We start from the raw sequence: 70,695 nt of genomic DNA on the forward strand, positions 1-70,695 counted from the left end.
CCCCCTCATCCCTTGACCCTCCCTCCCTCCCTCACCCCCCCCCCCCCCCCCCGCAGTGGTCGGTGTACATCCGCGCGGCGGTGCGTAAGGAGAAGGGCCTGCCCATCCTGGTGGAGCTGCTGAGGATAGACAACGACCGGGTGGTGTGTGCCGTGGCCACCGCCCTGCGCAACATGGCCCTGGACGTCCGGAACAAGGAGCTCATCGGTGAGGGGGGAGGCCCCCTGCGCGGGGGCACACGCATGACAACGTACACACGCGCAGAGACACGCAAACGCGAGCACGCACACGCACACGCACACGCACGCACGCACGCGCGCACACGTGCACGCACGCACAGACATGCATGTAGTGCACACGTTCAAGCGCACAAGCGCATGCACATACGCACGGACATGCACACACACACACACACACACAAACGCACACGCAAATGCACGTAGAAATGCAGGCATGCACACACACACACACACACACACTCCATAGATTCTCCATAGATATACATGACCTTTTACTGCAAGGCTGTAATGCTGTGATGCTAATGCTACATGAGATGATTGAGTGTGCTAGATGGTGGTGTGCTGGCGTGCTCTGAGACTGTGCGTGTATGTGCGCGTGTGTGCGTGTGTGTGTGTGTCACTGTATCATTATCATTGTCGTATCACTGTCTCATCCCATTGGGCATCACTGTCCCCATGGCAACTGCTCCACTAGTGTTCCCCCGAAGCAGGTAGCAGAAGTGGGTGTGGTGTGTGTCTGTGTGTGTGTGTGTGTGTGTGAGTGAGTGAGTGTGCGTGTGTCTGCCTGCGTGTGAAAGTTTTCGTTCCGCTGCCTCAGGATTTACAAAACGCTAATAAATATTGTGCGTTTATTGGTGGTCCGTCAGACCGTTGCATCTGTTGTGTAGAGAGGACCGTGGGAAGCGGAGCATGGGCAGAAGGGTGTGTTGTACCCTGAGTACAGATCACTCCACACACTGACACGGTACACACTGTATCGACCGTGGATGTTTTGCCACACTGCACTGACGTCGTTATTCATATTCAGTTCATACGATGTAGGGAGGGGATGCCTTCACTACAAGAAACAAATAAGCTCAATAGTTAGTTCTCCCTCTGCTTTAAAAGCTGTTTTATCGTCCATGATAGCATACATAATGTCCCTCTGTTTCTACAGTATGCTGCCCCACCCTTAATCTGTGTCTCCAACGCCTGTCTTAACACCTGTCTCACACCTATTTAACGCCTCTCTCTCTGTCTGCCTCTCCACCTGTCTATCACATGTCTCTCTACCTGTCTCTCCACCTGTCCGACACCCACCTGTATAACACTTGTCTAACACATGCCTCTCTACTTGTCTCTCCACCTGTCTATCACATGTCTCTCTACCTGTCTCTCAACCTGTCTATCACCTGTGTCTCCCCCTGTATAACACCTGTCTCTCCACCTGTATAACGCCTGTCCCTCCATCTGTCTAACGCCTGTCTCTCCACCTGTATAACGCCTGTCTCTCCACCTGTGTCACGCCTGCCCCTCCACCTGTCTAACGCCTCTCCCTCCACCTGTCTAACACCCTGTTTCTCCATCTGTATAACACCTGTCTCTCCACCTGTATAACGCCTGTCCCTCCACCTGTCTAACGCCTGTCCCTCCACCTGTCTAACGCCTGTCCCTCCACCTGTCTAACGCCCTGTCTCTCCACCTCCACCCCCACCAGGTAAGTACGCCATGAGGGACTTGGTCCACCGCCTGCCCGGCGTCGGCGGCAGCAACAACAACAACACCAGCACCGGGGGCGGGGCCAACGGCAGCGGGGGCGGGGCCAACGGCACGGGCCTGCCGGGCAAGACCATGTCGGACGACACGGTGACGGCCATCTGCTGCGCGCTGCACGAGGTCATCACCAAGAACATGGAGAACACCAAGGCCCTGAGGGACGCCGGCGGCATCGAGAAGCTCATCGGCATCGCCCGCAGCAAAGGAGACAAGTGGGTGGAGCCTAATGAGTACTGGGGGGGGGTGGAGTCTAATGAAAGTGGGGGGGGGGGGCCTAAAGAGAGGTGGGGTGAGGGAGAGGGGTGGAGCTGAATAGGAGTGGGGGGTGGAGGCTAATGAGAGTGGGTGGAGCCTAATGACAGTGAGGGAGAGGGGAAAGGGGGGGGGATAAATTGTCGCTTTGTTGAGTAATATTTCGAAAAACAAGTCAAGGGGGCAAGCGTTTATTATCCTTACTTTCGTCCCGTTTTCTGCTCTACGAATCCATAGCACGGTTAGACCGTCCACACGGCTCCCATTTCAGTTTCAGTCTGGCCTCGCCCCCCCGTCGAAACCCAACTTTCCAAACCCTGGAAACAAACCTGGAAACAGGAACAAGGTGTCCCGCCTCAGCCCGCAGTGCCTTCATGTTCCAACATTAGCATTCTCCCCCCGTCCTCCCTCCCCTAGCCTCCCTCTCCCGCGCGCAGGCGGATGAAAAGCGTTCGTGCCGTTTCCCTCCGTCTGTTTGTCTCGTTGTTATTCTGCGTTTGTTGCGTTTGTCAGAGGCAACAAACGTTCTTCGCGTCTCCTCTGCGGTTAAAAATAAGCGAAGGAAAACACACGAAAAAAGAAAAACAACCCAGCAGACGGGAGGTGGCTGTGCGCTCGGAGGTGGGGGGACTCTGGGTAGCGAGGCGTGCCGCTCTAATGTCTGTCCCCCCGTCTCCAGACACACTCCCAAGGTGGTGAAGGCCGCCTCGCAGGTTCTCAACAGTATGTGGCAGTACAGGGACCTACGCAGCCTCTACAAGAAGGTATAGTCTCTCTCTCTCTCTGTACTCTCTCGCTCTCCATCTCTATCTCTCGCTCTCTTTCATGCTCGCTCACTCTGTCTCTGTCTATTTCAATCTCTCTCTCCCACCTCTCTCTTCTTTGCTTCTCGCTCTGTACTCTCTCCATCCGTACATCTCTCTCTCTCTCTCTCTCTCTCTCTCTCTCTCTCTCTCTCTCTCTTTGTCTATCTCTGTCCCCCTATGTCTCTCTCTCTTGTCTGCAAGCATCAGTAACATTGTTCTTGTAATATTTGGAAGTATCATAGTATATAGTTGAGAAGTTATTGATATTATCTTTTCAAACGTTTCTCTGTTCTGCCATCTGCGCTCTTCATCTCCTCCCCCTCTTTTCCCCTTTATCTCTCTTTTCTCTTCCACTGTACCCATCGTTCATCCTACCCATCCTCCAATGTCCCTCTAAATGTCCTTTCATTCTCATTCATCCTCCTCCTCCTCCTCCTCTCCTTCCTTCTCCTCTCCAGGACGGCTACTCCCAGTACCACTTTGTGGGCTCCTCCTCTACGATAGAGCGGGACAGACAGAGGCCTTACTCCTCCTCCCGCACCCCCTCTATCTCCCCCGTCCGGACATCCCCCAACAACCGCTCCGGTGGGTCCTGTCGCCGCGGTGACCACCTCCACCGGTGGCACAGCCACGCCATTGGATCACACTCGGTTCAAATACATATATAGACACGCACGCGCACACACACACACACACACACACACACACACACACACACAGAGACACTCATTCAGAAAACATGACTGGTTTGAACATGATTTTGCAGGGCTTTTTCATGACGTTTGATCCATCAGTTGTTTTGCAGCCCATGTTCAGACTGGTCTTCTCCTGTGCGAGAGAACTCCACATCAGTGTCCTCAGCCTGCACCTAACCGCACCTTCAAAGGCTTAACACTCCTAACCAACGGGGAGGACCCCTCTGTGGGTGGCTTGCTTCTGTCTCGACTCACAGGCTTGTGGAGAGTTAATGAACCTTACATCCATATTTTCAGCATAATAAACCATAGTGTGCTATGGGGCGAGGCCCTAAGGGGACAGTGGTGAGTTAGGAAGTCTAACAGCCCTATCTCTCCGTGTGAGTGTTGGCCAGCCCAATGGTGCGCTGTGTGAGTGACGGCTTACGGGTTAGCATGCTAACAGGCTATCCCCATGGTGCTCTGTGTGAGTGTGGCTGTTCACACTGAGTTGCCCATTAGAGGGATGCTGCTCAAACACATGGCGACTGAATCAACAGCCAGGACATTGGATAACAGGAACGACCACATCCTTACCACGCTACGCACCGCCTCTGTCTCTCTTTGTTTATCAGTTTATTTGATTTGCTCGGACAAGCCGGACACAAAGGATCCAGCAGTTGGAATATTGTCCTCTGAATTTTTTTTTTGCGATTTGAAGCGTTCCTTTGACAAACAAGAAAAGGGAACCCAGGTTGCGCCAGGCTGAGGTGCTTTGGGTAGGCGGCTGTTTGAAGAATGAGTGTTTACCTGCCGTTTGAACGAGCTGTACCCAGCGATGACAGAGGCAGAGATAGAGATCATAAGAGCTCATGTTAGATAGAGAGAAAGAGACGACAGCTCATATTAGATAGAGAGAGAGGACCGTGAGAGTCACAGATACATTGACTGAGAGATAGAGAGATCATCATAGATCTTAATATATATTCAGAGAGAGAGAGAGAGAGAGAGAGAGGGCCAGCTGTCTCTGTGCGGGTGCTGTAGGGTGTTGTCATATTAGAGGCTGAACAGCACTATCTGGTCCTGAGGATATTAAACATCTGGCGCCGTGGCAACAGAGGACTCCATTAATTATTTGTTTTTTTGTGAAGAATGGAGGGAGAGATAGAGAGAGCGAGAGAGATAGAGAAAGAAAGGGAGAGAAAAGAGAGACAGTGACGGAAGGAGTGAGCGAGAGGTCCCACTGATCGAGAGAGAGAAATGGCGGAAGGCATGGATAGAGTGAGGGGTAAAGTTATAGGGAGAGAGAAAAGAGGCAGAGAGATGAATACAGAAGCTTCCAAGAAGTAATCAGGCCTCCGGAGAAAGGATGACTAAGTATTTACCACTCAATTAAATACTGATGAGATCACATACACATACACACACACACACACACACACACACACACACACACACACACACACGCACACGCACACTGTGGCCTGCCTTTCTTGTGTCTTAGTGTTAAGTGACAGAGCGTAACGATTACATCTCAATGTGTATTCAATCAATGAAAACATCCAGTGTGACCCAATATAATATTGTTATGCTAAGCTTGTGTGTTTAAATATTGTGCTAATGCATGGTTACAGTACTGTGAGAGATTTGCATACATTTACATGGACGAGGATATTTTGGCTGTCAGGGCGAACAAAGCCGTATTCTCTCGCTATTTAGAGAGGAAAATGTCAATCACATTTTTCATTAATCATCATTAAGTAATCGACATTAATAAAAGGATAATTGATCAGACGAACATGCCCGTTTTATCCTCTCTTCAATACACAGTGGCCTAAATAGTAATGTGTGTGTGTGTGTGTGTGTGTGTGTGTGTGTGTGTGTGTGTGTGTGTGTGTGTGTGTGTGTGTGTGTGTGTGTGTGTGTGTGTGTGTGTGTGTGCGTGCGTGTGTGTGTGTGTGTGCGCGCAGCGAGCGCTCCGGCCTCACCAAGGGAAATGATGGCGGCGAAGGAAAGGAAGGCGGATTACGAGTCGACGAGCAATCCTGGTTACCATGGCAACAAGGGCGAGCACACCTCCAGGAAGGACGCCATGGCGGGTAGGACCCACACACACACATGCGCACGCACACACACACACACACACACACACACACACGCACACACACATTTCTATTTAAACAGTCCTTGTTTTAATGTTTTAATAATAACTCCACGGTAGTATTAAGTCATTTATTTCACCGCGTCTCCATCTCAGGTCAAATCCCGGGCGGATCGTCAACGCTACACAGAGGCGCGTACGTCTCCCCCACAGACGACCTGAAATACAACCAGGTGAGACCCCCACCGGTACCGTACCTGGTACAGCACTGTGGGGCTCTGTCCCTAGTACACATCCGCGCCATACCGTAGTTCTGTCGTGTCCTTGTTTGGATCGGTCTGTCCTGTTGCGATGGGTTGGGCGTCGCCCAGCAGGTAGAGCGGGTCGTCTGTCCATCGGAAGGTTGCTGGTTCGATCCCCGGTGTGGAGGTGTCCCTGAGCAAGAAGACACCTAACCCTGACTGCTCCCGATGAGCTGGCTGTTTCCCTGCATGCATTCACACACGACCATGTGTGTGTGAATATGGTGGCCACTAATTGTCCGCTGGCCAGAAAGCAGTGTCAACGCATCCAGAACACAGTCCCTTTGTATTGACTTGTTTCTTTGTTGCCCTGTTCTGTTCCCCAACGTCCGCCGCCACCGCCCCAGGTGTCCTCCCAGGGCCTGCCCTCCGAGCCCTACCCGCCCTTCCAGAACCCCCCGCCGCCTCCTGGTGCCGGTAACTACGACGACCAGGCCTTCTACGAGGAGCAGGTGCACGCGGCGGGGGGGCGCCCCCCGCAGGGAGACCTCAACATGCACCTCGGGGGCCTCAAGTCCACCGGCAACTACGTGGACTTCTACTCCGCGTCCCGGCCCTACAGCGAGCTCAACTACGAGACCAGCCACTACCCGGCCTCGCCGGACTCCTGGGTCTAGTAGGGGGACCCCCCATCTGGATCTAGTGGGGGGGACCCCGCTTGGATCTAGTAGGGGGGATCCCCCCTGGGTCTAGTTGGGGGGGACCCCCCCCTGGGTCTAGTACTCGAGAGATCCAGAGCCTGAGATGAAGGGGAAGGGGGGAGGAAGGGGAGAGGATGAACTCTATCTTTATTTTTGTTCCATTCATTCTTCTTTATTTTGGACTCCCCCCCCCCCCCCCCCCATCCCTCTGCCCCCTTGTACAATTCCATGCCCCCACCAACGACCATCTCTGCCCCCCCTCACCTTCACCCCCCCCCCCCCCCCCCCGCCACCTTGTCCTCAGTGTTTTTTGTTTTGTTTTACTCAGTCACACCAGTAGTTAGTGAACAGGGGTGTGCGTGCCTCGATGCGTGAGAGGGCGTGTTTGTGTGTGTGATGTGTGCATATGGGTGTGTGAGTATGTGTGCATACATGCATGCGTGAGTGCGCGCGCATGTGTTTGCGTGTGTGTGTGTATAGGGCAAAGGAAGGGCAGACGAAAAGAAAGGAAAAGAGAAAGGGATGGAATCAAAAGGAAAAGACATCCTCCCTCCCTCTCTCTGTCGCTCTCTCTCTCTCTCGCTCTCTCTCTCTCTCTCTCTCTCTCTCTCTCTCTCCTTCTCCCTCCCTCACATCAATTTAGACTGCTGATGGAGCGAGAGAGAGAGAGGGAGAGAGAGGGGGGGAGATCGAGAGAGACAAGGTGGCCCCAGGCATCGATGGACCAGAGCCATGCATGTTGCATGCACACTATGACCGCCAACAGATCACCAACACACAACTTAACACAATCTACATCACAACAACAGCTGGCACAATGTCCTTCCACTGCGTTTGGTGTGGGACGGTCTCCGATTGGTCGAAATGCGACATAACTCCCGCCTCCAAATTTGTTCCATGAAGAGAGTGAGAGAATGTAATATAAAAATGATGGACAGCCTTGCGAGGTAAAAGTAAGTTAGAATGTAGAATAACGAAAGTTGGAGATAGAGGGAAGAGAGAGAGAGAGAGAGAGAGAGAGAGAGAGAGAGAGAGAGAGAGAGAGAGAGAGAGAGAGAGAGAGAGAGAGAGAGAGAGATACCAGTATTGCTATGTACTGAGTCACGGAAGGCTGGATGAAGGGGAAAATTTGGATCAAAGGACTCAGAAAAGGTTGAGCGCGAAAGGCCGTGGATGGAGAAGGAGAGAGAGAGCTCAGAGCGCCGGGCGTACGAGGTTTGCATGTGTTGAAAAAGGAACCATGGGGAGGGGGGAGGAGGGGCCACGTCTAGCGAAGACAGCGGATGTACATATTCGGTCACAGAATACGGACCTATTTGGTAACGTGAAGCACAAGAGACGAGATGAGTCACAGGCCCCGCCCCCCTAGCTGTCCGTCACAAAGAGCCCCCCCCCCCTCGCTCTCTCTATACACTTATGCTGTGTGAGGTCATGACTCAACCCCCACCCTCCCCCACCTCTACACCACCCCGTCCCCACCCGCTGCCGAGTAGAGTGATGCTTCTGGACACTTTTTATTTTCCTTCCTTCCTTTTTTGTATCATGTTTTTATTTCTTCTGTTTCCGGGTTTCTTTTGTATTATTCTGGTTGTATAGTATTTGATGTACATTGAAGACATGACTTTGTTGTATTTTACATTGCACTGATTTCTGTGTAAGGCCTTCTCCGCGATGCAGTGCGTTGGGACTTATCGTCAGAACACAACTGTACATCTACACACACACACACACACACGCACAGGCACACAAACCTTTCTACCAATTAAAAGAGAAAGAGCGGGAAATCTCATATCACTGCTACGACAAAGCTACAGGGAACGATTCCGACATCTCGCTAAAAGGTGAGAATGCGAATTTCGATGAGGGGGAGGTTTAAAAAAATGTATTGACCAATCATGGTGCTCCTTCACTGCCCTAGAAATAGGCTCCTGTGGTCTTGGGCCCTCAGAAGACATTCTGGCCCTAAGACGCAGCGGTTACAAACCCGATTCAACAAAGTGTTTCCCTGTCAAGACCCTTTTTTTACTACGATTTCTCAGTAGCTCCTGTGATGTCGAGGTTGGTTTTGATAGTAGCTGGAGTTTCAGTCGATGTCCGTTTATTTACACCTCCAAGAAGACAAAACACCCATTCTCGTCCACAAAACTTTGCTTAGAATCACGGTTTATCACTGTTAAAGGAAAAAAAACGTGCCAAACGTGGGTATACAGATGGTGACATGGGAGGGAGGAGGAGTGGGAAGGTCAAAGTTCAGTTGAGGATTCCCACTTCCACAGAGCGTCATTGGTTTGTAAATGGTTTTTTTTTAACTGTGTTTTACTGGGATCAAACTGTCTTACTGCACTGAGACTTGAAGAGGAATACAAAAAAGTAGTAATAAAAAAAATCGATAATATTAAAAAAAATGTTGGGACTGTATAAAGGCGGTTGTACAATATTAGATGATTTCTGTGTTGTAAAATATTCAATGTTTGAAGTTCTTCATTTAGTTTTCTTTCTCAAAGATGGGTGGCGATTATAAGTTTCCTGGTAGACAAAGCTGTTAATAGAGTATGGATATATATTATATAAATATAAATATATACTTTTTACGTGCAGACGTGGACGTCACTTATAGCATCAACATAATGATGAAAAAAACGAGAACTCCCATGTAGGACGACTTTTTTTCACGTTTTACCTTCTGCTCTACACACTAAAGATGTTGACTTCGTGTGGTAATGTTGTGGCTGAGCGCTGGACCAGACCAGGGTCCGAGGGTTATCGGGTTGTCCCTGCTGAAACAAACGGAAAGTGGCGATGTTTATGTCTTTTTTTTTTTTTTACGGTGTTCATTTTTCTAACTGTACACAGAATGTTTAGTTTCTTTGTTTGTTTGCATAGATTAGGTATAGCTGCCAAACATTATCAACGTGACTAATAAACTTTTCAAAGAAAGAACGTTTTTTTTTCGTACAATTTTTCGCTACTTACATCCTATCACGTTGGCCCCGATGTGGCAGAAGCGTGTGGATGTAAATCGCGAACAAATATGTCCAAGTCCAACAAAGGTTTGTGACGACAACGTCGGTCCCTGGTCTGCCCAACCTGCAGCTGTTTAGAAGTCTTAGTAGCGGTCCATTTTCCGATGCTTGAAATTAAATAACGATGACGCAGTCGTCGACAGAAAAACCTTAACAACACACAAACACTGATTGAGAAACAGACATATCTTACATGTTAGCGAGCATCCGGATACTGGCGGCGTACCGTTTGTCTTTGTGATCCGCCAGTACGGAAATCCTGACTACAGGACCTGTATGAAAGGGGAAGGGGGGCGTTTTTCTTTTTGTTGTTGCTAGATGACAAAAAAAAATGTGTTTTAAAGAGATAAAATTACTTGTTTAATCTTTTTATTGCCTCAAACTGATTGCAACGGATCCACACACAAAAAAAATGTAACGGACCATGGAAGAGGGTCTTGGCTTTTGGGAGTTGTTATGTTGCGTTGCCAAAGATGATTTTCAGCTGTTTCCTGGTATACGACCAACCCGTAACACTCTGACCTGGATTGAAATAAAGCAGTCGTGACAGTTGCTCTCGCTCATGTTCTGTGTGACCTTGACCTCCCTTCTTCTATACGAAGATGAAAGGAATTCACTTACATTCACAAGTCATCCCTTCTATGGTCCTCAAATTGAGGTTACGCCACAATTTCTCAGGCAAGATGAGGAGAGGTTGTAATGTGTAGAAAGACATTTCATTTTATATTTAACCTAGTCGTTGGATAATCCTTTAATTTTCTCAATGCTTCAGCGTTTGTTCAGTTGTGAAAGAGTAGGAACAGCAGTTCAACGGTCAGTTGAAGCACCCTACATGTACATCTGTGCCCTCTAGTGGATAGTGGAAAAAATACATTGGTAAACTAGATCGCCCTTAACAAAGTCCTAAACAAAGAATGAGCTGGATTGCATACATCCCAGCATGCAAAAAGCTATGAAGAGTTTAGAGTCTTAAATCTTACATCTAAAAAAAAAAAATCAAAGGTCAAATTTGGACTAAAACAAGTTAAATATTGGTAAATCCTAGGGGTTAACGATTCACCGATACGAATCGGCAACCTGTTGGATATACATGTCATTGGTTGAACAATATGTAAATATTTTCGAGTGATCTCATTGGTCGAAAAAATTAATTATCAAGCCCAATTCTACCTTGTATATTCGGTATAGATGTATAACGTGTATTAATCTACAGATCCTTTTGATGCTTAAGAATAACTGACCAAAGAATCTGCACATCGAACTTGGTGCCTTTCTTCTGGGAGTGCAATATACTAGCCACTATCGTGTAAGTTCTAGGGCTGTGTGGTGTTGACTGACAAGGTAAGTTGACCGGCCATGGATGGCAGGTTCACCAAGGCGATATTTATAACACCACAGAGAAACCAGAATAATGACAAACAGAAGTGAGAGACAACAGCCAGGAGCAAATGACTGATGCTTCTATTCATTCACGTTCCCGATTCTCTTGGGACCAAACAGCGTGAGAGAGACGCCGGAGCAGAGAGGAAATGCTTTTTATTCTCGTTGACATTTAGAGTTGGAACTCTCAAGTCCCTGCACACAGCAGAGGGACGCGTAAAAAAAAAAATGGAAGAAAATCTGAATCCGAGCATGAATGGATTACAAACGAGAGTGAAGAAACGTTATTTTGCGAAGATATACCTGTAAGCTATACATGTAGGCCTATACATTATCTAGTCAAAAAGTCGAAATAATCCGTATCTTTAGAAAAAATCAAGTACAATCATATTTAATAGCCCTGTGAATGACTGCATGATGGTCTTGTGAATGACTTGCATGTAGAAGTATGTATTTCAGTAGGTCTATACACATTCTGTCTATTTAAATGCTATATATATATATTGAAATCTGCAATGAGACCTGACTAACTATTCAAAGAATGGTAAAGTGTCGACCCTGTTGGTACGAGTAGCAACTACAGCTTTATATAGCTACCTTCCATAGAACAAATATTGAGCCATCTTCTAGAATATTCCAATGGGCGGTGTTCAGGTGGGGATTAGTCTTTACTCAACATAATCTGCCTTTAATGGCGTTAAGTTGGAATGCACTGCAGTAAACAGGCACTAAGAGACACTTTTTAATTTAGTTTTGTCCTGTGTGGCAAACGATTTGCATAGCCATTTTCCCCAGCGGAAATGTCAGAAATCGCTCTTGATTAAAAAGCCCTTTTGCAGTATTTCTTAGCCAAAGGAACCCAGGTCTTTTTCTATCCCAATATGAATCCCAGGCTTTTCCAGTGGCCATCTGTTCAGCGTATAGTCGATCATGTCTGATCAAAACAATGTCTTCTTCAGGAAATCTCCATTTCTGCTTCATTTTGTCTTTTATCTCTATACTTCTATTGAATTGGAGAGAGTTGCTCATCCAAACTGTGTTGCTGCTGCAATGTGAGCGTTACAGTGCACAATCAATTAAAAAAAATGAAATATTATTTATAATACAAATATAAACAAAGGTGTTGCATTGAAAGCTGCTTAGTGCAAGAGTTTTTCCAATTGATAAATCTCTTTACCTCTACCTTGCCTTAATTTTAGCTGGGCTGTTTCTGTTCCTTACCTTCCTCACTCCTGGTTCAGGAGGCAGAGCAGCTTGTCCGGGCGCTAGAGGGTTTATACTTCCTGGCTGGAGCGTTGAGCGTTACCAAGACAATGAAACTCCTAACCCTTCCCGGAACAAGCCGGCTGGCGCTTTGCCTGGTGGGCATACATTTATTGTGCACCCACCCCTTACCCCTCTCTGTCTTCTCTCTCTCTAGCGCCTCTTCATTTCCTTTAGAGACAGAAGACGTCTTTCCCTGCCCATGTAGAGCTCCATTGGTCACATGTCCAGCTCGCTCTTCAGCATCAGGCTCATTCCACTTAGCTGTTTAGCTGATTCCTAACTTCCAAGTTAATTCCAGCATGCTTTAACTTCCTCTAGTATCCTCGCATACATTTTTCCAACATTTTCCCACCTCCAACTAGAACCGTTACGTCCCCACGGCCCACTGCCCACTGTGTCCCATCAGGCAGCATCCCCCTTCTTCATCTCCCACATCTTCTCCCCTTCCTTATCCCCGTTCCACTCACTTCCTATTCACCAATGGAAACGACTGCTGCCTCGCCGCCTCCTCCTTGCTCCCCTCCGCCTTCTTCTTGTACTTCCACTTGGGGATCTGCAGGTGGGCGGTGTCGTCGTGGCGCCGCCGGGTCACCTCCGGCACGTAGGAGGGCGGCGGGGCCTTGCACAGCCTCACCTTGGGCACCACGGGGCCCGGCCGCACGCTGCTCCGCCTCATCATGTGCAGCGGCAGCAGGCTGGCCCTCCTCATGGCGACCGAGGAGACGGCCGCCACCTCCCGCAGGAGCTGGGGCTGCAGGCTGGCCCGCCGGTCGCGGGGCGCGGGCACCAGGAGCACCCGGGAGTTCTTGAAGAGCCGCTGGTAGTTGTCGTGCCTCTCGGGCCCCAGCCGCCGCAGTTGGTCCACGCGCTGCCGGCGGAGGATCTCCGGCACGGCGAAGCGGCGCTTGCCCACGCAGGGCGGGCTGCCGGGGCAGACAGTGTGGCAGGCGGTGGCGATGAGGGGGCTGAGCAGGCTGGTGGTGACGCGCACCATGTGGTCCAGCACGCCGTTGTCCAACGGCGTCACCTTGTTGCTGAGGTGCAGGGTGACGGGGCAGCAGTTCAGGAGGTCGCCGAAGCGGCCCCAGCAGGACTTGGGCTCCTGGGACCGGGCCACGTGCTCCTGGGGGTGGATCCGGGGGGGGCAGGGAGATTGTTTAGGGGACTGGTACACTCAGTCGTATTGGTGTGTTTGGTTCATATTGTCCACCCATGATCATCCACAACCCAAACAATCACAGATTCATTATCCATTTCTATGTGGATCTTATTCTGAATTATTTTACGATGAACAATTAGGATACAATAGCAGTTAATTGAGATACTCACCAATCTATTATGAATGAAAAAAATTGTGAACAGTTGCATCACATTTAGTATCACAGTGGCGCAGAGCACCACAGGGGATGAGACGGTGTCTTTGTGGAGGTTATCACATATTGCCCACCGACCTCAAGCATGGGCCATTCCAAGGAGAAGTTCTTGCAGAACTGCTCTGCACAGGGCTGTGCCATCAGCCTCTCCATGAGGAACGACGTCTCGTAGCGGCCCGTGAAGAGAGCCCACTCCCTGGGTGTAAGCTGGCGGCTGTAGTCCCTGGCCTCCATGTCGCCGCCTGGAGGGCAACAGTGGTGGGGACAGGTCAGACCCTGGAAGGCTCTGGACCGATAAGGCATAGCAGTGGCGATTCTAGACCGGTTTTAATGGGGGGGCTGAGATGGGGCCGGCTTTTCTGTTAGAGGGGCACAACCCAAATTGTTGACGGGGGGGGGGGGGGGGTGGATTGCGGACGAGCGCTATTGCGGACGAGCGCTATTGCGGGCACGATTGTTGACGGGGGGGGGGGAGGTGGATCGCGGACGAGCACTATTGCGGGCACGATTGTTGACGGGGGGTGGGGTTGGCTCGTTCGGGGGGGCCACAGGGGGTGCCGGACTCAGAGTTACGGGGGCACTGGCCCCCCCCCCTAGAACCGCCACTGAGGCATAGTTTGGACAAATGCACAGGGTGACTGGTGAGCTCCAAAAGAACAATGGCTACTGGTGCTTCTTGTCTGCTGAACTACTGTTTACTATTTCATGTAAAGCGACCTACAGTGAATTCAGATACGTGTCGTTGAGGTAGTGGTTGGGCATCTTGCTGGAGGATGCCTAGAGGTGGTGGCCATGTATGGGAGACAAAACCAATACGCTTCGGCGGGTACTGAATGTTAATTTCGTCTGGGATGTTCTGAAATGTTTGTATTGATCGTGCATGCCAATCTATAATGTGTGCATGGAGCTGGGCTCCCTGCACGGTCATCACAAGAGAAAGTTTAGTCTCGGGGTATCATTACCGGCCATCATCAGCGCCCGGACACACTCCGCCCGGCCTTGCATGGCGGCCTTCATCAGGGCCGTGAAGCCGTGACAGTTCCTCCTCTCGATGTCCAGCCTGGGGAAGTAGTTGAGCAGGTGGTTGGAGATCATGAGGTACCCTGCGGACCCAGAGAAGAAAGCAAAAGGTTCTCATCATAGCTCCCAACCGGGCCAGAGTACCCAGGCTCACCTGGAAACACTGGGAATAGATCCTACCTGGTCGTGAGAGGGAGTGGTGGCTAGGGGGAGGTTGACCCCCAGCCGTTCTGGGTCTGATTGTCAACGTCTGCAGCCTGCCTGTAGTGTATATAACCCTATTTTTCCTCTGTCTTTGTCACCACAAGTCACTTTGGATAAAACCATCTCCTTCCTAAATGACTATTAAGTGCCTAAAAGTCCCCTGTCCTAAATATTGCTTCTGAACAAGGAAGTTCAAATGAAAGTCCACTAGTGCTACATACATGCTGCCCTCTACACAGTAGAGCACAACCAGAGGAAGAAAGGGCAGCAGCACAATACACATTTAGCCTGTTTGGCATATTGCTTTGGCCAGACACACAAAGCGGGCCTTAATCTGTTAAATGAGATTGGATGGTTCTGCCGTGGAAATTTAAAGGAAAACCGCTTCCAGCTGGATGTGATCCATCACGTTTGCCACGCTTATTTTGCCAAGCAAAGGAAGAAAGAAATGCACATAATCCAGTACATTATCAAAGAAACAACACTGTGTTTGTGTTCACTTTCTGATTCACCTCCTCAGCCAAACCCCACAGACCCCCACCCCAAAGACCACCACCTCCTCACCCCAACCCCTCAGCCCACAGACCCCCACCTCCTCACCCTACACACTACCACCACCTCACCCCCACCGCTCCCCGAATGACCACCACCTCCTTACACCACAGACCCCCACCCCTCACCCCAGACCACCACCTTCTCACCCCACTCACCGCCAACTCCTCGCCGCAACTCCCACCCCTCACCCCAAAGACCACCATTTTCTGACCGCACCCACCTCTACCTCAGCTTAACCCCCACCCCTCACCCCACCCCATCGACTACCACTTCCTAACCCCACCCACCACCTCCCCCCCCCCCCCCCCCCCCCCCCCCTCACAGACCACCACCTCCTGCACCCCACCCCGACCACCACCACCTCCTTCCCCCCCTCGGCCATCTGATGAGGCGGTGTAGTGAGCTATGTCACCAGAAGAGGGGGATGGATGGTCGCCTTAATGGTGCAGAGAATGAACCATGATTTGAAGACATTCATCATCCCCTTCAATCGGGATTCATTTGTCATACTTAGCACACGGCTACGGAGGAAGGGGTTATTGGGCATTGACTGTTCTTTTCTGTGTGTGTGTGTGTGTGTGTGTGTGTGTTTGTGTGTGTTTGTGCGTGTGTGATTGCAGTGTTTCTGCCCTGATATTTATAATGATCAGATCTATAATCTTACTGCTGGTTCTCATAATTTAATCTCTGCTCTCACCTGCAGCCAATTCCTGACACTGCCTTGTTCAACTGTTAGGTGTTTAAATATGATAACAAGAGGTTTTCTCCCTAGGGCCGAAAGGGTCGCTACAGTTCATGGTCTATGGGAACATGTTCCAGGAGCTTTGTTTGTTAACGACTCAGCCCATGAGGTTTCAGTCTGGGGTCACATATCTTTTAATAATCTGTCCATCCATTTATGCTCTGAAATGTTTTGGCCATGTCCGTTTTGTCTGATGGGGGTATAGATGGTATAAACACACACACACACACACACACACACACACACACACACACACACACACACACACACACACAGGGAGTAGACCCCATTGCAGGGGCATTGAATTCGATAATTCCAGAGGTCAGCATTATATCTCTGATGAACTCTAAACAAATCTCCTGGATCAATATCAGAGTACGAAAGCAAAAGGTGCCATCCCTTGAACGGTTAATTGCCGAAAAACTGTCGCTGTCTATACTATACTTTCCCCTGAGACACGCTTCTCGCAGATACAAGTCAGCCAACAGAACATGCTATTTTACGTAGAAACACAACTTAATCCAGGGTTCCCAGAAGGGGTCAGTGTCTACAAGTACTTCCGTGTCCTGGGTTGCCTCCCATGGGGTCATGACCCCTGAGGTAAGGGTTGAGGATGTAAGGAGTGACAATACAGGGGTTCAATCAGGGGGGGGTTGAGGAATCAGGGGGTTGATGAGTCAGGGGCTAGATGATACCAGTAACGAAACACCAGTTTGTTATGTTCTCCATCTCCGTACCTGCTTGCACCGCTGTGATGAGCGCCGTGTTGCCCTCGTTGTCCTGCCAGTTGACGTCGAGGTACGGGCACTGGGCGAGAGCGATGACCACGTCCACGTAACCATGGTAACACGCTATAATCAGCCCAGTCTGGAACCAAGAGCAGAAAACAGCGGTTACATTACAGGCTGTAGTGTTTAGGCTTGATACGAGCCAATGGTTTTATAACCGGTGGTGGAGTGCGTGAGGTGATGGCTGGTTCAACCTGTGCATGTTGATTGTCTAATGTGCAGCCTCACCCGTCCCCAGAGTCCAATCAGTCAGACTTAAACCAGCCATCACCCACACTTCCAAGAGGAATGCTAAGGGATTCTGTACAATCTTCCTGTGCCATCCTTTATGGAGATAAGAGGGCATGGAGAGCAGTTTAGGGGCAGCTAAATTCCAGGACTGCGGACATTGAGAGTCCTGATGTGGATCCAGCCCTTTTCCACCAACAAAGTGGTTTTCACCAACCGACTTTCTCAGGAGCAAGGTATTCCCTGCCCAGTGAAAGTTGGCCTGTCACATGAGCTAATAAGCATTGTCTCGATATGTACGAATAAATCACATTATCTGATGTCGACTTTCGGTTTTGGTTACTGATATATAATAATATAATTCATCTGTCGTTTTGGTAGAGGCCTTCATCCCAAACCTCTCACAATACCGTCTTATTACTGAACCCGGGCTTTTAATCAATATCTCATGAGAAGTTTGGAGGAGAAACTGACATTTTCCCTGGAAGGTCACTCCACGCTTGACCTTCTTCCGGCCCGTATCTCGAGCACTGCCTCTGGTTCAAACGACTCGTCTCCATGACAACATAATCCGTATTCCCAGGTTGAAAAGGGCATCTTGACCGCTTGACGCCCTAATGACCCCACGTTGTGCCCAGTCCAGCAAGATAACAGTACTGGTATTTGCAAATGTTGGCAGGTTCTCTGTGAGAGTGTTTGGAAATGTTCCTTCCTACTTTGCCTCTCACTCTCTCCATCTGCTCTATGAATGTCTTTTTCTCACTCTCTGGTGTCTCTGCCTCTCACTCTCTCCATCTTCTCCATTAATGTCTCTTTCTCACTCTCTAGTGTCTCTGCCTCTCCATCTATCCCTCGCTCTCTTTCACGTACTCTTGTTCACCTTTCTCCCTCTCACTCACTCTCTCTCTCCTATCTCTAGTGGGGCTTAAGGAGTGACTCTAAAAGCAACACTGGGATCTTTCCGCTTCAGAACTGGGTCACATGACACACACACACACACACACACACACACACACACACACACACACACACACACATACACACACAAACACACAGACATATTGTAAAGAACAGCCCATCAGATACAAACCCAACGCCTTCCAATAAGATATATTTAACCCTCTAAACAAACAGGGTCAGTATTAACCATCAGGGTCCCTAGAAACCGATCATGTCCCCCTAAACCAACAGCGTCCCCATAAACCCACACCCTTCCTGTACCTCCACAGCCTCCCTCCAGACCCGGACACTCACCCTGCGGTTCCTGTCCGTCTCCCTGACCTCCTCCTCGGACACGCCCTGTCGGATCAGGATCTTGACGATGATGGGGTTGTTGTTGCCGCACGCCTTGAACAGCGAGACGGGCTCGGGGCTGCCGGGCCTCGCCATGCGCTGCAGGCCCGACGCCAGCGTGTCGTCCGGCGGGTAGAAGGAGTCATCGGAGAGGGTGCTCCACGTGTCCGATCGGTCAGGCAGGGAATCAAAGTCCAGCTCCTCGAACTCCTGGTAGACGTCGTCGTCGTCGTCCTCCCAGTAGTTGCGCGAGTCCTCGGAGTCGCCGTCGCTACCGCCGCCGCCGCTGCACTCGCTGTCTTCCAACTTGTCCTCTTCCATGGCGATTGACGTGATGGGGGTGCCGACGGCCATTTTGGATCCTCCGGCCGTTCCATTCTGTGTGACCTTTAACCCTCCGTTCAGGTCCTCTGTTATCAACACCATTTAACCCCCACAACACAATCAACACACACCTCCGCCACCGCCACCACCACCACCACCTCCACCCCCCGTCTCTTGTCCGCTTGGAGTCCTGGCCGAGGGCAGGGTCACAGGGGGTAGGGAGGCAGGGAGCAGGTGTTTAGGCCCACCTGGTAGAAGGACACATGTTAGAACATTCTGGGGGGAATGGAAAGCGTTGAGGTGGACCTCAGACGTGGTCTCCCTGTCACCTGTTTCTTGTAGTGTTCCAGTGGAAGTGTGAAAAAATTAAATCCAATAAGGGTCAAGGGGTCACCTGAGATCCCGGGAGGCGCTCGCTGATGTCACGGCCGTTCCTTCATACCTCATCAATAAAGAGCTATCAGGTTGCCATAGAGGTCAAAAACATCCCTCTCCCGGTGGACTGAGGTGAGTTATTCCAGGTGAGGTCATCTGCTATAATTGGGTTAAAAAATGGATCCACAAAGTGCAGAAGTATTGTGCATGGCCAGTGTGGTTAGCGTGTACATCGTCCTTACACGCTAATGGAGATTTACCTCCAGTGACGGATAGGCTTCTCTTGCCACAGGAATGCCAGCCATGAGCCGTTGTAAGGCACAAGTAATCCATGAGGACGCGTCGCTCTTCTGTAATCCCAAACCTGCCGCAATTATAAGAGAAATTCCCACTACACTGTTTCCTCGTAAACCAAGTCCTTCCCCACAGTGTTTAGTCATATAGCACACACACAGGTGTTCCTGTAGTCCAGCAGGGAAGTCCAGGTCCTGTGTCTACACACCCCAGCTTTGTTCTTGAATAAAGCCAGGCTCAAAGGAATGCGCTTGGCTCCATGCTGGATTAAGTGATACTGTCACCAGTGTGAGGCTACTTAACTAAGCCTGTATTCCCCAGTAGGCAAATATTGAATATCCGCCGTTGACGAGACGGAGGCGCATTCTAGTGAACTGAGTGATAATCCACTTAGTGTGAGTGTGCGTCTCTCTCTCTCCGCTCACTCTCTCTCTCTCCATCTGGGTCTGGGTCTCTTTCTTCTATCTGACAACACATTGGATCCTCACACAGCCACCTTTCACCCATTAGTAAACTAGTGTTGCTAGTAAGGCAGGCGGGGTTCGGTCCAGGGTTTTACATCTTCCCTAGTTTTCCTAGTTTCATATAAGGTTAATGTTCTTCGTACATTGTCCCCAAAATAATTCACATAAAAAATGAGTTCTCCATCTTTGCATCTTTTGCTCAACCTCTCTAATTTTCACACCTAATTTTGCTACCCTTGTTTCGCACATTAATAATGAATTTACGGTAGTCAATTCTACTAGCTGCCCTCTGTCTTTTGAGTGGACCAAGCAGAACATGGACTAGTCCAGGACTAGTGACCCGACCCTGCATGACGCCTTCCCTCCGATTCTCCTTTTACATCTCGGTAAAAGTCGGTAAAAAATACCCAAATTAAAAAAAATAAAACTTCCAGTGGAACTTTGAAATTTTGAGTTCAGCCACTTAAGTGTCGCATTGACATATATTTATGACAATTTTGAGTATTATACAACGGTTTTCTTATTTTTATTTTGTGACACAGGCTACAGGGTTTTCTGGCCCCATTGCATACGCGTATTCATCAAAGAATCGGATTCCAGAGATAGTTGGTGGAAGTGATTCAGAATGTGGTTGGGAGTGTTTCATCAGCGTATGACCTTAATCTGAGGACTTGTTGTACAGGTGAGGCTAGTTAAGGGTAGTCCCTAATTGGATTGGTCAGAAATATCCCTTGACCTTATTACCCTCTGTTCCCCCGCACTTGTCCTCTTCTCAGAACAATTCACTCCCGAGCAAACATGTACATCAAACATCTAAAACCAAATGATATTTCTATTTAGCTGTTACCATTTACTTATGATTTTTTTTAGGGATATATAGGGAATCCAAATATTGCCAACTGTGGGTTGTTATGCAGGCTATAGGATTGTCTTATTTTTTTTCCAGAATCATTAACCTGTGTAAATATGTCTACAGTAGTTCATGACAAGTTGTTGTAAATAGTCCTGTTATAAATAAAATATATATCCCTTTATATTTGTAAATAAAGTTTGTTTTGTTGGCTTGTACATACAATAAAGCGTGATATAAAACATTTAAATAAAATTATAGCATTATATATTTTAAAACAATGTTTAAGAAGTAGGCCCTATAACCTATAATAAAAATATAAATATAGCTGGGAATGTTACCACTTTTCTATGCATAAAAATATGGACTGCAGTCTTTTCTACTGCCACCGTGTGGTATATTGGTTGAAATACACTCAACAATCACCAGAAATGTCAACATTTTTATCAACTGAACACTATTCATGTAAATAATTGTAATGAACTAAAACTTCCCGTAGATATTTATGCAACCTATGAATCAGATTAAATAAAATCGGTCCATTTAACAAAGATTCACCTTCACGTCACTTTTAAATTCAAAAGATTCAAGAGAATTGCGTTAATGTTGAAAAAATGACTATTAACTAATGAAAAACCGATGAAAGCGATGGAGGCAGTGAAGAGAATTGAAATACAAAAATATGTAAACCAGATTAAGTAGATCAGGTTAAAGTTTTTGACATGTTCACCAATCCCATAGATTTTTCTTAGTCAACAATTTAGTGTAAGACTACTTTGTCAAAAACTAGACCTTATATCAACAGTTTCTTTGAATCTTTTCCTTCAATTGTAACATTGGACCACACACTTTTATGTTTAGACAGATCAGTGCTATAAACTATAGATATACGGTCTAAATGTGTATTTTCCATCACTTAATCACCACACACACACACACACACACACACACACACACACACACACACACACACACACACACACACACACACACACACACACACACACACACACACACACACAAAGATGCAACAAAGAAATGCTTTAGCATTTTTTTTATATCAACCATGCTTCTTATTAATGATTTTAAGCATAAAACCTAACAACTGACTCACCACAGTAGAATACTGACAATACAATATTTCGTTATGATGGGTGGGGGGGGGGGGGGGGGGGTTTGACCTTATATTCAGAAGAAAAAAAAAAAAAGCATAAAGTGCAAAATACACACACGTTGAAAAGGGTCCTACGTTGTCCACACATGAACATGGTTCTATTAATACTCGAAATATAGGCACAAAGGGTGCAACATTCAGCCCCTACTGCTGCACCGGTTCTTCCCTGAGATGCAAACAAATAACCTACAAACTATTAAGAAACTTTTTCAGTGTTGCAGAGCATTCACACATTAGCCACCGGGCAGTGGTTCCAACCAGAGCCTTGATCAGACGATAAAAGCTAACACTAGGGTTGTTACCACGGAGAGCCGGAAGGCGCGGGGTTCGAAACTCGTCCAGTGGTGGTCGAGTCCCGGCTGGAACAAGGGACTGTGGCCGTTGAGTGTGATGCTGCTGCTGTCGTCGTCCCTGGTTTCCATTTTCTCCAAATGTCTTTTAATTCCACTCGTTACTGGTCTTGTTAATTGGTTTTGAAAGAACTAAATGTTTTTTTATACGTATATAACAAAATTGATGTAGAAAGTAAAAATCATGACCGCACCCTTTTTTGCCCTTCTTTCTAAATGCTAAATATGCACATTCTGAAAACGTTCAGAGTGATACACCGTCTGCAGTACTTGAGTGAATGTCACTTCTGAGTGTTAACTTAAAAGCTTTAAAAGTTAGTCCTCTGCCTGTTCAGAAATGTATACATCAGCATGAATCCACCTGCAGTTATAACATCTACTTTTCGATTACACAGAAAAGTTTTTAAACATAAAGTATACAAAAATTGGCTAAAAATAACAAACTTTCTGGTAGTAGTTGTTAAAATGATCGTTTTTGGAGCCCTCTATCATCTTGGTCCAAACACGCACTACTGAATCTATTTAAAAAAAACAATCAAATCAAATCAAAACAAAGTCATCGAATAAATATGTAAAAAATAAAACTGCCTCATGCTAAATGTCTCACCATCTGCATATTACAGCTTTTGTTTTGCCATTTTTCACTATACTGATGAGACATTGCTAAAGATGGCGTACAAACACACTTGCCGTTTTCTTGCCGCAGTAGCAGAAATGTTCACGTATCCTTCCTTCAAACCGTGTGAAATGTCAGAGACCACCCTCCCCTGCAGTGTGTGTGGGGGGGAGGGGCTTAGTGTCAGCTGGAGAGCCTTTCAAAATAAAAGTCCTACGCGGCTAGGGGGAGGGGGAGGTGGCGGGGCACCGGGCCGCCTTGCGCTCGTAGTTCACCAGCCGCTGGCCAACCAGATACCTGCAGGACACACGGGGGAGGGGGGAGCAGGTGGTGGATTCAGTTCATATTAATAAACACCCATGGTTCTAGAATACCTCACTATTCTAGACTATGTCCCACTTTTCTCAAATACACCCCAATGTTCTAGAATTATAACACATGCTTCTAGGGTATAATGTAATGTAGAATGTACCCTCCCTACTGTACCCTACATACCTTACTGCTCTAGAACATACCCTACTGCTCTAGAACATACCCTACTGCTCTAGAACATACCCTACTGCTCTAGAAGATACCCACTGCTCTAGAACATACCCTACTGCTCTAGAACATACCCACTGCTCTAGAACATACCCTACTGCTCTAGAAGATACCCACTGCTCTAGAACATACCCTACTGCTCTAGAACATACCCTACTGCTCTAGAAGATACCCACTGCTCTAGAACATACCCACTGCTCTAGAACATACCCTATTAGAACATACCCTACTACTCTAGAACATACCCCTACTGCTCTAGAATGCATCCCACTGCTCTAGAACAGACCCCACTGCTCGAGAACACACCCTACTGCTCTAGAATATATCCCACTGCTATAGAATCCAACCTACTGCTGCGGAATACCAAAGTGCTGTGAATTCACTCCACTGTGCTAGAATATTCTAATACTGACTTGTCGTTCTTGATGTGCTCGTAGAGGCGCTTGAACTGGCGCAGCTGGAAGCAGAGCACGGCCAGCAGCCCCACGGCCATCAGCAGAAAGGGGTAGATCCTCCTCTCCACCAGGACCTGCATGTCTGGCTCCACACCTGGCGGGACACACACACACACACACACACACACACACACACACACACACACACACACACACACACACACACACACACACACACACACACACACACACACACACACACACACACAATAAGGAATGTAGAGTGACCATCTTAAACTAGAAACACTGATCCTATAAACGTTCTCGTCATATCTGATGGAAAGAGAGACACTGTTTGCTAATTGGGATGGATGGATGTGTAGATGGAGGAAGCTTGCTAAATGAATCGTAGTTGGTTCCTAAAACGTGCACTTTGTAACTCCTGCCCATGTAGAACTTGTTGTAAAACACATGATGCAGCTCAGTGCACATCCGGTGTGGAACTGACCCACTAGCGGTACGATGCCTCTGGAGATGGTGTAGGGCAGGCACAGGGACAGCAGCAGCACACAGATGACCGGAGCCGCCAGCCGCCGCACGATGAAGTTCAGGTCGATGTTACGCACACCGTTGGCGTAGACCTGCGGGAAGGAAGAGTAAAAATCTAAAGGTATAACATTTGGATTTGTAGTAATCCAGTTAAATTGGAAAATCGAAAATAAAAAACAAACAAAAAATAAATTAATAAATAAAAGCCATCTACGCTGATATGCTTGAATCGTTAAAGAGATGTTAAATTATATTGTAACTGACCCATGGTATCGTCGAAATAAAACGGTTAGCTTGCCAAAGGCCTTGGAAACGCTCTTATTGTGAGATATGGTACCGACCTGCTCGATAACAGTTTTGAGCCACCACTGGGGGCCCATAAGTGTAATGGCGGCGATTATTTTGGCGTGGAGCACACCCAGGGCCCAGTCCTGTCACAGAAACATCACATAACAAGAGTGTCCAAACAGGTCAACATCACCACTACACTATATTAACTGAATATATAGAAGAAAAGAGGGCTGAGAGAGGGTCATGAACTGTAGCATTATCCTGGCAACAGAATGTCCCTGGTCCATTAGTTCCTATGTGCTGTGTAACCCAGTTATACAGTTATAAACCCGGGAGCGAGGCTACAGTTTGCCCGGAGAGACACCCAGAGGCGCGGGGCCAGAGGCTGAGGTTACCTGCCAGGGGTAGAAGAGAGGCGTCTGGGCCAGAGGGACTCGGAGCGGAGCCACCACCACCAGCTCAAACAGCAGGCCCAGCAGCAGGGGGATCAGCCCGGCCAGCATGGCCGCCACCACCACCGTCTTCACGATCTGCTCACGGAGCAGCGCGCACACGCACACACACACACACACACACACACACACACACACACACACACACACACACACACACACACACACACACACACACACACACACACACACACACACGGTTTAACCTCTTCATCGCCACCGAAAATAACACACCGATCGGGAATAGAGTACATCTCTGCAATTATGGGGGCGACTATAACTAATCTGGGTACCAAAAGTAGAATAACAGTTGTGAGATTGTGGTTGTGGGTGTTACATTGTCAGAGTGAAAAAAGCAACACACAGCAAAATGGGACGTTTCATTTCCGCCTGAAATAAATGTTTTACAGTTAGTTACCTGGTGCACCTTAGGGCTATAGCACAACATCAGATGACCTGTGTGCACATGTACATATGTGCGTTTGTATGTATGTGAAGGGGTATGTGCGTGTTGTGCGTTTGTGTGTGTGTGTGTGAAGGGGTGTGTGTGTGCGCGTGTCTATTGATCACCATGAGGGTCCACTCCTGCACCTTCTGCAGGATGGCCCCGGGCCCCTGGGGCATCCAGGCCAGCAGGATGGTGATGCCGCGCACCGCCAGCCAGCACACGTACAGCCCCCCCGCCGCCGTGTACAGCTCGTGCACCGTGGCCACGCCCATCCACAGGGACATCAGCCAGCGGCCCACCAGCACTGGGGAGAGACGGGTGTGGGGTGGGTGGTGGTTAAAAGGGCGCGTCTTGGGCGATGACAGATCTCTAAATGCATGGACAGACGTGTTAGATATGTTGAGAGGGGAACGATTGTGCCAAAGGGTGTGGCGACAAGACACCAACGCTTCCAAAACACCCTGGCAGAGAGTTTGGTTGTTCACGTTTTTACTTGCGGCCACAATCACTCGTCACACTGTACCATGGGGAGACATTGGTAAAGTGGGTGTCACTTTTCCAAGAACACTGTTCTGTGTGATCAGCCCCATAAGAGGATACGATAGTGCTTTATAAATACAGACAGGGAATTTCACAGGTCGTTTTAGGATGGAAAAATAGAATAGAAAACGAGGGAAAGACTTGAAGAGAGGAAATAGTAGAAGGAGAGGGAGGGCAAGAGAAAAAAAGTGTGTGCATGTTTCAACTCACCTGGTAGAGTAAGACACGTCAGACTGGCCAGTAAGAGGGTCACACACATGAAGACCACCAGCAAAACGATCTGCTCGGAACACACACACACACACACACACACACACACACACACACACACACACACACACACACACACACACACACACACACACACACACACACACACACACACACACACACACACACACACACACACACAAATCAGACTCAATTTATCTCTCCTTTTCAACATCAACAATTGTGGGATACAGCCGATTGAAGTTCACTCACTAAAACCGGGCCTTTTCTTTCCCATTCTAAAAAACGTTTGTGTCCTTAGCTCCTCCCACTCGGTTTACACTACAGATGCCACACACCCAGTGGGCTCATTGCTCATCCCCCACTCCCCGGAACCATCACCCCCTTCCCCCGATGACGCGATTGGCCGGCACCCACCTTGAGGGGGAAGTGGATTGGTCGGTAGTAGGGCTGGAAGCCCAGGGGCCCGCCCTGATGCAGCAGGGCCTGGTGGAGGGCGTGGAGCCCCTCCCGCAGGCCGCCCATCCTCTCGTGGTCGTGGGCCTGCCTCTCGTCCTCCTCCTCGTACTCCCCCAGCAGGTAGGAGTGGAGGTCCCTGGGGGGGGCATGTATTGATTAGGCCATACCAGACTGGGAGGCGGTGAAACAGGTCCAGCTAACGGGCTAACCACATCCTGGGTGAGACGCCTTGGTGGAGGACCCAGGCTCCATTCTGACCGGCGCTATTCCCACTCTCTTGAAAAGGTCCTTGTGTGTGTGTGTGTGTGTGTGTGTGTGTGTGTGTGTGTGTGTGTGTGTGTGTGTGTGTGTGTGTGTGTGTAGATATCATTGTGTGCACGTCATGCGGGTGTGTGCCAAGGATTGAGTGAGTGAGTGCGTACGTCTGTCTGTCTGTGCACGTCTGTCTGTCTGTGGGCGTGTGGGTGTGTGTGCATGTGTGTCCGCATGTACACGTGTACTCCGGGCTTACAGCACGTATCCGGCGGTGAAGGTCCATGCGTGGACCAGCCGTTTGAGCCACTGCCGGGTGTGGCCCTGCTCCAGGAGGGCCGGCAGCACCACCTGCAGGAGGAGGAGCTCCAGGGACAGCTCGCTGACCGGGGCGTCGCTAAAGACAGGGGGCGGGGCAAACACACCATCAGTGGGCGTGGCTTTGGTGAGGGGAAACCATAAAGAGGACTCGTCACTTTGTCGTTATGCAACGATTTTACCATCTTTCATTATAACGTAGAAGTTCTGATTTAGTTTTTTTACTATGTAGTCATTTCACAGATGTTTTTAATCAAAAAAAAAGAGAGACACCGCCTTTTTTAGTCACTGGCGTTTTTTGAGGTGGTATTTTGGATGCATAGAAATTGTAACGTGTGCATTTCTCTAAAGTTCCTTGTCATATAGATAATGGGTGTACAGGAAGCTGATTTGGCCAGTAGGATCTCTATAAGTTTGTCTTCCATGTGATTGGTTTAGAGGTTTTCTTACTGAAGAGGGCAGAGACTAGGACGTGTGGTCACCTTTTAAACAACATTTACGCACAGAACTGAAAGGGAAATAAGTGGTTATTAACCTGTAGAGCATGACGTTGTAGGGCAGGAAGGTAGGAAGGATGAGTTTGATGATTCTGATTGGAAGCCACAGCATCAGTAGTACTATGGAGCCAAACACCACCTGGGGAGGACACACACACACACACACACACACACACACACACACACACACACACACACACACACACACACACACACACACACACACACACACACACACACACACACACACACAATAAATACAGTGATAACAACAAGAAAGGCATGCACCATAACAACCTTCTGATTCCAACTAGGGGTTAAGTAAAGATTCATTAGTTTTCTGTCTGTCTTTTATTTGTGAAAGACATGATTTTATTCATAACCATTTTATGTATTATCAATATTCTCTTTAAGGAACTTTCTTTTCTTTGGACTTTTATTCCTTTTGGAAATATTTTCAAGTTCAAGAATCTATTTCCAAAGGGTATTTTAACGAAAGGGTCTGGAAACGGCGTACAATGGAGTGTGACAATAGGTCAAACTAGTTCTGGACTGTAGTTCTGGAGACCCAGGGGCTGACTGACCAGGGAGAGGATGAACCTGCGCAGGTGACGGTACACGGGCAGGTGGATCATCTCCTGAACCGGGTTGAAGTCTGGGTCGTTCAGGTTCCTCAGAAACCACAGAACGCCTGGTCGGAGCACCTACACACACACACACACACACACACACACACACACACACACACACACACACACACACACACACACACACACACACACACACACACACACACACACACACACACACACACACACACACACACACGAGCTGGGTCACCTTGCTCAAGGATACCTACAGGTAGACTGTGGACATTGAGGTTTGAACCCAGAATCTTTTGGCTGGGAGTCAACCACACTAAGAACACCAGACTCCACACCAAACACACACCATACCTCTCTAAGAAGAAGGATGAAGGAGGCGAAGTAGAAGACATAGACCATGCCCACCAGCCAATGGAGGAACATGGTGGTGCCGGGGGCAGAGTCAAAACTCTGCAGACGGTCCTTCAGAGTGGCATCAAACATCTCCTGCAACACAAAAAAAACACACACATACATGTCACATCATGTTTTTTCAGGGAATAAACACATCTTAAGGTCACAGTCTCAACGATTTTTTTTTATAAATGCATGTTTTCTAGTCACTATCTATCGACGAATCAGGGAACACAAAAGGTGATTGAGCCTGTGGCTCACTAAGTCCTTGCATTTGCAGTAATTGCAGTAAAGCAGTAAAGTAAATTACCACTTATCGCCAAGGGTGGCGCCAAAGAGAACAAAAAAATTACTTTTGCTTTTCAAATACAGGATTTTTGCATTTCATACAAATTATACACTTAGTAATTTAACATACTGTCAACCAAAGAGACTTGGGGTGAATCAAGACTGCGGTCCGGTAGGATTTGAACCATGAACCTTTTGGTGGGGTTCAAAACACTCAAACCACTAGACTAACTACTTGCATTAATTTAAGGTTGAACCATTAATTGAATATATGAACCCTATATTTTGCACAGTGCACGTCAAATAGGAGGAGTTTGAGTAGTGTGATTGACTAACCAATGAGCAGATGTCAAGCCACCAGCCGCAAATCAGAGGAAACAACCCTATCTCCATGACAACCAGCAAGGAGACCTGGAAAAAAAGCAGAACAATATGTATTGTTAATCTGACTACAGCAAGCAAGCCTCTCACTCAAAAAGAGGCTGAATCTGCATTCAGAGCACGGTCCGCGTCGTTCGAGGGGCTGCTGGTTACCTTGACGACGATGTAACAGACTCCCAGGAGCCGTCTGGATTTCTGGAACCTCACCAGGGAGGCCAGTGTCTGGGAGATTCGATGTTAAGGACCGCAAAACATACAGTCATGGCGCACTCTTCTTCACATAAAAACTATAAACCAATCCTAAAACCGCAACTTCAACTCACACTTACTGTGTACTTACTGATACATTAGTTTCTGTCACTATATACTATAGACAGAAACATAGTTATGGCAGTTAGTAGGTTATATCAGTTCAGATGAAGAAACAAACAATAAAAACTCACTCACTATCTTTCTAGCTAACCAACCAACTAACTAAAAACCTAACTAGATAGCTAGTCTCAGCCTCTTCCATTCATCAGCACTATGTCACCATGGTTACGGAAAGACTGGCTCTGCAACCCTAACAGCTAGCTAACTAACCAAAAAAAAAAAAAACGTCCATGCACACAGGCCTCTACACAGTACAGAACACACTCCGAGCATGTGCGTTCCTTTGCTCCGGTTCACTTATAGGATACATGGCAGACTATGAGTGCAGCGGCCAGGAGAATGTAGCCCAGTATGGTGGTGAGAAGGCCATCGAAGTGGGAATCTTTAACCTGCAACATCAAATACACAAATATATTCACACCTGATCACACAAGAGTTCTGCAGCAAATGTACAAAGTAGTAGCATATGTCAGTTCTAATTTGTACATGCATTTCATATCTTCTCCTATTATTCAATTTCAAGTACTTACGTTTTCTTCCAAGCCGAGGCCTACCACGGAGAAGTGACCTATGTGATAGGGGCAGAACGCTGTGGGGAGGAGGGAGTATGGAGGGGAGGTTAATGCTGCGGTCAGCTGGTACCTGGTCACACCTACTCATCTACACCTCAGCTTAAACCTTCCAAGAGGTATTTTCTTGTCTGAGCCACTCTCACTGAAATTACCTGTACAGAGGCCGGATTTCCCTTAAATGTGTCTTGAGTGACAAAATGCCTCACGTATTCCAGATATGCATCCGTAGCATTAGGTGTAGTAACATCATGTAAAACATGACATGTAATCCGGTAAAGTATCTTTTGTAGCAAAGTGACTGCTAAAGAGTCATTTCCAAAAGCAATTCTGTACAATAGTTGCACACGCATTAAGAGGAATGAAGAAGCCACTTAGTATCAAGTCTTACGAAGCCACTCCGAAGCTAATATGATCTCTTTCTGTTCCAAGGAGAAACAAAAGTGCAACACCAGGATACAAATGGAGTCTGAATGGGTCTACTGCTTCTGGGATCCAAAGTACGGGTCTGGTGGGAACTCACCAAACACCAGGATGAACAGGGTGTTCAGAGACACCACCCAGAACACATGCTCCTGGAGGGACACACAGAGAAGCACACATCCATATCATTCAGAACATTGCATTGCGGTCTATGTGTGTGCGTCTGTTAATCAGTGAGTCAATTTGAATCCTTTTCCCTTTCCCATTTTTTATATTCTATCTTTTATTCTGTGATTCTTTATTTAATTCCATTTACACGGCAATAAAGCTCTTACTGATTCTGAGGGCGAGTTGTGAGTGTGAGTGTGAGCGCATGTGTAGGTGCACACACACTTACCAGGAAGACAAGCGAGCCATCCAGACCGAGCATCTACAAAGCAGGAGAAAATGAACTGTCAGTCGATTCCCATCAGCGTCCTGCAAGCGTGAGCATCAACACTGCCAGGGTTAGGGGTTTGAGTCCCCCTGGGGCAACCCGTGATTAGAGATAGAGAGCTTCAGTTTAAAGTGTCCCCCAAACATACATATATGCAAAAATACATATACATGTGTTCATTTATTTATCACCATGACAACTGGTTGAAATAGCATCTCTCACCCTCTCCCAGGTCAGCTCCTCTGCAGCGCGGTCCCATTCCAGAGCGTTCCAGTTCAGGTCTTCTGCACACCCCCAGACACACAAGAATAATAGGTTTAACGTCACAGTTCTACTCTGTCAGTATCCAACTTACTTATATATTACTATTTTAGCACGTTTTTTCATTTGTTAATGGCAGTTGGCCTTCTCCTGTTTAATGGCATGTAGTTTCCATGTTATATTTTGTATAGAAGGCTATAGCTCTACCATTGTATTTTAACATATCTAACCATCAAAAAGACCATAAGATAAGGAGATAGCCTTTAGTAACCACTGTCGACCATGCACTTCGACCTTTGACCTCGGAACACCCCCTCACCTTGGCCTCCATTGTTGCCATCTGCGGCTTCTTCCTGTTGCCCCTCCTCTTCCTCCTCCTCCTCCTCTTCTTCGCCCTCTTCATCGTCATCTTCCTCTTCCTCCTCGTCCAGCTCGGCCTCCTCTCCCGCCTCAGCTGGCTCCAGAACCGGGCCCTCGGGTGCTACACCAGGGTCCACTGGTGCTTCCTTTGGAGGCACAACCCATTGGAAATTTGTTGAAAAAGCAATACATCCGTGGGTGAAAGATGCTGCAAAACCATTCTAATGAACTGCTAAAAAGCGGTTGGTGCGGCTGACGGAAAGCCATGTTTGGATTTTGGCAGGCGGCGATGCTGCTGACCTCGTTGCGCTCTGCTTGGTCAGGCTGGTGCGGGGCCGGGGGCTGGTGGTTGTGCTCCAGCCAGTTGGGGGGCCCGCCGTGCACGATCTGCTCCCTCAGCCACACCAGACTGATGAAGGCACACAAGGTGCACGTGACCACAAAGCAGCCCTGCAGGCAGTCAGCCAGCAGGTTCTCCCTGGGGGTGGAAGGAGGGAGGGAGGTGGAGGGGGAGTAGGAGGAAGAGGAGGATGGAAGGAGAAAGAGAAAGAAGTGCAGGGAGGAGATGGAAGAGAGTGAAAAGTGAAAGGAGGAGAACAAGTGGAGAAATAAGGAGGAAAAGGAGTAGATGGAGGTTGAAAGACCATTATTTGAATAAAGTTATAATTAATCATACAGCATGTACATAACACAGTGCAGTCACCATAAGAGAAAGTATGTGCAGAAAGTATAGCAACAGTAACGGTGAGCGTGTGTGTAGTAGAGGTGAGAGATGAGTGCTATCTTACGTTGAGAGCATGTCTAGTGGCAGGGTGAGAAGCGAGCTCACGGAGCCCGTAAATAAGCACTTGTAGATACGACCTGTTTGGGATGAGGAAAGTTAATGCACACAAAGTCAATTACATCCATATTACTCATTAATATTCATATATGTCACATACAACACATACAGAACAGTCAGAACACCTTAGCCACCAAATCATCCTGTCCATTTGTAGTTCCTATGATGAAAATCTCAGACCAACACAGCGACCGGTTAGGACCTACATGCAGTGAGCGGCACCACGCCCAGCCAGGCAAAGGCTACCAGCGTGTAGTGGAACCAGTACCGGATGGCTGTCCCCACACTGGTCACCAGCCCTGCAAAGATGTCCTGGACCGGCAGTCGCGAGGGCATGTCTGGGGAATAAACTGGGAACGGGGTGAAGGGGAAGGGGGGGGGGGGGGGGGGGGTGGTTATATCTATGCATGACACATGTAAGCCTCATCTGAGATTTTCATGGGAATTGAGTAACAATGCTACTTACTTGGTGTAAATGCAAACCGGTGTTTGCATAATTCACAGTATTCTTTTTGGCTGTGTTTAAGCCACAGTAGCAGACTGTTAAAAAAAAATTAAATATACATGATAAGTATGGTATCTACTTCCCTTGGTGAATTGATCAACCCTTGGCAAATGGGTGCAATATGTGTATCAAGTCACATAGGAAAGTGGTGGAACCATGACTGACTGTCACATACCATTCCTGGTGGATGAACTTGATGCTGCCAGTGCAGACACACGGATGGTAGAGGGGCTTGTCGTAGGTCCCCTCGGAGCGACATACCCGACAAATGTCTGCAGAGATACAGGGACCGATTTAGTTTCCATTCTTGCATCGTGTTTGTGACTCCTTCCTTTGATAGCTTGGTCAGTTTTCACTACATTGAGATGACCTGAAATGTAATTCTTATATGTGTATTTGTGCATACACTTTGACAAGACAGTCAACATTTGAGTTCATGAACCCCTGCATTTTTCATTTCTGGGTACTAATTTTTGCAAATGAGCCCATGACCTAACAATCGAATACAAACGGAAATACTTAAAGCTTATGTTGGTATGAGTATTTGCCAATTATGCTTTTTAAAATGTTCCCCCATAACACCTGTCTATCAGCAGTGCAAAGATATTCCATACTCAAGTTCCACAGGAAGAGAACTCCTAACCAATTAGAGAAGCTCAAAGAGAAAGAGCATGCTGTCAAATAACTGGACAATTATGGGTAAAACAACGGAATATCTCTGCAATGCTGATTCGATTGTGAATTAAACTCGTTTTGGGAGCAAAATTGATAGAATTTTCTTTACCTACTGCAGCTTTAATTTCAGCACAAATGATGCTTCTGGGATGGTTTTAAAAAGAATATCAACTGCTGCCTCTGATTCATAGGATATTATAATGCATTAGTTAAGGCATAACCATGTGTAACCCACCAAGTCTAACCTGTACAAAGAGTATTTTATTCTAGTAGGAAGTCTATCTGTGTATGGAAAGTGCTTGACAGTAGCCTACCACGTAGATAAAATACATGCCACCATTGCGTGCCGTTGGCCATACTCTTGCAAAAACGATAGACCCAAATTAGCCTTCACCTTTGCCTAAACTTTAGAATAGCCAACCCTCAACGAAATACGTTTTTGTTTAAACATCCACACCAGTGCCAAAACACTCCCTTATAGCAGCTAATTCTTGTTTGGCTGAAGAAAAACCATGTTAAACGCGTTCAACAGCTTTTTATTTAACGTGTTTTACTGTAGTTGTGTAAAGATCGAGTTACTCGCTTGTTAGCCGACCAAAGACCGTGGTCCAGCCGAGTGAAAGGCCGACCTGAGCTAAAGCTACAGGAAGCTACACAGAGTTGGGAATAACGAGTCGGAAACTACTACTAATTTGAAGGGGCAGACATTGCGATATGGCCATATAAGCCCGCTCATTTGACTCCAGAGTATAATGTTAGTGAAGCTAAAGCTACCTTCTTCAGAGGTGTCCATCTTGACTTGCTGCAGGCAGCAGACTGCTACAGAGGTCCGGCTAACCAGTCGATCCGTAGAGGGTCGCCGCTATCTGATACTTAAAGACATCTTAGGCTTTTGTTTGGATCCCTATTCGACGAGGCGTGAGGGGGTTTTCTGTACAAAGTGAAGATAACGTCGTTTATAGCAATTCTCCCCTGAGCGCAACGCTCAATAGTTATCAGGTATCGCTCAGGCCATAGCAGACATTGCATGCAAATAGGTTGCATGTGGTTGTAATACACAGTTCGACGGCTAGGTGGTGGTAGAGGAACGTTCATAAAATTTAGACAGAAGTGGTTGAATAACTTTATTTAAAACATACATTCAGAAATGTTGAGTTTTGAAACACATATCAGTATGACTGCTACCAAAAAGGGTACAATGTCTTTTCACTTTGTACAGTGGCTTGCATCTACGATGTGGAAGTCAGTTTGTCTTCGGTTTCTGTTGTTTGACCTTGTAGTTGGGTTTTAAAGGTCTTGGCATCATAGACCCAGACAGTGTCTATGCCCTCCCCGGCCATTTGGTCAGGCTCCCAACTGGGGAACGGGAATCTGCACGCCACCACCACCGCTGTACTCTGGAGCTCACTGCTCAGCTTCAGCTCTAGCTGGTCCATCTGGAAGAAAGAAAGTTATTAAATGTGTGGATTTCAGTATATTATATTGCATGGGTTACATACTTATATAGATATATAGTATCAATTTTAGGCTTTCATGCTGTAAGATTGTGTCATTTGAACATGCCACTGCAGGATGGTAAAACGCATGACACTATAATGTTAGTTATGTTGTTAGTAACCTTTTCAACGATTTTATGCAGGATATAAGGACACTTGATGAAGTCTGAGAAGGACTTACCATCTGAGGGACTCCGAAAATGACAACATTTGAATACTGTGCAAAACTCACCTAGAACAGAAAACAAAACACAATGAATTATCTCATCATTCTCATCCTTTCGGCCCATCGCGTTTCACATTTTACTCTTTCTATAACGTGATTGACTATTAAAAAAAACATTTCCAAAACAATTTACATTTTCACAATCCTGTGCCGAAACCAATGGATGCTACACCTCACACATGAACATGAAGACCTGTTATCTGTGAGGAACTGACCTTCCAGAGGTCTGAGATGTGGAAGGACGTGGAGTGGTGGACTCCCTCTCTCCAAGCCTTGTAGCGGGAGTACCACACCAGCCAAGGGTTCAGCTCAAAGCCTGATGCCTTGAAGCCGCGCTTGGCTGCGGCGATCACCTGGAACACATACAACTTGTTAGTCAGACCACTGACACTGACAATGATTTCCTGTTGAAACAATATTATCTAGTTCCAAACTTTGCATACGTATTTTTAAGTAGGTTTGAGCGACAGTTGGAAACTGGAAAATGGTTCTTCACCTATTGCATATCTCAGTTTGAGGTCCATTTGGTGCCTTTCTTTTTTCTAAGTAGGCTGAGAATTAGTTTGTGCGAGTAAACACAAATAGCCTATATGACAACACAATATAATTGAAAAGTGTGCAGAAGCAAAGGTGACCACACGAGGTGTTATTGGGGAACTGTAAAGTGCACACCAGTGACCAGCATCTGTCCATTGGTTACGCACGGGTAGATGTTAAGATGCACAGATCTAACCGTTTTTCCAATGATACACAAGACACTTGTTATTGGTAATTTTTTTTTATCAATGTAAGAATCGTACGTACGATCCTTCCATCACCACTTCCAATGTCCACCAAGGTCCCCGACCTCGTCCGAAGCACCTTGAGGACGTTTTCCACTTGGGTTGTGGTCGCAGGGACGAACGGAAGGCAGATCTTCCTCAGTGCCGGTGTCACAAACGGCGCCGTGACGGCGTACAGAGCAACCAGAGAGCCTCCAATAATCCCCGTTGCAATGAGTCCAATTCGCTTTTTACCGGTGCTCTGGTTACCTTTGTCCTGCACGACTGCAGCCTCCCGAAAGATTTGTTCTTGAGACATCGCGTTACTGAATTATTTACTTTACCGTCGTAAAGGGTACACTTTTTAGCCTAACTTGGCATTGTTAAATACCACAATGCAAGGTTGTATTGGTTGTCTATAATTCCTATTTTAACAGCTATGACATTAACATTACTTGATTATGGCAAGCTGGCGCTATGTATTTCGAATGGGACGATGGTGTGCACTGTGCATCTCTGTTATTTGTCCGGGTGGCTACAGTACAACTAACGGTGATTGCTCTATAGGTTCCTAAAATAATCCTGTATGTAAAAAAAAAAAAGAAAAAAGATGTCTCATGAATATATAGGAAGACGTAACCATTTAATGAAGAAAATCAAGATAGGAGGATACAGTAAATTCAAAATTGTACAAAATATATAATGATAAGATTGGTTCACCCGCTTCACCAAAATGAAAAGTTTAAAACACCAACAAATACAAAATAATAAAGAATATTACCTCAAAAAACTATTACACCTTCTCTGTCCCTCAGAAATGAACTTGTTATCTATGCTTAAGACTCTGCATTTTGGTTAAAAAAAAACGTAAATTGTTGCATTGTGGTGCATAGGATTTTTAATTTAAAGAACCAAGACAAAGCTGTAGACGTCAGAATTGCTTTTATGCTCTAACTTTCCTTCTCTATGTGTATTTCTGTATATATAAATAGCACATATGTTACCCAGGGTCACATGGATAGCTGTCCGTATCATTGATTCAGTCATTTTTTCCCAAAGAAAAAAAAAGGGGGATACATACAAACATAGATATTTTAAAATAACAGCAGAGGAAGTTGACAGAACCACACGTATGTACATGTTTGGTGGGCAACCTCAGGCATGACGACACACTTATACAACCTCAGTACCACCAGGGAAGTTTGGTTTCGGTTGCAATTATCACCCCCAGCTTCTCATTACATGAGAACAGAGCCACAACAGAAGATCTGATCCTCTTTTAAAGCAAAACATAAGAAACCAGCCTGTCCTGAATCATACAATAGGAATTATATACATCTTTGTCCTCCTCATCCTCATCCCTTTCCTCCTCCTCATCCTCCAATACCTCCTCCTCCACCTCCTCCTACTCCTCCTCCTCCACCACCTCCACCTAGAATTCGTTGGACATTCCATGGTGCGGGGCGTGGCTCTGCTCCATGCCCTGGAAGAAGCCCTGGTGGTGGAACTGCTGCCCGGGGTGGTGGTGCTGGTGGTGGAGGTGGTGATGCGGCGCTCTGTGATGCACACCGTCGTCCTCCATCATCAGCTCCTCCTCATCCTCCTCCTCCTCCTCCTCTTCCTCCTCCTCATCCTCGTCCTCGTGGTTCATCACCATGACGCTGCGTCGGCCCACCGGCGCGGTGTGGCGCAACATGCCATTGCGCGGCGACTGCTGGGCCAACAGCATCGCCGTGGGCAACGGCAGAGGCGGCGGTGGTGGAGGAGGAGGAGGAGGAGGGGGCGGGGGCGGAGCCAGACCCAGAGGCCCGCCTCCATCGGTCAAGACGGAGGCAGAGCCATCCCGCAGGCTCAGGTTGCTGCGGCTGCCGTGCACGCTCCCGTGCACGCTGCCGTGCATGCTGCCCTGCTGCGAGCCGCAGTGGTGGTCGCGGATGCAGCGGGAGGACGAACGCAGCAGCTTGTGGAAGCGGTCGTAGTCGGCGACGGCGTCCGCATCACTGAGCTCGCGGGACGGGGCGCGGCGCAGCGTGCAGAGCTCATAGTGCGGCGGCTCGAACCCCGGGTGGAGCAAGGCGGGGTCGAAGTCATCCCTGGAGGGAGGAGAGGAGCGCACAGAGCACACATACTTCGTAAAAGGGTCATATGTTCATACAGAGTCCCGCTGGGAATCTGAATGTGTGTGATCTGTGTGATTGTTGTTCTCACGTTTTGTTAAGAGCGTGTATTTGTTCGAGCAGCTGCTCAGAAATTTTTTTTTGGGTATCATTTTGGCAAATTCAGCAACAAAAGAAAATCAACAAATCTCAAGTAATTGAACCCCAACTCCCAAGTCATTGAAAAGAGGCCCAACCTGCGGATGATGTATTTCTTGCGCGGCTGTTTGACCTGGATGATGACGGAGATGACCAGCAGGATGATCACTCCGATAATGGTCACTCCGATAATGGTCAGGTTTGTGTGGTCCAGGGTGTCCAGGATACTCGATACCCTCTTCTCTGATAGGAGGAGGACAGAAGCAACGCTGACCCAATCATGTGAATGCTATATCCTACAGGCTAAACACTTTTCTCATGATATGTATAACTAGGAAGTCAACTCTCTGGCCTGAATGACCCCTCAGGGATGAATGAAGTACCTATCAGTCAGTGTGTCTGTCTGTCTGTCGATCTGTCTATATACACAGTATATCTATCTTTCTATGAATAGGCATAGTCATAGTAAATTATTTTTCAAATAGAACAAAATAAAAAGGAGGCAGGAAAGTGAAATGTTTCAACGGTGGTGTCAACCTTGCAGAGCGACAATCAACACATTATGCTCAGGGACAGTGCCCAGTATGTATATACTAAATCTATGTCCACAATGAGATGTAATCAAATACGGTAAAACAAAAGGATTTAGAGAGGGGTGGATGCAGTGGGATGTCATCTGTTACCTTTACAGTGGTTCTCGTCCCAGGGGTAGACACAGTTCTGGATACCGTTGCACACCAGTGTGTTGTTGATGCACATGTTACTGTGGCAGAAGAACGTGTCTCCTTCACAAGGAGCTGCCATTCCAAAGGCAATAGGGTTAATGAATATGATTGATATTCATATAACATCAATATTACACAATCAATCCTAATGCAATAGCAATGGCAATTGATTTAGTGAGATTGATGTTACATGAATATCAATATGATGTGAACATAATAAAAATTATGTTCCCAATAAGCAATAAGAAACCTATAGGTGTGTCAGAAAGGGTCTGAACTGTTGGGTGCGGGACTGTCTTACGAAGGCGGGACCAATCATTCATCATTTTTCATCACGTCCAAGCCTTTTAGTCATTTAGCAGACATCTGTCCAAAGCCAAGGGTACCGCATGCACGAGCGCGACTCACGCGAGTGGAAGGTGGTGAAGAGGATCTTGAAGCGGCTCTTGCGGCTCCCCTCGTCAGCCCACAGCCGGATCACGCCCACCGAGTTTACCAGCATGACGTCGTTGGCCACCGTGGAGCAGAACTTGTTCTTCAGGTGCTCCACCGAGCTGCTGCCGTCGTAGATGGCCACGAAGTTGCGCTTGCACTCGTTGGAGTTGTGCATCTCGTACTCCAGGAAACGCAGGTAGATCTGGGAAGGAATGAGACGTGTGTTATTCCTTATTCGGAGCATGGGGCGGCCATTTGAGGTGGATGAGTGCAACAAGGGATTCTTGTTGTTAAACAACGAAGGCTAAAGAAGTGACAAATTCTTTAGTGAGTGCTTGACCCTAGGAGCGACCCTTAACTACTACCCTTAAAGACAACAGACACAAGTGATGTTATGGCTGTATTTCAGTCCGGGAAACCATATTTTCCATGACTCGTTGTCCACAATTGAACATGCATGAGATTCATCGGCCTACTTCCCCATTGGTGTGTGAATATCTCAGGAAGGAATGCAGTCAGAAGTAAAATTCAAGCACCATCATGCCTTATGCAGAAGACACCAAATACAGAAACCTCAGAGCTAACCGCCGGACTTAAGACGCCACGACTACGGACATCACGACAACAGACCCAACCTCTTCCCACACTTAAAACTCCCATCCTCACCTTGGCTTTGGGCGGAGCACGGATGTACCACCTGCAGTCCACAGCCTCGGTGGGCAGGGCCCGACTCTCTGCTGATATCGCGACCGACTCCGCGTAGCCGTCAGGACCGACCATGTCAAAGTCACAAACTGGGGGGAGGGAAAAGCGAAAAAGAGTGATGCACGAATAAGGGAAATGGTTAGAAACAGTTTGGCAATACATCGGTCTGGTGTAGTCAACAACTAGCCTGGCACCGCCCGCTTACGTACTTCCGCTCAATTTTCATTTCCCTTCAGTACTAATTAAGTACGAGAGTCTGGTAGGACCAGGCTAGTCAACAATAGTGTCTTTAAAGTCTTTAAAAGGATTTACTGTGATGATGATGACAACGACGACGACGACGATGATGATGATGATGATGATGATGATGATGAAGATAGACTTTGGGGCACGGCTACATAGATCATCTTACAAGGTGTCTCTATACAGGTACAGAATATAGCAGGCCTATTAGACTGCAGCTACAGACAGTAGTTTGTGATACTCACAAGGCAGGGGCGGAAGCTCTCCAAGGCCTTTGAATTCTGGATCTGAAGACGAAGCATGACGTTACATTAGATGACATGAGTGTTTTTAGAGACAATGGCCATTTGGTAAAATATTGAATAAAACAGTAAATACATGTATAGTTATAGTATGAAAACACACATAGCACAACCAAAAGAACAAAACACAATATATATAACAGAAAAAAACAGAATAATATAAAAACTGAGGAATAAAGAACCATGGGAGATTGAGCTCTAAGTCTTTGCTGAATGTCATCTGTAGCTGGATTATTAATCCCGGTATTTTAGTCTGAAACAGATTAGGTTTCACCAGTGATGAAGAAGGGCTGAGAAAAATAAATACAGAAACTAATCTTGATTTATCCAGCGTCATTTTATATTAGGTTTCAATTCTTTTGATATTGCACTTGAATAAAAGCCGCACAAAACCATCATACTGCGCTAAATTAATTGAATCTATAGTGAAATTAATGCACGAAGATTACTTTAATAATAATAATACTGCAAGCAGCCACACTTGTATTCATAGCCCAAGCACTGCCTATCCCAGTGGCCCTCTTTTCAAATGAATCACAGCTGTATTCCTTACTTCCTTAAGTAGCTATGCCTCCGTCTTTGTTTTTCAGCAAAAATGTTTTACTCCCATAACCCACGTGCATAGACACACACACACACACACACACACACACACACACACACACACACACACACAGGCGACATACTGACTGAGTGGTGCATTACGCTCAAGAGAAAACACTGTAATTGACACTGTGACATCATGGAATGAGATATGAACACACATGTCTTAAACATGTTAAGGGTGATTTCCTCTATGTTCCTGGCAAGTTTCAAGTTCCTGCCTCCTTCTAACGCGGACTTGCGATGGAAATGAGTATTAGCACTTAGCTTAGCATTTATTCAAATTGACGCTGACATCATTTTTTGAGCTATCGACACACAATCTCTACACACGTGTTAAGGAGGGTGGCTTCTATGTGGCGCCCAACTAGTTTCCTGACAACTTCACAAATGTGATTGTTTTTTTTAATTTAAGGTGGTCACCTTTTACACAATTAAAACAATTTCTTGAAAAAAAAAAGTACTAACTTTTTTATGTTTTTCCCCCAAAAATAATAGCGCCCCTATTGGGAATTCCGACACCAAACCATTTGGAGACCTACTCTTCCGGAATAAAAATATGGTTGAGAAATTTCAAAACTTTTTAACATTCCACCACTGAGATATGGGCACTCCCAAATAAAAATAATAAGAACTAACCAGGATTTACAATAGGTATCCACAGATACACTGTGAATAGCATCATCATAATAGATTTTTTTTCAACAGGGTACATTTCGATAGAAAAAGATGTGCTGGCTGAGATTACAGATGAAACAATCACCCAGAATTCTCCTTGTTAATCCGTCCAAGGGCTTACCTTTGCTTTGGCTGGTCACTGAGTGAGCGTGTGTGGGCATGCTTGTTTGTATGCGTGCACGTGCACGTGCATCTGTGTCTGTGTCTGTGTCTGTGTGTGTGTGTGTGCGTGTGTGTGCGTGCTTGCGTGCGTGCGTACATGTCTGCGTATGTGTGTGTGTATGTGTGTGTATGTGTGTGTATGAGAGGAAATTAGTTCCCTCCTGATGAGTGGAATTAGGTAGGAGATTAGCATTTGGCAAGAAGGCAGGCAGGACTCATGACATTGGATGTAAACAGACGAACAACTGCCTTGTCTAATCGTCTGAAAAAATAATCTCTTAAAGACACAGTGCAAATGAAAGGTTATGGTAAATCATGCTTGGCTATTTCCTTATATTAACGAGTATTGCTTCATACGCGTGTCACATGTAACAATAGGCTATAAAATAAAACTCAATACAATACATGCGTGTGTTGTTGCGTCTGACACACGTCACCATATATGCAGGACAGAGTTCTCTCCTGCTTGATGATTTGTTATTATTCATTTGTTCATATTACTAGAAAGATTAATGTCATTGTTGCCATTATTATTATATCCTACATTATCTCCTCAACAATGTGGGCCTTACCATGTGCAATCCCTCAAACTTGGTACTTAACTTGGTAGGCCTAATAGGCTATATCGCCTGATAGTTCTGATCATAACTGATAGGCCTATTTGATATAAAGATAAAAACATCTATCAAATGCAATACGCAGGTGGGATTTAACTAATGTCTGCCTGTCTATAATTAGCACTGAGGTAGACGCGGAAATAGACATGTAAATCGGCGGAGCTGGGGGTGTCCGTGCTGGGATCCGCCCTGAGGCACATGTCTCATCGAATGACCAGTGGTCACACTTAGCGTTAACGTTTTCACCCAGGTCTGCGAATCATGGTCTGCGACGGCAACTCTGTTTCATATGTTGAAGTACTCTGATCATATTTGAAAATACCTGAGTGTGACGGTTCCCTTTTAAGAGATTCATCCGCTACTCATTGCTGTTGTGTGTTTTTTTTTTGCTGAATCAAAAATGATGCCTAATCAAAGAAGTATACAGAGTAAGGCATGCCAGTGAAAGGGAAAAGGAAGGACAGAATAATCAGAATAGATAAGAAGCATAGAGGCATGGGTAAGTGGAAGACAGACGGATGAGATGGAGGGAGGGGCGGAGAGATGGAGATATGGAGGGACGTATGGAAGGAGAGACAGATAGGGAGTCTGAGGGCGGGGAAGGAGGAAGGGAGGGATGGAGAGGGCTTTGGAGGGAGGGAGAGATTGATGGAAGGAGAGAATGGTGGAGGGAAGGTTGTAAGCAGGAATGGAGAGAGGGGTGGAGGGGGGGAAAGAAGGAGGCAGGGAGGGACGGAAAGACGGGTGGAGGGAGGGATGAGAGGAGTGGTGGAGGGAGGGAGAGATGGAGGATGGGAGATCAGATTAATCGTTGTCCTTTGGTCGATGGAGGTGGCTTATAAAAATGTGCTGGTAGTAAAGACTCTGCCTGGGTCTCCCTTTAAGCTGCCCAGCTGACAAGCTCTGTCCCCCTGAAGACAAGCTTTCATTAACTCTTCTGCGTGCGCGTGCGTGCGTGCGTGTGTGCGTGCGTGCGTGTGTGTGTGCGTGTGTGAGCTGATCATCACATTCTAGATGAGGCGACAGCAATGTCACCCACTGTCTCATGATTTATATTCATATTCCTATTCTATATTCTTATTGACATCACATACACTGTTAAAAAATATAGGGAGCCGAGGAAGGCTAACAGGCCGAAGCGTCCGTGCCAAATAAATATGAAATCCAAATATAGATAGGAATGAACACTGCCATTTCTTTCTCTTTTTTTTGCATGAGGGACCCTCTGTTTGTTTAAAAGATAGGCAAGAAAATGTATTCGTTTTTTGTGAGATTCTGCTTGAGCTTTGAACCAGTGAAGTTTGAAACATTTTGAAAAAAAAGTGTATGATAGCCTGGAAGGGATGCTTCAGAAGGGAGTAGGCTGATTGAGCGATTTAACACAACACACAACACAATCATTCTCTGAAATGAATGCCCCACTCTCTCTCTCTCTTACTCTCTCTCTTCTCATCATTCATCATTCTACTTCTCTCTCCTTCTGCCCTGTCTTTTCTCCTTTTCCCCCCCACTCTTTCCCTCTCCCTCGTCTTTTTACTCTCTCTCTCTCTCTCTCTCTCTCTCTCTCTCTCTCTCTCTCTCTCTCAACATGGTATGATTGCACACCACCCCCCTCTGACCCCTCACCTTGGGTGAAGTTGTACCGGGCGGAGAAGCCGGTGGCCTCCAGCTCTCCGTCCGACACAAACTTGATGTAGAGGTAGCGGCCGCTGGAGTGCACGTAGGCGGGGCTCTGCTGGCCGCAGTAGCGGCCGATGATGGGCGAGAAGCCGAAGGGCCCGTCCCGCACCTCGATGTGGTCGAACTTACAGTCCCAGGACGGCTCGATGGAGTAGCGCTCCAGGAAGAACAGGTCGATGCACTGACGGGGAGACGCTGGGGAGGCACGGGGTGTGAGAGAGAGAGACACACACAGGGTGAGAGAGGGAGAGAGGGAGGGTTAGGGAGGGGGAGAGAGAGAGAGGTTGAGAGAGACAGAGAGAGAGAGAGAGAGACAGACAGAGAGAGAGGGTAAAGAGGTGCTTTGCGAGTGTTAAGAAGAAAAGAGAGGTTGAGAGAGAGAAGGAGAGAGAGGGTTAGGGAGAGAGAGAGAGGTTGAGAGAGATAGGGAGAGAGAGGGTTAGGGGGAAAGAATGAGAGATAGGGGGATAGAGAGGGTTTGGGAGAGAGGGGGAGAGAGAGGAGGAGAGAGAGGGGTAAAGAGGTGTTTTGCATGTGTGAGAGAGAAAGAAAGCAATGATGTGCGACAGAGTGTGTGTGTGTGTGTGTGTGTGTGTGTGTGTGTGTGTGTGTGTGTGTGTGTGTGTTTGTGTGTACGTGCGGGTGTGTGTGTGTGTGTGAGAAGGGAGAACACAATGACACAATGAGTGTTTTGACCGGGGGTCAGAAACACCCAGTAAAATCGAATGTCCTCATCCATATCAAACCATATCATTCAAAAACACCTCTACCCCAGTGGGCAGCCTCACCTTCTATGATGTAGATGCATTCCCTGTCGGCAGGGTATTTCTCGGGGTAGTTGGGTGAGGTGAAAGAGCCGCCGCTGTGCTCCTTCACCCAGTCCCCGCACTGCCCGGCTGGAGTCACCCCCGAGTTGTTTTTCACTAGAACGCCCACAGGAGGCCAAACACACAGCTTCAACAACCCTTGTGAAGAGCAGTCTTCACCTGTAGCGGCCATCTTGGTTTTAAACCGCACCCGGCTACCGTTTAGAGCTAAGATGGACACTGTAGGTGAAAGGCAAATACCCTCTCCTCATCATATCCATAGAGACTTGACGACCAAATGCAGCACTGCTTAAACCTTCCCTCTAAACCAATAATTACCAATAAGTATATAATGATTATAACCAATATGTATGATGTATGATAATGTCTGAACCCATTTACCCACTCTCTCATGTAAATGTATAGAATTTCTTCTTGTATATTATTTCCCTGTATATCAATTTTTTTGCATTTGTACTAGTTTTTAACTCATATTCTATTGTAACATGGTGTTTTCTGCTGCTGGAAGTGCAATTTCCTGAGTGAACCTTCCTGAGGGACTAATAAAGTTCCTATCTATCTATCTATCTATCTATCTAATTACAACACATATCAAACAAAGAATTTGTCTCCAGGGTTACCTTGAGCTTTTTTTGTCGTTGTTGTGGTGCCAGATAACTCTGACATGAGGGTAGTAATTGCTGAAAGGAGGAGAGGAGGGGAGAGCAATGGGAGAGGAGTGGGTGAGGAGAGGGGTGGGAGGGCAGTGGGAGAGGAGTGGGAGCGGAGAGGAGAGAGAAGGGGGAGAGGGGAGGAGGAGTGGGAGGGGAGGGGGAGAGCAGTGGGTGAGGAGAGCAGTGGGTGAGGAGAGGAGTGGGAGAGGAGAGGAGTGGGAGAGGAGTGGGGGCAGTGGGAGAGGAGTGGAGTGGGAGGGCAGTGGGAGAGGAGGGGAGTGGGAGGGCAGTGGGAGAGGAGAGGAGTAGGAGGGCAGTGGGAGAGTAGTGGGAGAGGAGAGGAGTGGGAGGGCAGTGGGAGGGTAGTGGGTGAGGAGAGGAGAGGAGTGGGAGGGGAGGGGAGGGGAGGGGAGTGGGAGAGGAGAGGAGAGGAGAAAGAAGGGGGAGAGGGGAGGAGGAGTGGGAGGGGAGGGGGAGTAGGACAGGATGAGATAGAGGGGGAGAGGAGAGGAGTGGAGGGAATAGGAGCGAAGAGAGAGAGAGAGAGGAGAGGGATGGGATAAAAGGGAAGAGAGATTGAGGGGGAGAGGAGAAGAGAGAAGGATAGGAAAGAGGAGCAATTGGCAGGGGGAGAGGGGAAAGTTCCGTGCACTGGTTAAAAGTTAAGATAAACAAATGTACACTTTAAATCGGAAATATAGTAGCCTAGAATATTTACTGAAATATAGCCTTACCAATATGCAGCAGAAGCTTCGCCATGTCCCAGTTCGCGTCTTATTTATCTTTTAAATATTGCCATGAAAGTAATTCTAAACTAACGAATCAATCAAATCTGAGTAAAACCATCCACCGCTGCCCATTCAGTTGTTCCAAGATTTGACAAGTCCGAAAGCAAAGACTCCGCTTTGCAAAGCGTCAGTCATCTTTATCTTCCCGAAAGACGACCGGATTAAACTCCCATCCGCTTCACATTTTTTGCTCCACCTTTGGACATCATAATCCTTTACAACGAAGCTGTCGTCAACAGCGTATCGCAGGCAATCGTTGGAGTCTAATCAAGTTCGCCTAATGACCTAGACCTACATAAATAGCCAGGCCTAAACTATAGCTTAATTATTTTACTGTAAGATAACAATAAGTCCCAATTCATTGTCAGATTTAGTATTCTGGTTTAATAGTAACTTTTGTGTCGTGATGAAGACTTTGCCCACCAACCCAGAAATCAACGTCCCCTGATCGCCGTGTGCAGGGTATCAGGGTATGGTTTTAATATAATTCATGAAAAACTACAGGTTAGGTTTTAATGGTAATTCACACAATATGCACAGAAATTCGTTAACCAATCAACTTAACGTCTCGGTGGTGGTGTCTGAAACGTCAACTATACAAAATACACCGCCACCCCAACTGCAGCCCGCAGACGGAGCACACATTGAGGGGCGTGCACTCAGTCCACATTGAGGGGCGTGCACTCAGTCCACATTGAGGGGCGTGCACTTAGTCCACATTGAGGGGCGGGCACTCAGTCCACATTGAGTTCAGGCGAACGGGGTCAACTCAGAAACGACTTCTATATAAATGAAGAAAAGAAGAAAGATGCTGTTCGACACATGAAACATGCAAGTTAGTGAGACTGTCAAAATGCTTAATATATTTAGTAATATTCCTGCCATTGTGTATTGTGTCTTGTTAACTACTTAAAGACCGGGTAAACCAAATTCAGTATTTTTCTTCTTATCATATTAATTAGGCCTTAAATGTGTCCCTCAAAACATGTAAAAAATATTTTTCCCATTCATCATTTCCTTGAGGAGCTAGGCCTCAGAGAATGTTCTGTGTGCAGGTTTAAAATGGGCGGGTCTACATCGAAGACCGCTTTACGTAAAGCCGTCTTCGATGTAGACCCGCCCCCTGCTGCCCTCTAGGTATAAATACATTAACCGCGCACTAGCATTCTGTGGTTTCACCCGTCTATGGTTTTACCGCTCACGAGTCTGGTTTGAATTGTCAGTTTGCAGCTAGCTTGCCCGTTATGCCTCTTCAACCTCGTTGGTGCATCTTCCCTGGATGCCACAGTGGGAAACGTAACGTTAACGGTTCGTTTACTTTATTTAAGTTTCCGACCGAAGACGGTCTCTCTCCGGTGATGGGCGTGGTTTCCTGGCCTGCAGCGCACACGCCCCCACCGTCCTGAGCCAGGGATTACTGCTCATTTTTCATCAACTTTGAAGCATAATTTTATATACTTCGCGATTTCTTTAGTCCTTCAAATTTGGCAGGGTGGTTAATAATATATTTTCCTGTGGTATTATAAACTCAAAACCCATAATTATTCTTGGTTTACCCGGTCTTTAATCGTCAAATCCCGCCGGCGGGCAAGTTTTAGTTACACCACCCCTTCCCCCCCAACATGCTAGATCAATTTTCGGCATCATAAGGTTGAGTGATATAGTCATGTCATACACCGTTTGAAAGCTTAGAATCTCAGGAATGTCAACCAATGTCAACCATTCGGTGGAATAAATATGTTTAGCGAATATAGATCAAATATATCCTAGTGTCTTAGTCAAAATAGCCCCCCTCACCCTCCCCCTCCCTTGGTGCATTCTTTATTGTCGTTGTGGATATCCTTAGCAATGAGTTGATACTTCATGTTGGGTCTTGAAATGTTCATAAGAGTCCACAGAAATCGAATATCAATATGATTTTAGTCTAATTACATTGTGTATATGCACAAGCCATCTTATACAAAGCAGCCGAAAAATAGAAAACCGAAACGCTGCAATGTTTTTTTGTAGAAAACTGCTTTTATGTTTATACTGGTTTTCTTTGACTTTTAGAGACACGTCAGTGTAATTGTGGATGGCGAGAGCCCTGAAATACAGCTGGACAGCAGCGGTCAAAATATGAGATCGACCATCATATTAAATGCCATGCCTCGGTTAAATACAGAGGTACATTTTCTTAATTTTTTTTATTATTATTATATATATTTGATACCATTTTAAATACACAATCTAAAATATGTCCGTAATGAAAGCAGTTTTTATTAATTGTATTGTATATCTTGTATATTTCTTCTTTCAGAGTTCACGATCATAAAGTGCGGTTTAGGTTGCAGGAAGACTAGCCACTTTCATTGTTATAATTGTGCAATTACAATTATAAACCGAAAACATCTCTTAAAGCACCTGGAATCTCATGACACCCCACAGGCCCCTCCAGAGAGACATGTGGCCCCTCCAGTCACCCCAGTGGCCCCTCCAGTCATCCCAGTGGCCCCTCCAGTCACCCCAGTGGCCCCTCCAGTCACCCCAGTGGTTATAGTTTAATAGTTTTGTTCATCACTGAAAACTCATCAGTAGTAGTAGCCTTTGTTAGCATACCATTGTGTGGTTTTGGGAGAGTAGGATGTAAATGATTGTGTTTTTGTCAAGTACAGACACATCATTTTTCTTTCTTCTGCAAGGAAGATGATGTTTTCCTGAAGTTGGGCAATTGAGGCAGCAGCGTGGTGCCGGTTGCAGTCCTTCACTGACAGCTTTTCTCTCCCAATGATCATTGGGATGAAAGGTGAAGAGCTGGAGGCAGCATCAACAGAGCTGAGGTCCGATGACTGCAGGGACCTGGAAGAAAGCCAGAATAAGATTGAACCGTTGTGCTTCTTCTTTAAATCAAAGAATGATTACGAAATGTTCTGTGTGGAGATGTTTGACAAGAGAAACCTGAAAGTGTTTGCCTCTTGTGAGTAGACATTTGAGACATTGTTTCTTTTAAATTTTTTGTTATTTTTACATTATTCTGTTCAATAAAAAGACAGTTGTTAGAGTTCCTGAGATTGGTGTAATTCAATGTGCGTCACACATGTAGCTTTAATTCAATTGTTATGAATACAGTATCACGTTTCATTCCATGTATTTAGGTTGTATCCCTGTTATATAAAGTAAACCAATTCAATTGTAGGATAATTATCCTACAATTGATACCTTTTGCTCAAAACTTGCAGAGGGACAATTTACGTGAGCACGCACGCACACACTCAATGTCTTCGTTAATTGTTTATTTTGCATATGGCCTAATGTTGAGAAAATACCACATTATAAAGGAGCATGCCATAGAGCAGAATCCTTTCATAAAATCATTATGTATCATATTATTAGCAGCGCGGACGAGAAATCTCGATACATCTATGGTTGCATGCAGGACTCTTATTTTGATATCACTAAACAAGTCGTTTAGGCTATGCTTAACTTTATAATAGGTCCCTGGTACGCAGCAAGAAAGATAGCCAGTCACTATACTCCCGTGCCACCTGTTTCTATAATTTAATTAACAGCGTGGGCTCCCGCTGTATTATTATTACAATGGATATTGTATTATATATTATTTATCCCGCTGTATTACCATTACTCTCACATTAACAAGAGCATTAGCCTATGGCGGCAGCGGAAATCTGCTCAACCCTCAATGTGGGCTGAGTGCACGCCCCTCAATGTGGGCTCCGTCTGCGGGCTGCAGTCAGGGGTACTTGGGACCCTTGCTACCCGCACAATGTCCCTGCCGGAAAGGACAGAGGAGGGCGCTAGAAGGTCTAACATTTGGAGCTAGCGATTGAGTTTACAATCTATTGGAGGCTTATAATCACAAAACCTTTTGATTTTAATTACATTTTCAGTTTTATCACGGTTTAATAATACAACTTAATACAAATGTAATAATCAAAATATAAACAAATAATATTTTCATTAATTGGCTAAAGGAAATACAATTGAACTTGGCATCAGATCAAACAAAAAAGTAAGTTCAATGTATCATGGTATTGATAATGAGATGAAATAGAAAGACAGAGAAATAAGATTTGTTATACTGTTATGCCTCAGTGTTATCCATCTCAGCAGCTGTAATTGTTAATAAAGCTTTTATCTATTAGAATATAACAACATATCCATTCTCTCCTCCAGTGATTGTACAAATATCTATTTTTCAATATAAAATAATTTTATTAGAATTGGTCTTTGGGTTCAGAGCCTTGTCGTGGCCGTGGGCCCCTGGGCACTGGCCCTGTTAGCCCTGCTGTGGATAATACAGGCCTGGACATATCATGCCCATTAAAACCAATCATTTTCCTAATGTCATGGTTCACCAGTAATTCAACTAAACTCATCAGACATGAACAAAAACACTTTCTACTAATGACTATTGAAATTAACCTTATTGTGTTTTCGTTTTTTAGGTTGTTTTGTTCATTGTTCCTCATCGCTAAACGCTAGAGCATGACCTGACATTACTCAATGTCCAATGCCTTCATCATAATATTTTCTGCGTCAACAGCTAGGCTGTCAAGAGTAGAACTCAAAAATGTGTAAATGGTAGTGGCAGAAATTCCAGCCGCTATTAGGGATCCAACGAAAGGAATCCAACTTAAACCTTCCTCTGCTACCAAAGCAATCGTAAAACATGTTAAAGATTTCAGTAAGAAAATAACAAGATCATTAGTGACATTCTTTCCAGAACAATGAAATTTCAACACTGCCATTAAATCATCTAAAGGTATTGCTTTATCACTGGAAAGTTTCTCCACCGACTTTTTATCAAGACCAAACCCAAGCAAATAGTCTTGAAGAACCTTGGCCAGGATGCCTACATCAGCAGCAATGGAAAGCCCTGGGATAGGTACAGCTGCTACAAGTGCAGACAGTAAAGCATGTTGCCATATTTGTGAACGGAAAACCTCTTTCTTCTTGTAAATGGTGCTTTTGCAGATGTTGGGAAGGGCTGAGATCAGAACATCTCTCTTGTGTGAAGGAAGCTCTCTCTCCATGGTCTCCTGGAGGGCAGGGAAGTCGTACAAATGGAGATCAAAACTAGACACCAGGAAGACCTGAGGAGACGCCACACCTTGTTCTTCAAGTCCTGTTGGAAATGGAATACAGGTAGAACATACTGTGGTTAGAAAGGTGTGTGGGAATACATGTTTAAACTGTACTGTATCAGACTTTACTGAGACTCAGCATAGCGTAGTCATATACATATATTTGATCTAATTCAAGGAACATGAATATATAAATATAATGAAACATTGAGAAGTGCTCCTTTGAAAAATGTGAGAAATAATTCACATTCACAGTCACCATAATAACTCAGAAAAGCCAACCTTGAATGCAGTTTTTCCTGATTCGCTGAAGTGTCTTTTCTTCATCGTACGTCTTCTTGCTCCTTTTCTCATCATGTAGATTGTGGTCAATCTTAGAGCGGACAAAGAATAACTTCTTACCCATTTTCTTGATCTTCTGAGCCAGCATGGCATCATTCTCTCTGAAGCGATCAGCTGATACGAGGATAAAAAAATCAAACTTTTCAAACTCAACATACTCCAGGTACTTATCAGCTGGGAATTTGGTGGTTCCGATTCCCGGGAGATCCCATAATGTAACATTTGGGTGTATTGGATGTTGGTAAGACTCAGGCTTCTTGGTCGTTTCCACAACACCAGTCTCGGCCGCTCCATCATCAGAGTTGTCTATCCCCCTGAAGGCATTTACAAATGTGGACTTTCCAGATCCACTCTCTCCTGTGATGGCAATGTTCAGTGGAATATTTTTTCTATCTTCCAAATACTTTTTTGCAATTTTTACAGCAGATTCCAAGTCCTGGTTTTGAAAGGCTTTTTTAACAGCTTCCTTGGCATTCCTTTAAGAATAAGAAATATTCGTATTATTTGAATATTCAGAAAGCAATTCTATGTTTATTCACTTTTTTGCCTGGGAGGTCAGGGAGAAAAACTCAATTACACAGAAAAGGAACCACAGTCATGTTCCGCTGTCCACTCTGTCAAGTGCTCATTTAGGGTTAGGGTTAGATATGACATTGGTTGCATTCATTTTAGAAATAAATGTCACAACACAAACATTGAGGTTGAAATCGTCAGAAGTTGTGTTTGTGGCTCTTCCTGTTAGGGTTAGGGTCCTTCCTGTTCCTGCTCTACGATATTAATAAATGTTGAAATAAATCAACAGGGAAATTAATAAACATGGAAATAAATTAAACAAGAAATGGTATACGTTGCAAAAATGTATAAGTGTATATAAATAAATGTATAAGTGAACACAAGCGGATATCAATTTGTATATAAATAAATATATCTACAAATGAAGAGGAAAATAAAGAAATTGCATCTAGCCATTGTTATTCAGTATTAATTGGTTTTACATATATATCCATTGGACTAAACATTGATAATGTCCTCCATACCTTGCTACTAAGCTAACTAATACAACCTGCAATATTAGAATATTAAATTAGACTCAAACCACAATTCGTAAATATCTGTGATAAGCCCCAGTACAGGAATGGAGAAGGCCCAGTGCTCCTTCGCAAGAGAGTCAGACGATGTTAGACTTATTTCACCCACTACTCACATTAGGTAGGTTTCTGCAGTTAAAGTCGATGAAACTGCATTTGGGGGGCAGCTGCTCTCCTTGGACCACCTTAGAATCAATATCAGGGTTAGGGTTAGGGTATCATTCCTATAGATATCTTCAATAATATATGCACTTCAAGGGCAGTCCTTACATTTTGTTGCTTTGCTGATGTTGATGCTTTGGAAGTTGATTTGGTACAAGCGTCTGCTGAAAGACTGAATGTGAATGTGACAGGAAAGCCTGTTTAAGAGCAGGCAGAGGTTAGGAGGGGCCTCTGACATAATAGGCAACACATGTGGTTTCCAAGAAACCACGGCTGGAGGAGGAAAACATAACTGAAACTAGAAAATGAATTTCCTGCAGAAAAAGGTGTGTGCTGTAGTGCAAAGTGAGGTTGAAAATATGTAAGTAATTTAGTGAAATGGCAAAATGAAGTGAATGGGTTTCGAACAGAGTCTAAATGGAATAGACAATGTAAACACGCACACCATTTAAAACATTTAAAATGGTTAAAGTTCAACAAAGTAGAGTTCAACAAATAGCTAATGAGATCAAGTTTGAATACATTTGAGATAAAATATAGAATAGCTGTTCTGAGTGTGTGTGTGTGTGTGTGTGTATTAGGGGTCCTACGAAAAATGTAGGAACCCTATTGTATTCGTTAGTATTATTATTTTCCTGACTTTTTGGCTCCAAAAGTAATAAAAATTGGCAGGCTTGTAGAACTCGTAAAATGAATAAGGGAATCAAAAGACGGGCCAGAATAACACATAGGTGGCGCTATAACAAGGCCTGGAAGTGCAGCATTTCAACAGGCTGCCATTACCACTAGAAAGGTGCAATATGCCTAAAACTCAACTCGTCATGATGAACAACTTTCAAATCGCAACCCATACGGTCACACTCCAAAATATTTGGTGCAGGAACTGGTAAAAGCTGCGAACTTGGCACACATGTACCAGGTGACTGTGGGACTATATGGTGATGCATTCATAGCAATAAGGCCAAAGACGGCAGAGATATACATTTTCAAGAGAAATATATGCATATCTCCAATGTTTATAACAGCTCTAACATTGCGTCAAAAACACGTAGGCTCGGTTGGCTACAAAGAGTATATTCCATAGTATGGAAACCTTCACGAGTACGGTACTGGACTACATCAAGTTCTGCATCGGAAATGTGACTGTGGATAAAAACATTCGTGTTTTTCCCAACCAGAAACCCTGGCTGACCAGTCAGGTCCGTACACTCCTCAAAGCCCGCGATGCTGCCTTCAGGTCCGGAGACGAAGCCCTATGTAGAACTACTCGGGCGGATCTGAAGAGAAGCATTAAAAAAGCCAAAGCGGACCATAAGAGGAAGATAGAGTCCCACCTGTCTAGCAACAACTCACGGGCGGTGTGGCAGGGCATTCATGACATCACGAACTACAGAGGCTGCCCTACTACAACAACAGGAGATCTGAGTGCGACGCTAGCAGAGGAGCTAAATTGCTTCTTTGCTCGCTTTGAGACATCACAGCAACACTCATCAGCCCCTGCCCTGCCCCCTGCCCGCCCCCCCCCCTCCCTCTCTTCCCTCCAGTTCCAGTCCCTGCACCCCCACACTCACTGTCAGCGAGCACGAGGTCAGACGGGTGCTCCTGGCAGTGAACCCCAAGAAGGCTGCTGGCCCAGACGGAGTACCAGGGAAGGTTCTCAAAGCGTGTGCCCTCCAGCTCACACACATCTTCACCATAATCTTTAACCTCTCCCTGGCCCAGGCAGTCATCCCATCCTGTTTGAAATCCGCTACTATCATCCCAGTACCGAAGAAGTCTCCTACCACAAGCCTGAATGATTATCGCCCTGTGGCTCTCACACCGGTAATCACAAAGTGCTTGGAGAGATTGGTCCTTCAGCACATCAAGGACTATCTCCCCCCAGGCTTCGACCCCTACCAGTTTGCATATCAGACCAACAGATCCACTGAAGATGCTATCGCCGTAGCCCTCCACTCAGCACTGTCACATCTGGAGCAACAGCAGAGCTACGTCCGGATGCTCTTCGTGGATTACAGTTCTGCTTTCAATACAATAATCCCGGATATTCTCATCACCAAACTCATCACTCTCGGCCTCCCCCCCCTCACATGTGCCTGGATAAAGGACTTCCTCACGAACCGGCCCCAGACTGTGAGACTCGGCCCCCACCTCTCCTCCACACGGACACTGAGCACCGGCTCCCCACAGGGCTGCGTGCTGAGCCCCCTCCTGTACTGCCTCTACACCCACGACTGTAGTCCTGCCAACAACAGCAACTTGATTGTCAAGTTCGCGGACGACACCACCGTGGTAGGAATCATCTCCGGGGGCGACGAGGCGGCGTACAGAGAGGAGGTCCTGAAGCTGGTAGCCTGGTGTTCAGAAAACAACCTGGCTCTGAACACCAGGAAAACCAAGGAGATCATCATCAACTTCAGGAAGCTCAGCACTGACCCCCCCCACTCCACATCAACGGTGAGTGTGTGGAGAGGGTCCACACCTTCCGGTTCCTTGGCGTCCTCATCTCCTCTGACCTCACCTGGACTGAAAACACCACAGCAATCATCAAGAAGGCGCAGCAGCGGTTACATTTCCTGAGAGTACTCAGGAAGTACAACCTGAACTCCTCTCTGCTGCTGGCCTTCTACCGCTCATCGATCGAGAGCATACTCACCTACTGCATCACAGTCTGGTACAGCAGCTGCACCATGGCAGACAGGGAGAGGCTTCAGAGAATCATCAAGGCAGCCCAGAGGATCATTGGCTGCCCCCTCCCCTCCCTGACGGACATCTTCACCTCCCGCTGCCTCACCAGAGCAAAAAACATCACCAAGGACAATACCCACCCTGGCTTCATTCTGTTTGACCTGTTGCCCTCAGGAAGGCGCTACAGGTGCATCAAATCCAAAACAAATAGACTCAAGAACAGTTTCTTTCCCACAGCCATTATCACTCTGAACTCACGCATGCACTGATGCACACAGACACACCCTGGACTACCTCAATACATATTGCAATACACCAAACTACCTCACATACTGTGCAATATACACAAATTTGCTGTGCTATATACATGCATATAATTTATTCTTATCTATTTATTTTTATATTATTGAAAGTGTTTTTATATTGTATTTTTATAATATGCTTGTTTGCACTGAAGGGGGGGAGGGCTTAAAATTTCGTTATACAGTGGTATAATGACAATAAAGGCATTCTATTCTATTCTATTCTATACCCATGCCAAATTTCAAGTCTATGGGCCCTATCTTGCACCCAGCGCAATTTACTTTCTACACCGACGCATCTATCGTTGCTAGTTTGCACCCGCCCCAGCAAACTCGCGCCACTACACTTGTGCCTGGAGAGGCGTGTCGTGGCGCAAATGATACTTGTGTGACTTGTGCTATTTTAGTGATTTGAAAAGCAATTGCGCCACTGACCGGAAAATACCTTGACTAAATGCCATAGCGGATAGCACCGTTGGTGTTGCTATTTTGACATGCCGCAGGTCTGAACTGCAACAGAAGCTTACACACACATAGGCTATACACAGCACAAACATGCAAACAATTAGTCTAATTGGAATATTATGATGTCAAAGATTGTTAATATGTCTGAAACTGCATAGAAATAGCATGTGTATTGTGGAAACATTTTTTCCATAGGGGCTGCATAAATGAACACTGTTGTAGGCTATGCCATGCGTTAAAATAATAATTATTATTATTAATAATATGGTTGCGTGCAACTATATTTTACCTTATTCCTTCACATCTAGTTCATCTAAATAAGGTGATGAGGCTTATACCGTTGGACTCCTTTGAGTGTCAGCTGTCATATGGCATATAGTTTGTGTAGATAGCGTGTGTTGCCAGATCGGATTGGCAATTTCCAGCCCAGCTAGGGACTTAAAACCACCCAGTCAACCGAAAATCGCCCAAAACGTATATTGCCAGAAAACCGATTAATCATATACTTCCGCAATGGAGAATACACACCAACCACACGCAACCTGATTATTAACTATGATGTTATGTGGCATACAAGTCAAGGAATACATATTGTGTTATCCTTATACTGTGTGTTAAGAAGAGAGAGTGAAGTCACGTTCAACATGTCTACTCTTGAAACCATAGGGGTATTCCATCAAAGTCGCTAACGAAAGCGGCGCTTAGTTGATTAAGCCCGGTTAGAACTAGCGCCAACTTCCACTTGAGGCTTAAGCCGTTCCACCGCTGATTCCTGATTACGCGATAATACATCGATTTGTGTAAAAATGTGTTGAAAAAATAGCCACAGTAATAATAGATTGCAATTCATTGAATTATTTCATTTGCATCATTTAATCTTAGACCCTTAGTGAAAATATACACTGTTTTTTGTACTTCATATATATACATTTATGACAAAATTGTGAGGACTAGGCTTGGCGGAACCTTCTTTTGGTACAATTGTTGCTGACAGATGGATTTCTCTGAAACACCGCTCGAGTTAGCCTGACAGTTAACCTGCTCCCAACCAGGTTAGTTTGTGTCAGAATCATGCTTAACCAACCCGGTATCGAGTGCCGACAGCTCTGCCCACCGTTTCAATCATGACGGGCAGCCCTGTGGGGAATTGAACAGCTGACCGTGTACCCTTAATTTCCCGATGAACCAGGGCCATGCCTACTCCAATCAGCACAAAACCTGCTAATATACTTCCGAATATGTAGATGTCTTCCACGTCCTTCCACGGAAAGAGCCACCAGGCACCCGACCCGCCACCTCTCCCACGCGTCCATCGTGTAGCCAGCTGCGAACGTTCCAGAAGGAGTCAGGTTCCCTCGAACCAGAGCTTCTTGTCGAGAAGATGGTGTCAATTGCATTGCGTTAAACAGCTCTAACATTGCGCCAAAAACACGTAGGCTCAGCTGGCTACAAAGAATATATTCCATAGTATACCCGTACCAAATTTCAAGTCTAAAGCTGAAAATAGAAATTGGATGCATTTGTTTGAAGTTGCCTTTCTGAACCGCGGCCTCTCTCCAATGCAGGCTGGGCCTTAAAGTGGGACACACGTAATTTCGCAATTTTGTTTGTGTAGATAGCATGTGTTGGCAGATCGGATTGGGAATTTCCAGCCCAGCTTCCAACCGATTAATCATATACTTCTGCAACGGCGATTACACAAATACACACCTAAACGCAACCTGATTATTAACATTATGTGACAAAAACATGGCGGCGCGCACAGACGCAGCGGCTAGGAGCAATCACAACCGGCATAGTTTTTGCACTTTATTGGTGGCACTGGGCATTATTTTGCACGTTTTTGGGGCAGTGGCATTACAATACAGCCACTCTGAACTCCTGCAATTAAACACTGGAGTACACCATCTACCAGCCGAGTACTACATCCCTCCTGAGATCATCAGACCATCTCCCGAGGACCCCGCAGCAGCAAGCCGGCGAAGGAGGCGCTGTGAGCGGCGGCAGAAGAGAGGTAAGCGGGCTGGCGTATGGGCTAGGCTAAAGGCTAACCCATTCAAATGAGATACGGCTACACATGGCGGCAAAGAGGATTATCTACAACTGTTGCTGCATGATTTTCACAGAAACCTGGCTGGACAGCACCTCCCCGGACGCGGCTATCGAGCTAGCGGGACGCACCGCCTACAGGACTGCGGACTCTGGCAAAAAGATCGGCGGGGGATTATGCATCTATACCAACAACTCTTGGTGCACCAACGTGGCCGTAGTGAGTAAACTGTGCAGTCCAGAGGTAGAACTTATGTTGCTAAAATGCAGACCGTTTTACCTACCGAGGGAGTTCACTGCTGTTTACATCTGTGCTGTTTACATTCCACCAGATGCTAATGCTAAGCTAGCGCTAGCACAGGTCCACGACAGCATAAACGACAGCTTAGTAGCTCATCCGGACAGTGTTTTTATAGCAGCTGGGGATTTTAACCATGCTGACTTGAAAACAGTTCTTCACAAATTCCATCGTAATGTGAAATGTGCTACTAGGGGAAACAAAACGCTGGACCAAGTGTACACTAACACAGCAGATGCATACAAGGCTCAGGTTTATCCACACCTGGGTCTGTCGGACCATCTCTCTCTGCTGTTACACCCACGGTATACACCTAAGATCAAGAGTGCTGGGTCTATCACCAAATCTAGGGGAACATGGCCAGAAGACGCCATCCCTATGCTGCAGGACTGTTTCTATCACACGGATTGGGATGTATTCAGAGGGCAGGGCACGGACACTCGTGAATCCATGGATGAATACACCTCCACTGTCCTATGCTACATAAACTTCTGTGCGGATAACGTTACATCTTGGAAACATTTTCGTGTGTATCTGAACAGGAAACCTTGGATGACACACAGTGTAGAACAGCTGATCCGAGCTAGGGACTTGGCACATAGCTCTGGGGATCCTGAGGCATACAGCAGAGCCAGGGCTACACTGAGGAAGGGCATCAATACTGCCAAACAACAACACCGGAGGCGTATTGAAGCCTGTTTCAACAACTCTACGAACTCCAGGCAGGTATGGGAGGGCATCAGGGCCATCACGGACTACAAGAGCAAGGCAAGAGCAACATCTCCCTCAGCTGATGCCACCCTGGCTGAGGACTTAAACCACTTCTATGCCCGCTTTGACAGGGAAAACACAGATTCTGTGCTGTCCCCCCTTCCCTCCTCTGACCCTGTCCCAGTCCTGAGCTCTCATGAGGTAAGACGTGTCCTCCGCAGCATTAACATCAGGAAGGCAGCCGGGCCAGACGGCGTGCTGGGCCGGGTGCTGAAAGACTGTGCTGCAGAGCTAACGGATGTCTTCACCTCTATTTACAACACATCACTGTCTACATCATGGGTTCCCGCCTGCTTCAAGGCAGCCACTATTGTTCCCATTCCCAAGCAGTCAAATGTCACATGTCTGAATGATTACAGACCTGTGGCACTCACCCCTATCCCCGCCAAATGCCTTGAGAGACTGGTCATCAAACACATTAAAGGCGCAATACCACCAACACTTGATCCACACCAGTTTGCGTACACACAGAACAGGTCGACTGAGGACGCTATTGCCATCGTGCTTCACTCACTACTGGAGCATCTTGAGCAGAAGAACACCTATGCGAGACTCCTCTTTGTCGACTTTAGCTCGGCCTTTAATACAATCCGGCCCTTCAAGCTCCAAGTCAAATTACACCATCTTGGACTAAACATCTCACTGTGCAACTGGATTGTGGACTTTCTTATAAACCGAACACAGAGTGTGAGAGTGGACAAGTACACTTCCTCCACCCTTTCAATCAACACCGGGGCCCCCCAAGGGTGTGTGCTCAGTCCTCTGCTCTACACCCTGTTCACACATGACTGCTCTGCTTCTTCTCCCTCCAATCTCATTGTTAAATTCGCCGACGACACCACAGTGCTCGGACTCATCAACAACAACAATGAGATGGATTACAGGACCGAAGTGCAACATCTAGCAGCATGGTGTGTGGATAATAATCTCATGCTGAACATCAAGAAGACCAAGGAGATTATTGTGGACCCTCGCAAAAAGAAACAAAACAACCATCTTCCACTCTCTATCGGCAGTGAGGCGGTGGAGAGGGTGGCGCACTTCAGATTCCTGGGAGTGACCATCACTGAGGACCTGTCCTGGGGCATCAACACCGCCTCGGCAGTAGGAAAGGCCCAGCAACGGCTCTACTACCTGAGGCAACTGAAGAATGCCGGGATCCAGAAACAGCTGATGGCGAACTTTTACAACTGTGCCATCAGCAGTGTTCTGACATACGGTTTCCTAGTGTGGTTCTCCAGCTGCACTAAGGCCGAACAGCAGGCACTCCAGCGGGTGGTAAAAACAGCGGGGAAAATCATGGGGACCATTCTACCAGAGATCAGTACCATCTACACCTCCCGCTGTCTGAAGAGAGTGCGTAACATCCTGCGTGACCAACACCACCCGGCCCACCACCTGTTCCACCTGCTGCCCTCAGGTAGAAGGTACAGGGCCTTATCTGCCAGAACCACCAGAATGGCCCACAGCCTGTACCCTCAGGCAGTGAGGCTGCTGAACAGTGCCCCCCTCCTCTCTCTCCCCCCCTCACATGGACAGTAACCACACTCCACCTTACAATAACTGTGAACTGGTCTTTGCATTGCTGCAACATACACTATACTACCTCTGACCATGTTCTCTGATGCCCCTGTTTCTGTTTTTGTCTTTCCTTGTTTACACTCCATGCCCCCTCCCCCCCCATATGGACAGTAACCACACTCCACCTTACAATAACTGTGAACTGGCCTTTGCATTGCTGCAACATACACCATAGTACTACCTCTGACCATGTCCTCTGGCGCCCCTGTGTTTTCTTGTCCTCTTTTTCATGTACATGATATGCCCATGGGATTCTGCACCATTGCACATTTTGCACTATGCACTTTTCACTATGTAAGGCTGTATGCTCCAACGTAATTTCATTGTTATTTATGGCAGTGACAAATAAATAAATATTCTATATTCTATATTCATTATGTGCCATACAAGGGACCTCTTATCTATCTCTCACACCCACAAACCTCACAAGGTCTGTATGAAGGCCATTGAGCCACTTATCTCAGGAGGTATCTCAGATCTCTAGTTGGGCCTCCACCATGAAATTGTGACCTTGTGAGGTTAGTTTTAAGTTTTATAATTTATATTCCAATTACAGCAGCTTCTTCTTATTGTTGTTTAAATAACTGTCTGGCCTCCACTGGACAGCAATTGGTTCCCAGAAATACTGGCTAACTTTGACCAAAAAACTTCAGCCAATCTGATTAAATAACAAAAGGTACTTCTCTCTTCCCTTTACATCTTGTTGTAAGGAAAGCAAAGATATTTAATCAGAGAAAAGCTTTCAGTGTAAATTTCTGTTAATCTATTGACATTGTTATTCAGTCTATTTCGGATACAACACTTTGGATTGCTCGGTTGACGTCAACCCTTTACTTAGCACAGCCTTTGATTTTTTTTACAGTCAGCAGACTGGGCACTCCTTGCATTGCCTCAAAATCAAACTCCCTGCTCTTAGGGCTGATTGGTCTTTTGTCATCTCCTTGAGAACCAGTCAGGGGTCTTTTGGTTAAAATAAAGGACTAGATTGTTTCTCATGGCGGAGGTGGTACAAACAGGACTGGACAATCTTTTTAAATGGAGCTCTTGACCTCGATCTTAGTCGAGGGTGACCCCCAGGTTTCTGGCTCAGGTTGTTGTGCTTATTGATAAGAAGGTTGTTTGTTATTTCAACTCCTATTAATGATGGGCCAAAGATAAGAGGTATGGTTATAACAGTCAAGTTGTTGAAATAGTACCATAACCTGGAGATGATCAACTGTGTTTTACCTCTGGAAGAACACCATACAAATCAAACTCTTACTTTGACCTGGAGGCCGACACCCTTGGAAAATAGATACTGTAGATATATAGCTGCATCTAACACACAGTTCAAAACATTCTATATTAGATTACAATTATTCATTCCTCAGGGGAAAATTAATTTGCCACCACGCAACAGAGTCAAACACACAAACCACTAGATAACAACACATTCAAACAGTACAGTGGGTAACAGCAGTGATTACACAACCTGATAGCAGTAGGAACTAAAGAATCCTTTGTGTACTGAACTTTACTGTGTACACCTGGATTCTGTATTATCTTGCATTTTTTGTTCATTCACTTTACTTTCAGGGCCAAATACATGACCTGGCCCTAAGACTGATCTTTTCTTACCATTAATTATTCTTAAAATAACGATCTCATTAAAAAAAACATGCTTGGGTGAAATAACAGGTTGCTCTTAGCTGACGTTTACACCAAAATTGACTTCTAAAGCAATAATATTGGAGAAACTACAAAATGTAAGAATATCTATAGGAATTATATACATTTATAATTTGATTATTATTATTCTAGAGTGCAAATATAGTTATGTGAAACATGAAATTTTGATAAGGTGTTCCCATCTAGTCTACTACACATGTTTCAAATTGTAGATTGATTTTAATCCTTGGCTAAGATCAATCTCAAATTGTGTCAGAATCATGCTTAACCAACCCGGTATCACACGATTTAGTGTTAATGCTCACGAAAATGTATCTATTGTAGTGCCGAGAGGCGGGAATCGGAGGCGGAGTATCCAGAACTGAGTTTTTATTTAACACAACTTAAACCAGTACATTCGAAAGCCAAGGAAGACTGAACTGAGACGGTTGTTCTGTCTGCCTTAAGTGTCCGTGCTTAACACGTTCCCCCCACCCATAGTCCCGTGGGTGAATTATGTTAACCACCACACAAGCCCCGCCAGAATTCACCCATAGTCAAAGTCCTTGTGACGGGAAGGGGCGACGACCCGACCCCGGCGCGTGCGGACGACAGGGGCAGAGGCGGAGGAAGCAGCAGGCACGTCGGTGCCGTCCACCAACTCGGAGGTCCCGGGGGTCAACGAGGTTGAGGGAGTCTCAACGGCTAGTGGGGGGAGCAGCGCAGGCGGACGGCCCCGATGCGGGGGTTGCGCCACCTCCATCGGTCTGGAAACGTCCACATTAGCCGGCTTAATCCTATCCAAGGAAACGGTCTCAGGTCTACCCCCGACATCTACCACCAGGCACTTGTTGCCGTGGCGTAAAACCCTGAACGGGTCCCACGTCGCAACACGGGAGTGCCGTGTTGCGACGTGGGAACGGGCACGAAATCCTTGGCGGTTTCCAGGAGGGAGGAACGTTGCCTGGCCGCCGACCAGGGAACCGAGGCGTCAGGAATAAAATCCCCCGGCACTCGTAGGGCCTGCCCGTAGACCAGCTCCGCCGATGAGGACTGCAGGTCCTCCTTAGGGGCGCACCTGAGGCAGAGCATTACCCATGGCAGCCTATCCACCCATTTGCCGTCATTCAAGCTGAAACGTTCGCACAAGCCATTAGCCTGGGGGTGAAAGGCGGTAGTGCGGTGCAGCTTGACCCCCAACACCTCAGCCACCGCGTTCCAAAGTTCCGAGGTGAACTGCGAGCCCCGGTCTGAGGAGAGGTCTGAAGGAGTCCCAAAGCATGCGACCCACGTGCCAATGAATGCGCGCGCCACGTCGGAAGCCGACGTCGAGGAGAGGGGAACCACTTCAGGCCAGCGGGTCGTCCTGTAGACCATGGTAAACCCGTGAGAGGAGGGAAGTGGTCCAACCAGGTCGACGTTGACGTGGTCGAACCTCATCTTGGGAACAGTAAACTCTCCAAAGGGGGCCTTAATATGGCGGTGCACCTTGGACTGTTGACAGTCAACGCATGAGCTGACCCAAGCACCAACGTCCCTTCTAAGCCCCTGCCACACAAACTTCTGGGAAACCAATTTTACCGACGGCTTCCTGCCGGGGTGGGAAAGGCCATGCAACGCCTCAAAAACGGGCCGGCGCCAGTTCACCGGGACCAGCAGTCGTCGCACCATAGCCTCACGTCTGAGCTGCCAACCGCGACCTCCTCCAGGCGCAAACCCGTATCCGAAGCAATGTGTCGGATGTCTGTGGTGTACTCAGAGATGTACGAAAGTTGGCGCTGCTGGCGGGCGGACCACGGTTCCGCCACCTTGGACATGCAGAATGTTAGTGGCTTGTGGTCCACGAAAGCCGCAAACTCTCGGCCTTCTAAGAGTAACTGGAAGTGGCGGATCACCAGCCAGAGTCCAAGGAGTTCCCTGTCGAACGAGCTGTATTTGCGCTCCCTGGGGGTCAACTGGTGACTGAAAAAGGCGAGCGGCTGCCAGGCACCATCAACCCATTGCTCGTGCACCGTGCCGACGGCGTAGTCAGACGCATCGGTGGTGATGGCGATGGGGGCATTATGCGACGGATGGGCCAACATGGTGGCCTGGCCCAAGGCGGCCTTCATGGCCTCGAACGCATTCTCCGTCTCCGCCGTCCAGTCGACAGCCTGGCCGGGGGACTTGTCCTTGAGGGCCTCGTACAGCGGGCGCATGACGTGAGCTGCCTGGCGGATGAACCGGTGGTAAAACGTCACCATCCCCAGGAATTCCCGGAGCGCGCAAGCTGTGTGCAGGCGGAGGAAAGCAGAAATCGCCTCCACTTTCGACGGGAGAGGGGCGGCCCCATCTTTGTTGATGAGATGCCCCAGGAAGTGGATGGAGGACAACCCGAACAGGCACTTCGCCGGGTTGATGATCAGTCCGTGTTGGTCGAGCCTCATGAAGAGGTCGCGTAGGTGTCCCTGGTGCTCCTTTTCGGAGGAGCTGGTGACCAGGATGTCGTCCAAATACACGAAAACAAAGGGCATCTCCCTGAGCGCCGAGTCCATTAACCGCTGGAAGGTCTGAGCGCCGTTTTTGAGTCCGAAAGGCATACGTAGAAACTCAAATAACCCGAAAGGTGTCACCACTGCCGTCTTGGCAATGTCCGAGGGGATGCACTGGCACCTGGTGGTAACTGCGCACCAGGTCCACCTTTGAGAAGACCCGCTTGCCCGCCAGGTGTGCTGAGAAGTCTTGGATGTGCGGGATTGGGTAGCGGTCGGCCGTGGTAGCGTCGTTCAGGTGGTGGTAATCCCCACAAGGTCATCACCCGTGTCTGGCTTGGGAACGATGTGGAGGGGTGAGGCCCAGGGGCTGTCTGAGTGGCAGATGATGCCCAGGCGCTCCATGTTGGCGAACTCCGACCTAGCGAACTTCAGCCTGTCGGGGTTAAGTCGTCGGGCTCTAGCATAGACGGGTGGGCCCTTAGTGTCTATATGATGCTCTACACCATGTTTTGCTGTGACAGTGGAAAAGGTAGGTTGGGTTAAACCGGGGAACTCCCCGAGAAGGCGTTGATATTCGTCCCCCTCTGAGAGGGAGCTGGAGAGCCCGCCGTATGCTGCCTCACCGCGGGCACATGCAAACGAGGAAAACGTCTGTGCGTCCACCAGGCGGTTGTTTTTGACGTCTACCAGCAGATTGTGTGCACAAAGGAAATCTGAGCTGAGGAGGGGAAAGGAGATGTCGGCCGTGACAAAATCCCACTTGAATCGCTGGCCTCCAAAGCACAGGTCCGCAGTCTTTGTGCCATACGTGTGGATGGGGGTGTCATTCAACTGTGGACTGTGGCCACCAGGCGCGGTGTCCTCCACTGTAGCTGGCAGGACGCTCCTCTGAGCGCCGGCGTCGCAAAGAAACTCGCGGCCGGAGAGTGTCCCTGATGAACAATAGCCGGGTTGACGTGCCTGCACTCATGGCCACTAATGAGCGCAAGCCTTGGCGTTTCCCGTCGGTTTGAAGTTGCACGGGGACCAGCACCTCTTTGCTTTAGCGCCGAAACACAAGGCACAGCCTTCGGCGGCTACCGGGGTTCTGTTGGCTAAGCTGTCATTGTCCGGGGGGTTGACACTGCGTGTTGGGGCTAGCACCTTGGGTACGAAACTCTGAGTAGCCAGGAAAAACCAAAAAAAGCTTCTTCTGCCAACGCGCGTGGCTCGGTAATGCGAGCGCCGTCCGGACCTGTGGTGGCATGTGTTGGAGGAACAGCTCCATGAAGAGGAAGTTAGGCTCCTCCGTACCTAGCAGGTTGAGCATCATCTCCATATGCTCGGAGGGTTTGCTGTCCCCGAGGCCTCGAATAGCCAACAACCGTTGGGCCCGCTCTGACTGTGACAGCTCAAAAGTCTTCAACAGGAAGGCTTTGAGGTCTCTGTATTTGCCCTGGTTCGGGGGATTTGCTATGAAACTCATCATGGATGGAACACAGGACGTCAGTGGCACAGAGCAGATCTCCATCTGCCTTCGCTATGTGAACCAAGACCTGGAGCCAAGGGAGGAGTTTGTGGGCTTGTTCGAGGCCTCAAGCACAACTGCCAAGCACCTCTGGAGAATTGCCTCCGACGTGCTGCTCCGTCTCAATCTTCCACTCTCTGGGCTTCGTGGCCAAACCTATGATGGAGCAGTGAACATGTCAGGGCACCTATCTGGGATGCAAGCTTTAGTCCGCAGAGAACAGCCGCTTGCCACTTTTGTGCACTGTGGTCCTCACTGTGTAAATCTGGTCACACAAGCAGCCTGCACATCCACACCAGTTGTGAGAGATGCCCTCCAGCGGATCCATGACCTGGGTTGTTTGTTTGGCCAGTCTGGGAAATTCAAAACCATCTTTAAACAGATAGCCATATCTGAAAATGGCTCATTCACCACCATTAAGCCTCTGTGTGCTACCAGATGGACTGTGCGAACACCAGCAATCAAGTCGGTCCTCACCCAATACGAGGTGGTCTTGGCTGCATTGGAGGAGATGGCTTCAGCCAAAGGGGCAGTCACAGCTCCTCGGGCCTTCTTGACCAGCCCCAGAAAGGCAACACGGTGCTTGGCCTTCTCCTTGGGCAGGATATCCTCTTGAAGCTGGAAGGTCTCAATAAAAGCTTGCAAGGGAGAGCTGTAACAATTGGCGGGATGTTACAGGCTGTCGATTGCACAAAGAAAGCTTTTGTGGCACAGAGAACGAGCAAGACATTTATGAGGATTTACTCGAGAGCTGTAGAACTCACCACATCTCTTGATCTGCAGCCAATCAATCTTCCACATATTCGGAAACCATCAAACCGATATGGTGGCCCTGCAAACACTCACACCCCGTCTTCTGCAGAGGACTTTTTCAGGGTGCAGTTTTTCTCTGCCATTGATACGGCAAGCATGCATCTGGATGAGAGGTTCAACCAGGAGGGCCTTGGCCATTTGGCCATGTTTGAGGAACACCTACAGTCGGGAGAAATTAGTGAGGTAGTAGATCTCTACCCAGAACTGTATTCACTGCTGCTGCCAATGCAGCTAGCTATGCTGAAGGCAAATTACAAATACAATTCTAGTCAGGAAGTAATCAATATCTTGAAGACCATGGTACCAGAAGTTAGGCGGCTGTTTACCCAAGTGGAGGCTCTTGTTAGGCTGTTGCTTGTGGTCCCAGCGTCTTCTTGCGAAGCTGAACGGAGCTTCAGTGCACTGCGTCGTCTGAAGACGTGGCTCCGCTCCACGATGTCGCAGTCACGACTAAACAATGTCTCAGTCTGCCATGTCCACAGGGAGAAGCTAGAAAAAATAACCAGACAGAAAATAGCTATTGCCTACATTGGCACATCGGAGAGGCGTGCACATTTGTTTGGGGCATTTTAAAGGGTAGAATATGCAATAGGCATACGTTTGTTTGTTTTCAGTAGTTGTCCTGCTTGGCAGCATTTACACACACCCCTGTTTTATGTTCTGCTAGAATTTAGAAGAAAATATAAGTTATTTTTGCAATCAATTGTATATATTGTATATAATTGTAACACACACACACAGTTTTGTGTTCTACTAGAATTTCTTTGCAATCAAAAAGCCTTTTTGGGTTCTTTTTGCAATAAATTAAAAATAATCTGAATTCACATACATATCTGGTCACAGTTCTTACTTTGGCATTTTCACAACAACGTAGTGCACGTGCAACCACCTTTTCAGTCCACTCATAGGCCCTTGCAGCAGGTCTGGTGTGTAGCTCAACAGGCTGGCCTAGAGAAGGACCATAATACAATGGATTGGCATCAGTGTCAGAAATATAACCACTAGGCCTACACACTTGGAATTGTGTTACACTAGCCCACCATTAACAAGCTTAAAGACATTTGGAGTTTAAATTAACTCTGTCACTCAGATACAAGGGCAATGATGGGCAGAGGTTGCCATGCTTCACGCTGCTCATGCCCATTTCGTGAAGATAGGAGACCACTACCTTGTTAAAATTGCAGCTGGTGTTTAACAGTCCACATGGCGCGCTGCAGGTCCACTGCATCCAAACTCGATAAAAATCGTCTTTCTGGCGCACACATTTGAATCAACTGTCTGGGCAGAGGAACTGTTTTAGGTTAGCCACAGGCTAGAATTAAATGCTTACAAAAAAACATGCTAATGGAATTTCATCAAAGCACCAACAACTTAACTTTGTTAAAATAAGAAGTCAACGCATGGGAAGACTGGACGAAGGTAGTGTAGCATTAATGTTACCTCATCTGAACTCTGACTGCATCTACGATACAATTATGTAATGCTGTGAACTCCGAAGTCAGCTACACTGTAGCAGCTATCGCTAACAGCCGGCGGATTCAACTTGACGGTGGCAGCTAGGCCTACTTGGCTTCTAGAAGCTAATGTTGGCTAGCATCAACATCAATTAAAGAACTTAGAAACTATCAAGATAACTTGTTCGCCGTCCTCTGTCAAAACTACGACAAAGGAGTTTTTACTGATTGTCATAAATAAATATAAATACGTACGTTACGTTACCTGACTTCCTCCTCTCCTAAAATGCAGGCGGCAACTGCAGCAGAATGTCCATGGAAGTGCGACCAAACAGTCAGGTTCAGGTTGCATAGAGAAGGAGCCGCCCACCGTGCCACCCAACCCCTCCCTCCCCCATTCTATCACAATGTTACACCCCCTAAGCTACGTAGTACGGCTGTGTGCCGTCTCTGTCCCCAGCACATTTCAAACCAAACTGAAAAAATCTATCCGGATACCGTATCCGGATAGATTTTTTGTGGATTTGTTGACATCTGTCTCAGAATTATATGCGCTATTAACTTATTTATTTTAAAACTGAATTCAACTCTTTTTTTTTTTTTTTAAGTGGTGGGTACAAAATGAATCTTGACGAAAACTGGTGGGGACTCGTCCCCAGCGTAACTGACGCCTATGGGCTTAAGCCATTCCATCAACGCAGTTCAGCTGCGCCATGCTCAGGTTAGTTCAAGCCAGGCTAACGTTATCCTGGATTACGCGCGTTCATGAGATATGTAACCAGCCCAGAACCGTGAATGTCGAATCATGGATCAAATGTCCGAAAAGGACCAAGCGGGATCTTTTCCAGCGGCGAACAGAAGCT

The 70,695-nt window shown here is 46.8% G+C and overlaps 6 protein-coding genes and 1 pseudogene across 8 annotated transcripts in view; 1 reads left to right on the plus strand and 6 right to left on the minus strand.

Annotated features, from left to right (window-relative positions):
* Positions 1-6,527, plus strand: part of ctnnd2b (catenin (cadherin-associated protein), delta 2b) — a gene marked incomplete at both ends in the record, with an annotated part of 82,120 nt that extends 75,593 nt beyond the window's left edge. Inside the window, 7 exons of the mRNA XM_084481440.1 lie at positions 57-207; positions 1,717-1,987; positions 2,707-2,791; positions 3,292-3,418; positions 5,478-5,606; positions 5,765-5,841; positions 6,258-6,527. Of these exons, the coding sequence (XP_084337566.1) occupies positions 57-207; positions 1,717-1,987; positions 2,707-2,791; positions 3,292-3,418; positions 5,478-5,606; positions 5,765-5,841; positions 6,258-6,527 (1,110 nt within the window). The remainder of the gene's footprint in view (positions 1-56; positions 208-1,716; positions 1,988-2,706; positions 2,792-3,291; positions 3,419-5,477; positions 5,607-5,764; positions 5,842-6,257) is intronic.
* A 6,156-nt stretch (positions 6,528-12,683) lies between these two features.
* On the minus strand, positions 12,684-18,777 carry ankrd33bb (ankyrin repeat domain 33Bb; the record flags this gene model as incomplete). Its single annotated transcript, XM_084481213.1, has 5 exons — positions 12,684-13,343; positions 13,672-13,835; positions 14,556-14,696; positions 16,852-16,981; positions 18,385-18,777. 5 exons carry the CDS (start codon positions 18,775-18,777, stop codon positions 12,684-12,686), a joined length of 1,488 nt encoding a protein of 495 aa, XP_084337339.1.
* Positions 18,778-21,287: 2,510 nt separating this feature from the next.
* marchf6 (membrane-associated ring finger (C3HC4) 6) lies at positions 21,288-34,955 on the minus strand. Its single transcript, XM_084481393.1, has 26 exons — positions 34,726-34,955; positions 33,452-33,548; positions 33,238-33,311; positions 32,978-33,121; positions 32,719-32,791; positions 32,231-32,408; positions 31,890-32,076; positions 31,532-31,593; positions 31,271-31,303; positions 30,974-31,025; positions 30,412-30,470; positions 30,190-30,270; positions 29,663-29,731; positions 29,465-29,539; positions 28,799-28,933; positions 28,427-28,546; positions 27,881-27,981; positions 27,287-27,424; positions 26,734-26,911; positions 26,296-26,365; positions 25,668-25,849; positions 25,041-25,175; positions 24,696-24,785; positions 24,314-24,446; positions 23,824-23,959; positions 21,288-23,167 (listed from the first exon to the last, which is right to left on the minus strand). Exons 1-26 carry the CDS (start codon positions 34,742-34,744, stop codon positions 23,092-23,094), a joined length of 2,697 nt encoding a protein of 898 aa, XP_084337519.1. The 5' UTR covers positions 34,745-34,955; the 3' UTR covers positions 21,288-23,091.
* Positions 34,956-35,061: 106 nt separating this feature from the next.
* LOC311360776 (ATP synthase subunit C lysine N-methyltransferase-like) lies at positions 35,062-36,930 on the minus strand. 2 transcript variants are annotated; one of them, XM_084480867.1, is made up of 4 exons: positions 36,478-36,930; positions 35,889-36,026; positions 35,629-35,679; positions 35,062-35,387 (listed from the first exon to the last, which is right to left on the minus strand). In XM_084480867.1, exons 1-4 carry the CDS (start codon positions 36,751-36,753, stop codon positions 35,181-35,183), a joined length of 672 nt encoding a protein of 223 aa, XP_084336993.1. In that variant the 5' UTR covers positions 36,754-36,930; the 3' UTR covers positions 35,062-35,180. The 2 variants fall into 2 exon arrangements, with proteins under 2 accessions (XP_084336993.1, XP_084336994.1); XM_084480868.1 differs by lacking the exon at positions 35,629-35,679.
* A 936-nt stretch (positions 36,931-37,866) lies between these two features.
* LOC311361258 (neuropilin and tolloid-like protein 1) lies at positions 37,867-47,162 on the minus strand (the record flags this gene model as incomplete). The annotated part of the gene is made up of 10 exons (XM_084481441.1): positions 47,054-47,162; positions 46,287-46,346; positions 45,628-45,762; positions 44,786-45,034; positions 41,043-41,084; positions 40,516-40,643; positions 39,823-40,051; positions 39,373-39,486; positions 38,788-38,932; positions 37,867-38,527 (listed from the first exon to the last, which is right to left on the minus strand). Exons 1-10 carry the CDS (start codon positions 47,076-47,078, stop codon positions 37,867-37,869), a joined length of 1,788 nt encoding a protein of 595 aa, XP_084337567.1. The 5' UTR covers positions 47,079-47,162.
* Positions 47,163-50,277: 3,115 nt separating this feature from the next.
* LOC311360919 (interferon-inducible GTPase 5-like) lies at positions 50,278-53,966 on the minus strand. The gene is made up of 4 exons (XM_084481035.1): positions 53,892-53,966; positions 53,738-53,806; positions 52,474-53,009; positions 50,278-52,232 (listed from the first exon to the last, which is right to left on the minus strand). Coding segments are annotated over exons 1-4 (1,236 nt in total). The 5' UTR covers positions 53,894-53,966; the 3' UTR covers positions 50,278-51,603.
* A 13,483-nt stretch (positions 53,967-67,449) lies between these two features.
* LOC311361259 lies at positions 67,450-69,236 on the minus strand (annotated as a pseudogene). Its single transcript has 5 exons — positions 69,229-69,236; positions 68,705-68,867; positions 68,330-68,537; positions 68,043-68,203; positions 67,450-67,721 (listed from the first exon to the last, which is right to left on the minus strand). The product of its transcript is annotated as an uncharacterized misc_RNA (transcript).
* Between the last annotated feature and the right edge of the window lie 1,459 nt (positions 69,237-70,695).

The sequence above is a fragment of the Micromesistius poutassou genome, assembly GCF_964030765.1.
Source record: "Micromesistius poutassou genome assembly, chromosome: 16".
NCBI classification, from domain to species: domain Eukaryota; kingdom Metazoa; phylum Chordata; class Actinopteri; order Gadiformes; family Gadidae; genus Micromesistius; species Micromesistius poutassou.

Bases quoted from the DNA above. Each gene is read 5' to 3' on its own strand.
- marchf6 (XM_084481393.1), bottom strand. The intron at 32,792-32,977 runs GTAGGTCCTAAC...CATCCCAAACAG, and splicing joins CGTGGTGCCGCTCACTGCAT to GTCGTATCTACAAGTGCTTA. The intron at 32,409-32,718 runs GTAAGATAGCAC...TTCCACCCCCAG, and splicing joins CCACTAGACATGCTCTCAAC to GGAGAACCTGCTGGCTGACT.
- LOC311360776 (XM_084480867.1), bottom strand. From the start codon at position 36,753: ATGTCTCAAGAACAAATCTTTCGGGAGGCTGCAGTCGTGCAGGACAAA. The intron at 36,027-36,477 runs GTACGTACGATT...TATGTGTTCCAG, and splicing joins GAAGTGGTGATGGAAGGATC to GTGATCGCCGCAGCCAAGCG. The intron at 35,680-35,888 runs GTCAGTTCCTCA...TTTCTGTTCTAG, and splicing joins ACATCTCAGACCTCTGGAAG to GTGAGTTTTGCACAGTATTC.
- LOC311360919 (XM_084481035.1), bottom strand. The intron at 53,010-53,737 runs GTGAGTAGTGGG...TTATTCTTAAAG, and splicing joins ACTGCAGAAACCTACCTAAT to GAATGCCAAGGAAGCTGTTA. The intron at 52,233-52,473 runs GTTGGCTTTTCT...CATTTCCAACAG, and splicing joins CAGGAAAAACTGCATTCAAG to GACTTGAAGAACAAGGTGTG.